The sequence below is a fragment of the Cryptomeria japonica genome, chromosome 1, assembly GCF_030272615.1.
Source record: "Cryptomeria japonica chromosome 1, Sugi_1.0, whole genome shotgun sequence".
Taxonomy (NCBI): Eukaryota; Viridiplantae; Streptophyta; class Pinopsida; order Cupressales; family Cupressaceae; genus Cryptomeria; species Cryptomeria japonica.
Genome location: NC_081405.1, coordinates 482,830,521 through 482,902,609, shown reverse-complemented (window position 1 = coordinate 482,902,609; position 72,089 = coordinate 482,830,521).

Here is a 72,089-nt window from a genome sequence, read left to right as displayed (position 1 = left end):
TGTAAGGATTGGTACAACTAGGAGACCCAAGAAGCCTACCAATGAAAAGTCCCAACAAAGTTTGACTAGGTTCTTGGTCCCATCATCACCATTTGTATTACACAGGGGTTCTACAAGTGCAGATCCTTCTACTTCAGGTGTGTTAACTACCCAAGTTCAAATTTATTTTGAATATGATTATATACACATAAAAATGGCTATGATCAATTAAATAAATATTTTATATTTATTTAATAATTATTCTTCTATTAAATAGTTAATTTGAAAAGATTAATTTATTTAATTCATTTTATGTCCTTCTATTAATTAATTAGTTATATCCTTTTCTTCTAATCAATTAATTAAATATCTAATATTCAATTATTCCTATATCTACTATCCTATAGTCTCATTAATTAAATGGTTTCTTAATTATTTAATCCCTTTTCAAACTCACCTTCTATCTCCACTTCATCTTTCCTTTGCCAACTCATCCATCATGTGGCAAAATTAATTCAACAAAATAAAATAAAATGAAATCATTTATTAGCCACTTATCTCCAACTTGCAAAATAAATGAAATATTGTGTGCGTACACATATTTCCTAACCTTCTTCTATATTCTCCCCAACATCCCTATATCTTAGGAGGACTTGAGTCCACTTGTCCTCTCATTCCTACATCTTCTCCAACTATCCTATATCCTCTCAAGTCTTCAACTCAGTCAAGGTGAGATGCGTGACACTTGTCTTTTCCTTCCCCCTTTCTCTCAACCTTCAACTTCTTGCTCATAGCCATCCAATTTGCAAGATTTGATCATGACCGTTGATCTCTGCCACCTAAGCTCATGCACTAGAAAATCTAAAAAAAGAGGTCTCCTAAGCCATTTTGAAACTAATAGACTAATAGCTAATCATATAGTCATTCTAGGAGTCTTTATCTTGCATCTGTGAGTTTGAGTTTGAAGCAATTAGCAATTTTAAAATTTCTTTCATAGCTTAATATCATGTTAGCTTAAATCATTTTGCATATGCATATCATAGTATCAGTTAACTATCAATCCATTCTTCATATGCCATCTTGGAAGCTACTAGTGCTTGTCTACGAGCAAATTACTTGTAACCAAGAACAGTGGAGTTAGAACACAATGAGGTGTAAATCATGGAAGGTATAATATTGTTTATTTCATTTACTTCATGTTACTTCATTGGTTGAAGTTAAGTTTCTTGTAGCTTTCATTTTTTATATTGTATGATGGACTAACAAGTTTTAGGACATTTCTTTGGAGTTAAACTAAAACCTCAACATTTTTGGTACCCACCATGGGGCTCAGGTCTCAAACTTATCTTTCTAATATCTTATCTTATTCTTGTAGAGATAGTTTAACACTTTTGTAAATTAGTTTCATGCATTTGTTAGATAGGTTAGCACTTTTGTTGCTTAGACTAACACCTATGTTAAATAAAATAGCACTTTTAAACATGAATTCACACAATTAAGCAATAGGATAGTGCTTTTCAAGCACAGGTTAGCGCTTTTTTGTCTAGGATAGCGCTTTTTCCTTTCAGGTTAGCGCTTTTGCTTATTAGGATAGCGCTTTTGTTGTTTTAGCGCTTATGTCTAGATAGTGCTTAAAATTTGAATTTTAATAAACTGAAAAACTAACAATCTTTGTAGGTCCTAATGTCCAAGACTTAAAATTTTGCAAACTACTGACATTTGTACGTGCATGATTATTTTTTAAGCAAATTGCATGCATTTATTCACATCTAGTTAATTAGGAATATTTTGGAAAGTAAAACATTGTATCTTGCTCATCTAGCTTAACTAGGTGGATAAATCAATAGCATGCAACTTGCATTTGAGTTTTTTCCTTAAAGTAGTGGCACATAGATTATTAGAAGGCTTAAAATAAAATTTTGTCTTATGTTCTTGTTGAAAAAGTAGGCAAGTATTCTCTCACCTTCATACGGTGATCAGAAAGCCATACCTACTTTCTTTTATGTGTAATCTTTAGAGGGCCTGCCTTCCTGAGCTACCTTGAGGGGGCTAGTGAGAGGATAATGACGCAAGTGGAAATGGGCTAATACTAAGTCCTTTCGATCCACTCTAAATAAATCATGTTTGTGATGATAGTCATAAACAACATGTGATGATTAGTTCATACCGACATTAAGTTTCCCCATAAACCCTATGGAGCATAACCTCTATAGGCTAGGAACCTTCTATATTTATAGAGTGTATAGTGCCACATGACTAGAAGCCTTTACTAAAAACCACTTGTACTAGTTTCCAAAATACTTTTAATTATTGGCACAAGAGGTCAGACCTCTGAAGCGGCTCACACACATACGGTTCTTAGTAGAGATATGAAGTTTGCCATGGGGATTTTTCATGAAAACTGGTGCTTGGCTACCACGAATAAGTGAGTGTCGAGGGCGGAGCTAGTGGCGTCTGTTGGCATTGCATGAAGATTGCATTGAAGAAGTATAGTGTTGTCATTGATTTCAATTGCAACCCATAATGAAGCAGTAAAGAAACTGGTAATAAGGCTACTCAGAAGAGGATAAGATTATTGTATATCAATCACAAGATCTTGTTAAATTATAGGACATTCCTACACTGTTTTCATCACTATTTACGTCGTTACGAAATAGAATTTGATGGAGAACTTTTGCAAGCACATGTCTCTCAACAACAAGACACTTTATTATTAGGTCCCGGAGACAACTGAGAGGGGTGGTGAATCAATTGTCTAATAAATTCAAACCAAAAACAACTTAACCAATTTAGTGCTTAATACTGATAAACCAATCTAATATGTCGGTAGATAGTTTTAACAGTAATTTGCAATACCGGTAAGGATTAATGCATGAAACAAAAGGAAAAATTCATACACAACACATAACACCAATATTTGTATGTGGAAACCCTGTAAGGGGAAAAACCACGATGGGAAACCTTACCCACAATCAGATGATACTACTACAGATAGTAAGTGTACATAAATGGGGTCTGCACATGCAGAAAGGCCAAGCACATAGAGCTCACTGCTCAAACACAAAATGGGAGTCACACTAACTACAATTGGATGGTTAAATCCAATAAGAATGTACTACTCAAAATAGCATCTTCGTATGCTGGATTCAGTACTAGTGTAGTTCTGATTGTCTTCACAAAAATCCTCCTTCAATCTTCAAATGATGTCTGCATGTATAGCTCTTCTTATTCTCACATATACCTTCACAAAATCCCTTTTTGCATTCCACATTCGATCTTACAAATAAGATCTTACATTTATACCATACCCTAAGACCAATTTTAGTAGGTCAGCTCTACAAGATATTACAAGAAAATTAATTTACATATCAATTAATACCTGATGCAATAATTGACTCAATATGTCAGCTTAATGCATTTACAACAATAGAAAGTCATCTCCATAGCGTGCCATGCTGATCTGGAAAAGATAAACATGTCAGTGTAACCTGGACCTATTTGTCAGTAACAACAAATATGCAAATGCTAATATACCAATTAACAAAACTCCAAGACAAAGTGTCCACATGATGTTTTCGACAAAACCAAGTGTCAGTGATCATTATATCTTGCTAGTAAACCAGATACTAGTGATTGTGCATGAGTCATTTTCTTGCTAGTGAATGTTGTTGATTCTCCAAAGTGCCAGAGTTGATAAGTGTTTAGTAGGTGTTGACATCAATGACAAAATCATACCAAAATACCGACAATCTCCCCCTTTGGCATTGATTGCAACACAAGATGGAAAAACCATCAAAGTGCCAAAACAGAAATGCCAAATACCAAAAACCAACAATCTCCAAAAAGAGATCATAACCAAAAATCAAAATTTAGATACCGAGAGTAATAATCTCTCCCAAATAACAATCTCTCCCCCTGGGAGCAACATGTGTTTTCCTTGTGTTTTTCCACACCAATCTCTCCCCCTTTGACATCAAATGCCAAAGTTAGTACAAAACCAAGTTCATATACAAAATACCAATCAATTTAGTATTCCAACTACTCCCCCTGAGAAGTAGCTTCCCATCAAAGCCGGAGTAAAAGATTTCTCTATTAATTTTGCTGGTTGATGACAATCATCAACTTCCTAAGTCTCTACCAGTGGGGGTATGACCCCAAGATGGTCTCTACGATACTAAAAAGTTTCCTTAGGTAGAGGTTTAGTAAAGATATCTGCAATCTGCTCTTTAGTATTCACATAAACTAGTTTTATTTCCTTTGCTTCAACATTTTCCCTTAGAAAATTCAGTTTGATAGAAACATGTTTGGTTTTAGAATGTAATACCGGATTCCTAGATTTATCAATTGCTCCAGTGTTATCACAAAAGATAGTACTAGGTTCCTTGCATTTTACCTTTATGTCTTTCAACATTTGTTTAAGCCACAGTACCTGTGTACAGTTAGTTGCTGCTGCAACATATTCTGATTCAATTGTTGATAAAGATGTACAAATTTGTTTCTTACTCAACCAAGAAACTAGTTTGTTTCCAAGAGAGAATCCTCCACCTGTGGTGCTTTTTCGATCATCCACATCTCTTGCCCAATTTGCATCTATGTATGCACATAATTAAAAGTTTTCATCTCTAGGATACCATAATCCAAGATTTATAGTGTCTTGTAAGTACCGGAAAATACTTTTTACTATTGATTCAAGATTTTCTCTAGGATTACTATGAAATCTTGAAACAATACATATTGCATTCATAATATCAGGTCTGGGTTGTGTCAAATATAGTAAACCTCCTATCATAGATTTGTATCTAGTCAGAGTAACAGGTGTAGATTCATCCCTGAGTGATAATTTGTCATTTGTAGTCATAGGTGTGCTTACTGGTTTAGAGTTCTCCATCCCAAATTTCTTTAGTAACTCCTTTAAGTACTTGGACTGACTCAAGAATATACCTTTATCACTCTGTGAAATCTGCAATCCTAAAAAGAATTTTATTTCTCTAATAACAGACATTTCAAATTCTTGTTGCATCTCATTACAAAAGTCTTTACATAATCCATCTTCTCCTCCAAAGATTATATCATCAACAAATACTTCTATAATGAAGATGTCATCATTAGTCACTTTATAATATAAATTTATGTCTACATTACCTTTAGAGAAACAAATCTTCATAAGATACTTATCCAATCTTGCATACCAAGCTCTTGGAGCTTGCTTCAATCCATACAAAGCTTTCCTTAACTTGCAAACCATATCTTTGTTATCTATCAAAGAAAATCCATCAGGTTGTTCAATGTAAACTTCTTATTCAAGATCTCCATCCAAAAATGCACATTTAATATCCATTTGATATAATTTGTAGTTCTTATGTGCTGCAAAAGCCAAAAATAATCCGACTGCCTCAATTCTACCTACCGGTGCAAAGGTTTCATTGTAATCAATTCCTTCTTTCTGAGAATATCCCTTACACACTAGTCTTGCTTTATTTCTGATAACCTTACCATCTTCATTAAGTTTGTTTTTGAATACCCATTTGGTTCCAATTACATTTTTATCTTTAGGTCGGGGAACTAAAGTCCAAGTGTTATTCTTCTCAATTTGTTATAATTCTTCTTCCATAGCTTTAATCCAGAATTTATCCTCACATGCCTCATTCACAGATGATGGTTCAATTTGAGAAATAAGACATACCTCTTCATTTTCCAATCTTCCTCTTGTCATAACTCCGTTGCACTTGTTTCCAATTATTTGATCTTCAGAGTGATTCAATCTTACATACCAGGGTGTCTTTGTTTGTTGTTGTTCTTTAGTTAGTGTGGAATTTTCAGATGATACCACTGTAACTGGATCTTCATTTTGTACCGGTGGATTTAGTGTAGGTTCATTTGTCAAAAATTTTGTTGCCAATTCAGAGTCTATATACCTTGAAGTTCCTCTAAATTGTTCATCATTCTTCACATTTGTACTCTCAACAATTTTCTGCAATCTTTTGTTAAAACATCTATATGCCTTGCTCTTAGATGAATAACCAAGAAATATTCCTTCATCACTTCTAGGATCAAATTTGCCAATATACTCATCTCTTTTGATATAGCATTTACTTCCAAAAATTCTGAAATATTTAAGAGTAGGAGTAATACCAAATGATAGTTCATAAGGGGTCTTACCAGTTTCACCTTTGATGTGAACTTTGTTGAATGTATAGACCATTGTACTGATTGCCTCTCTCCAATATACATGTGGTAGGTTTTCTTTTGATAACATACTTCTTGCTACATCCAAGATAGTTCTATTTTTCCTTTCAACAATGCCATTCTGCTGTGGTGTCTGAGGTGCTAATAGTTGTCTTTTGATTCCATTTACTTCATAGAATGTATTAAATTCCATAGATGTAAATTCTCCTCCTTGATCTGATCTTAGACATTTGATTTTCTTACCGGTTTCATTTTCTACCATTGTTTTGAACAATTTGAACTTTCCAAGTGCTTCTAATTTTTCTCTAAGAAAAGTAACCCAACACATTCTAGAATAGTCATCAATGATTAGCATGAAATATCTATCACCTTGTAAGCTTTTAGTTCTAGCTAGACCACATAAATCGGTGTGAATTAAATCAAGAGCATTATTGGATTTTTCTGGAATACTTTTGAAACTAGCTCTAACTTGTTTTACAAATTGACATTCCTTACATATTGTATTGTGAGGTTTGACAATTTCAGGTAAATCTCTTACTGCCTTAATAGTACTAATTTTCACCATGCAATCAAAGTTTACATGATAGAGTCTCTTATGCCATAGCCAACTTTCATCAATATGTGCAATTAAGCATGTCTTTTCCTTGTTATTCAAATGAAAAATATTACCTCTAGTCTGATTACCAGTGTCAATTTCCAAACCAATTCTATTCATGATTTTGCATTTTCCATTTTTGAATTGTAACTAAAATCCTTTCTCAACTAATTGACCAACACTCAAAAGATTATGATTTAATCCTTCAACATAGTAAACATTGTCAGTTTTATGCTTACCATCAAGAGATATTGTACCCTTACCTTTGATCAAACAAGCTTTGTCATCTCCAAATCTCACTAAGCCTCCATTGTATTCTTGAAAGTTCAAGAATTTACCTTTGTCTCCTGTCATATGATGTGAGCATCTTGAATCAATGATCCACTCATCCTTTACTTCAACTTTAGCTTCCAAGGCCTATTCTACTAGTTGAGCAGTAGGTGCCAGTTGATCTTCTATTATAGCAACAAAAACCCATCCATTGTCTACCAGATCCTCATCAAAATCATCAGTCACTCCTTCATCAGCAATGTAACAAGATTTGTCTTTATTCTTCTTAAATCTGTATCTTTGATATTCAGGGTTAGGCTTTTATGTTCTTCTAGCTTCTTCTCTTAGTCTAGGATGTCTATTAGGGAATCTTGAAGCCATATGACCAATCGTATTGTATTTAAAACATTTAAAGGGTGCTTTACCTTCATACTTACTTCCAACTGGACCTTTAGGCATTTTCCTTGCAAATAGTGCTTCAAGTTCTTCAAGTTCTTCATTTTCTTTCCCGCTTTCTTCAAGTTGTCTTGCATAAAAGGCTTTCCAATCAGATTTGTTAAATGATGATGTAGATGATGTTGATTCTTTAAAAGCTAAATCTATCTTTATAGTAGCAACATGACCAAATTCTTCAATTTCAAAAGATGAAAGTTTTCCAATCAGTGTATCCCTAGTTACTGATGTATTAGGTATTGTTCTTAACTCATTTATAGCAATGACTTTTGTTTCATATGCTGGTGGCAATCCTCTTAAAACTTTTGAAACAATTTCATCCTCACTTAAGGTTCCTCCACAACATTTAATACCCAAAACAATCTCATTTACTCTTTCCATAAAAGCAGAAATCCTTTGATCTTCTTCAATTTTCAAAATTTTCATACCTGACCCAGAAGCTTTCAAGTTTTACAATTTTGACTGTGGAATCTCCTTCATTCAGTGTTTCCAAATGATCCCAAATAGCTTTAGCAGTAGACCTATCTAATAGTCCCGTGATTTGTTGATCAGATATTGCACTCAAAAGTGCTTCTCTTGCTTTGCAATCATTTTCTTCATCTTTAGTCAAGTTGGGTGGATTGGGCTGACTCTGAGTAGGAGCAGTATAGCCATTCTTTGTAACATCCCAGATGTCCTTTCTAATGCAATTTAGATGTGTCTCCATTCTAATCTTCCATATGCCATAGTTGGTTCCATCAAGTTTAGGATTGTCCTTCCTGAAATAGTTAGTAGACATTGGATCTCCTCAAGTTGTTAAACTTCTGCAAAAGAGGACTAAACTCTGATACCAATTGTTAGGTCTAAGAGACAACTAATATGGGGGTTGAATCAGTTGTCTAATAAATCCAAACCAAAAACAACTTAACCAATTTAGTGCTTAATACCAGTAAACCAATATAATATGTCGGTAGATAGTTTCAATAGTAATTTGCAATACCGGTAAGGATTAATGCATGAAACAAAAGGACAAAGTCATCCACAACACATAACACCAATATTTGTACGTGGAAACCCTATAAGGGGAAACACCATGGTGGGAAACCTTACCCACAATCAGATGATACTACTGTAGATAGTAAGTGTACATAAATGGGGTCTTCACATGCAGAAAGGCCAAGCGCCTAGATCTCACTGCTCAAACACAAAATGGGAGTCACACTGACTACAATTGGATGGTTAAATGCAATAAGAATGTACTACTCAAAATAGCATCTTCATATGTTGGATTCAGTACCGGTGTAGTTCTTATTGTCTTCACAAAAACCCTCCTTCAATCTTCAAATGATGTCTATATGTATAGCTCTGCTCATTCTCACATATACCTTCACACAATCCTTTTTCACATTCCACATTCAATCTTACAAATAAGATCTTACATTTATACCATACCCTAAGACCAATTTTAGTAGGTCGGCTCTACAAGATATTACAATAAAATTAATTTACATATCAATTAATACCCGATGAATAACTGATTCAATATGTCAGCTTAATGCATTTACAACAATAATAAGTCATCTCCATAGCATGCCATGCTGATCTGGAAAAGATAAACCTACCAGTGTAACTTGGACCTATTTGCCGGTAATAGCAAATATGCAAATGCTAATATACCAATAAATAAAACTCCAAGACAAAGTGTCCACATGATGTTTTCGATATAACCAAGTGTTTTCCATATCATTCCAAGTGTCGGTGATCATTATATCTTGTCGGTGTACTAGATACCAGTGACTGTGCATGAGTCATTTGCTTGCCAGTGAATGTTGCTAATTCTCCAAAGTGCCAGAGTTGATAAGTGTTTAGTAGGTGTTGACATCAATGACAAAACCATACCAAAATACCAATATTTATCACAATGCACCAATAATAGTGGTATAATCAACAAATATTATCTTCCTAAACCAATAATAACTTATTGAGTTGTATTTAGAAGGCCAAAAAATTGAGAAGTTTTCGAATCAATCACATGCCAGTTTATATTAGAGCTCAATATGAGCAATTCAGAAAAAAAAAAAAAAAACAAATGGAAGAAGTGAATTCAATGTTCCAAACTTTTGGATACATAGATGTTGATGAAGAAGTGGTCAATAACACCATTAGAGACCTTGAACAAGATTTTAAATTTGAAAAACTAAAGGAAAGTTTATTGGAAAAACAAAAGAAAAAATACCTTCTAATGTTGGCAAAATCAGGAGCAAAGTTGCCACAAGACTTTAACATAGAAAGTTTGAAACGAGATGCAGAGACGAGTAACAATCAAAACATAGATGATCCAAATAATGAGGATGTAAATCAAGTAAATCATGAGGAAACAAGAAGAGATAAAACAAGAAAAGACCATGATGATACAAGAAGAGAGTGTGGTGATAGATTAACTTATGAGGATACAAGGAAAACTCGTATGAATAATCCTTTGTTAACTCTCGCTCAACAAATGCAAACCTTACAACAACAAATACAAGATATGCATAATGGAATGAGTCCCAAGAAATATTCATTGGAGGACATCTTTCCATATCCTTTTGACAAAATTTTAAACATAATACCATTCCTGAGTCCCAAGAAATATTCATTGGAGGACATCTGTCCATATCCTTTTGACAAAATTTTAAACATAATACCATTCCCACAACATTGTGAAATCCCTAAATATGATAAATATGATCCTCGAGATCACATTAGGGAATTTTTCACTATGAGTATGAAATTTGCACATGATGAAACTATTGGTATTTTGGTATGGTTTTGTCATTGATGTCAACACCTGCTAAATACACCTACTTTGGAGATCTAGCAACGTTCACCGGCAATCAGTAAATTGTTCAAACAATCACCAGTATATGGTTAACTGGTAGGATATAATGGTCACCGGTACCTGCAATGACATGGAAGACACTTGGTAATGTTGAAGACATCATGTGGACACTTTTCCTTGAAGTAATATCATTGGTATATTCTTATTTGCATATTTGCTTTTATCAGCAAATAGGTCCAGGTTATCTAGGGTTACATCGGCAGGTTTATCTTTTCCAGATCAGCATGGCACGCTATGAAAATGATTTATTATTGTTGTAAATGCATTAAGCCAACATGTCTAATCGGTTATTGCATCGGATATTGTATTATTTGTAAAAAAAATTTATTGTAATATCTTGTAGAGCCGACCTACTAAAATTGGTCTTAGGGTATGGTATAAATGTAAGATCTTATTTGTAAGATCAAGTGTGGAATGCAAAAAAAGATTTAAGGAAGGATATATGCGAGATCAAGTAGAGATATACATGAAGACATCATTTGAAGGTGAAGTTAGGTTTTTGTAGAAGCATATCAGCATTACACCGGTACTGAATCTAGCATATGAAGATGCTATTTTGTGCAGTACATTCTCATTGGATTTAACCATCCAACTGTAGTCAGTGTGACTCCCATTTGTGTTTGAGCAGTGAGCTCTAGGTTGTTGGCCTTTCTGCATGTGCAGACCCCTCTTTGTACACTTACTATCTGTAGTAGTATCATCTGATTGTGGGTAAGGTTTCCCACCATGGTTTTTCCCCTTACAGGGTTTCCACGTACAAATATGTGTGTCATGTGTTGTGGATGACTTTATGTTTATGTTTCATGCATTAATTCTTACCGGTATAGTAATTTTCTATTAACACTATTTACCGGCATACTTAAATGTCTTATCGGTACTAAGCATTAAGGTGGTTAATAAGATTTTGGTTTGAATTTATTAGACAACTGATTCACCCCCCCCACCTCTTAGTTGTCCCCGGGACCTACAATTGGTATCAGATCAACAAATCATGGGATTATCAGATAGATCTACTGCAAAAGCTATTTGGGATCATTTGGAAACATTGAATGAAGGGGATTCCATAGTCAAAATTGCAAAACTTGAAAGCTTCTGAGTCAGGTATGAACATCTAAAAATGGAAGAAGATAAAAGAATTTCTGCTTTTATGGAAAGAGTAAATGAAATTGTTTTAGGTATCAAATGTTGTGGAGGAACCTTGAGTGAAGATGATATTGTTTCAAAAATCTTAAGAGGTTTTCCACCGGCATATAAAATGAAGGTTACTGCTATTAATGAGTTGAGAACAATGCCTAATACATCAGTAACTAGGGATACATTGATTGGAAAACTTTCAACTTTTGAAATTGAGGAATTTGGTCCTGTTGCTACTATAAAAACTGATTTGGCTTTCAAAGCATCAACATCATCTACTCCATCTTTTGACAAATCAGACTAGAGAGCCTTTTATGCAAGAGAACTTGAAGAAACCAAGAAGGAGAATGAAGAGCTTGAAGAACTTGAAGCACTATTTGCAAGAAAAGTGCCAAAAGGTCCAATTGGAAGTAAGTATGAAGGTAAAACACCCTTTAAATGTTTCAACTGCAATAAGATTGGTCATATGGCTTCAAGATGCCCTGACAGACATGCTAGACTAAGAGAAGAAGCTAGAAGGACATATAAACCTAATCCTAAATATCAGAGATACAGATTTAGAAAAAACAAAGATAAATCTTGTTACATTGCTGATGAAGGTGTGACTGATGATTCTGATGAGGATCCAATAGGCAATGGATGGGTCTTTGTTGCTATAGCAGAAGATCAACCGGTACCTATTGCTCCACCGATAGAACAAGCCCTAGCAGCTAAAGTTGAATCAAAGGATGAATGGATTATTGACTCAGGATGCTCACATCACATGACTGGAGACAAAGGCAAATTCTTGAACTTTCAAGAATACAATGGAGGTTTAGTAAGATTCGGAGATGACAAAGCCTATTCAATCAAAGGTAAGGGTTCAATATCTCTTGATGGTAAACATAACATTGACAATGTTTACTATGTTGAAGGATTAAAACATAATCTTTTAAGTGTTGGTCAATTAGTTGAGAAAGGTTTTCAGTTACAATTTAAAAATGGAAAATGCAAAATCATGAATAGAACTGGTTTGGAAATTGCAACTGGTAATCAGACTAGAGGTAATATCTTTCATTTGCATAACAGTGAAAAGGCATGCTTAATTGCTCATATAGATGAAAGCTGGCTATGGCATAAAAGACTATGTCATGTAAATTTTGATTGCATGGTAAAAATCAGTACTTCTAAGGTAGTTAGAGATCTACCTAAAATTGTGAAACCTCAGAATACAATTTGCAAGGAATGTCAATTTGGAAAACAGGTTAGAGCTAGTTTCAAAAGTATTCCAGAAAAATCCAATAATGCTCTTGATTTAATTCACACTGATTTATGTGGTCCAGCTAGAACTAAAAGTTTACAAGGTGATAGATATTTCATGCTAATTATTGATGATTATTCTAGAATGTGTTGGGTTACTTTTCTCAGAGAAAAATCAGAAGCACTTGGGAAGTTCACACTATTCAAAGCAATGGTTGAAAATGAAACCGGTAAGAAAATTAAATGTTTAAGATCAGATCAAGGAGGAGAATTCACATCTAGAGATTTTAATACATTTTGTGAAGTAAATGGAATCAAAAGATAGTTATCAGCACCTTGGACACCTCAATAGAATGGAGTTGTTGAAAGGAAAAACAAAACTATTTTGGATGCAGCAAGAAGTATGTTATCAGAAGCAAATCTACCACATGTGTACTGGAGAGAGGTAGTAAGCACTGGTGTCTATACATTCAACAAAGTTCACATCAAAGGTGAAAATGGTAAGACCCCTCATGAACTATGGTTTGGTAATACTCCTACTCTTAAGTATTTCATAATTTTTGGAAGTAAATGTTATATTAGAAGAGATGAGTATATTGGCAAGTTTGATCCTAGAAGTGATGAAGGAATATTTCTTGGTTATTCCTCTAAGAGTAAAGCTTATAGATGCTTTAATAAAAGATTACAGAAAATTGTTGAGAGTACAAATGTAAAAATTGATGAACAATTCAGAGGAACTTCAAGGTATATAGACTCTAAACCAGTAACAGAAATTATGACAAATGAACCAACAGTAAATCCACCGGTATAGAATGATGATCCAGTTACCCCGGTATCATCAGAGGATACCATAGTAATTGAAGAACAACAACAGACTAAGACACCCCGGTATGTAAGACTGAATCATTCTGAAGATCAGATAATTGGAAGCAAATTTAAAGGAGTAATGACAAGAGGAAGATTGGCAAATGAAGAGGTATGTCTTATTTCTCAAATTGAACCATTATCTATCAATGAGGCATGTGAAGATAAATTTTGGATTAAAGCTATGGAAGAAGAATTAGGACAGACTGAGAAAAATAATACTTGGACATTAGTGCCTCGGCCTGAAAATAAAAATGTAATTGGAACCAAATGGGTATTTAGAAACAAACTCAATGAAGATGGTAAGGTTGTCAGCAATAAAGCAAGACTAGTGTGTAAGAGATATTCTCAGAAAGAAGGAGTTGATTACAATGAAACCTTTGCACTGGTAGCTAGAATTGAGGCAGTTAGATTATTTTTGGCCTTTGTAGCTCACAAGGATTACAAAGTTTATCAAATGGATATCAAATGTACATTTTTGAATGGAGATTTGGAAGAAGAAGTTTATATTGAACAACCTGATGGAGTTTCTTTGACAGATAACAATGATATGGTTTGCAGATTAAGAAAAGCTCTATATGGACTAAAACAAGCTCCAAGAGCCTGGTATGCAAGATTGGATAAGTATCTTTTAAAAATTGGTTTTACTAAAGGAAATGCAGATAGCAATTTATATTACAATGTAACTAACGATGACATTTTGATTATGGAAGTATTTGTTGATGATATAATCTTTGGAGGAGAAGATGGATTATGCAAAGAATTTTCTCTTAAAATGCAGCATGAATTTGAAATGTCTATGATTGGAGAAATAAAATTCTTTTTAGGATTGCAGATTTTACAGACTGATAAAGGCATATTTTTGAGTCAATCTAAGTACTTGAAAGAACTACTCAAGAAATTTGGGATGGAGAACTCTAAACCGGTAAGCACACCTATGACTACAAATGACAAATTATCTCAAAGGGATGAATCCACACCTGTTAATCCAACTAGATACAAATCTATGATAGGAGGTTTACTATATTTGACACAAACCAGACCTGATATTATGAATGTAGTATGTATAGTTTCTAGATTTCAGAGTAATCCCAAAGAAAATCATGAATCGGCAGTAAAAAGGATTTTCCCGTACTTACAAGGCATAGCAAATCTTGGATTATGGTATCCTAAAGATGAAAATTTTGATCTATATGCATACACAGATGCAAATTGGGCAGGAGATGTGGATAATAGAAAGAGCACCACTGGAGGAGCATTCTTTCTTGGAAAGAGATTAGTTTCTTGGTTAAGTAAGAAACAGAGTTGTACATCTTTATCAACAATAGAATCAGAATATGTTGTAGCAACAACAAACTGTACACATGTCCTTTGGCTTAAGAAAATGTTGAAAGACATAAAGGTAAAATGCAAGGAACCTATTACTATATATTGTGATAACACTGCAGCAATTGATATATCTAAGAATCCAGTATTACATTCTAAAAGAAAACATGTCTATCAAACTGAATTTTCTAAGGGAAAAAGTTGAAGAAAAGGAAATAAAACTGGTCTATGTGAATACTAAAGAACAACTTGCAGATATTTTTACAAAACCTTTGCCTAAGGAAACTTTTGAGTATCTCAGAGATCAGCTCGAAGTCTTACATCCACCACTAGAGACATAGACAGTTGATGATTGTCATCAACCGACAGAATTAAATGGACAAATCTTTTATTCTGGTATTTGATGAGGAAGCTACTTCAAAGGGGGAGTAGTTGGTATATTGAATTGGTTGGTATTTTGTATGAACTTGACCTTTTTGTGACTTTGGCATTTGATGTCAAAGAAGGAGAGATATATGGAAAAACATTATGAAAAATGCATTATATTTTTGAGGAGAAATTGGTATTGTAAATAAATCTTTGTATAAACACATATTACTCCCAGGGGGAGAATTGGTTTTTGTACTTGGCATTTCTATCTTGGCACTTTGATGGTTTTTCCATCTTGTGTTGCCATCAATGCCAAAGGGGGAGATTGTTGGTATTTTGGTATGGTTTTGTCATTGATGTCAACACCTGCTAAATACACCTACTTTGGAGATCTAGCAACATTCACCGGCAATCAGTAAATTGTTCAAACAATCACCAGTATATGGTTAACCGGTAGGATATAATGGTCACCGGTACCTGCAATGACATGGAAGACACTTGGTAATGTTGAAGACATCATGTGGACACTTTTCCTTGAAGTAATATCATTGGTATATTCTTATTTGCATATTTGCTTTTACCGGCAAATAGGTCCAGGTTATCTAGGGTTACACCGGCAGGTTTATCTTTTCTAGATCAGCATGGCATGCTATGAAGATGATTTATTATTGTTGTAAATGCATTAAGCTGACATGTCTAATCGGTTATTACATCGGATATTGTATTATTTGTAAAATGTTTTTATTGTAATATCTTGTAGAGTCAACCTACTAAAATTGGTCTTAGGGTATGGTATAAATGTAAGATCTTATTTGTAAGATCAAGTGTGGAATGCGAAAAAAGATTTAAGGAAGGATATATGCGAGATCAAGTAGAGATATACACGAAGACATCATTTGAAGGTGAAGTTAGGTTTTTGTAGAAGCATATCAACATTACACCGGTACTAAATCCAGCATATGAAGATGCTATTTTGTGTAGTACATTCTCATTGGATTTAACCATCCAACTATAGTCAGTGTGACTCCCATTTGTGTTTGAGCAGTGAGCTCTAGGCTGTTGGCCTTTCTGCATGTGCAGACCCCTCTTTGTACACTTACTATCTACAGTAGTATCATCTGATTGTGGGTAAGGTTTCCCACCGTGGTTTTTCCCCTTACAGGGTTTCCACGTACAAATATGTGTGTCATGTGTTGTGGATGACTTTATGTTTATGTTTCATGCATTAATTCTTACCGGTATAGCAATTTTCTATTAACACTGTTTACCGACATACTTAACTGTCTTATCGGTAGTAAGCATTAAGTTGGTTAATAAGATTTTGGTTTTAATTTTTTAGACAACTAATTCACCCCCCCCCCCCCCCCTCTCAGTTGTCCCCAGGACCTACAAAAACTTACCTAATGCCTCTATTCCCTAGGAGTTTAAATGGACAATCAATGGAATAGTTCTCAAGACTACCATCTAGAATTAAATATTTTCAAGAACTTGTGAACAGATTTATCTCACAATACTCCTACAATGTAAAAAATGAGATATCAATGCTAGATTAATGTAATGTCAAGGAAAATAATGGTGAATCTTTCATGGTCTTTATACAATGATGGAAATGAATGTTCAATAGATATCCAAGAGATGTACCCGATTAAGAGAAAATGGACATATTCATTGACAACCTTATCAGTGAAATGAGTTACCATCTTAGAATGCAATGTCCTCCTTTTGCTAAGATGATTGAAAATGGTCTAAAGATAGAAGATTTGATGGTAAAGAAAGGAGATTTAAAACTTTATAACAATTCCTACAACAACGATCATAAAAACAACAACAACAACAACAACAACAACAACAACAACAACAATAACAATAATAACAATAACAAACCTAAATTCTTGTCAAAGAATAGGAATGTTACCAATGGAGGAAATAGTAATGCTACCAAAAAACAACCAATCTTCAACTTATCAAGTCAAATACCAAGCAATAACAATAAAGAGAACATTAAATCCAAGTCTTTCTTCTCCAATCCTCGCAAGAAATTCATAAACATTGGAGAACCCTTAGAATCAGCTTTGAAAACTCTTCTTGCAAATAAATTGATTACTTCACCAGAAGCAAGAAATTATGAACCTCAAGTCAAACCTAATTGGTGGAATGGCAATCATTTTTGCAAATAACATAGAAACAAAGGACACGAAACTAATGATTGTCAAAGATTGAAGCACCTTATTCTAGATTTAATAGATAATGGAACTATCATAGTGGATAGTCATAAGATGAGAAAATCACATCTAGCATTGAAAACTCCACTTCCAAACTATGAAAAAGGTGAACAATCTAAATCAAAATATTGCAAAGGCAAAGCTAAAGTGAATTACACTTATATGTATGATGATGTGGTAAATGTCATCATCGTTAAAGATAACACACCTTTAGAAACAATCAACATTATTATGAAAAGTAAAGTGAAGGTTACATTTCTGGGTATAACAAATGAATTAACATCCACTTCAAGATAATACAACTTAGTGGAACAATTGCAAAGGATATCCACTCAAATATCAATTTTAGACCTCCTAAAAGTTTCACCTATGCATAAGAAAATTTTGGAAAAATCTCTAATGGAAACAATAGTTTTAAAAGACCTGGACGTGGATTAGTTAAAAAACATGGTGGGACACCTTATAGCCCCTCAGTGCTTATCATTTTTTGAAAATGATGATGCATCCTTGCAACATCCTCACAATGCTCCCTTACATGTTGAAGTCACCATTCATAAAACTCATGTCAAATGCATACTCATATATGGTGGAGTTGTCTTAAACATTTGTGCATTAAGTTTAATAAAGGCTTTCAGATATTTGGAAAATGCAGTAGATGCAAAGAAGAAGATAACTATTAAGGCTTATGATGTAGAAGAGCATTCTTCTAAAGGAACTATGGTGTTACCAATTAAAATAGGACCTATGGAAAGGAATACATTATGTTAGGTTTTAGACTTGAATCTGTCTTATAATATTCTTCTAGGAAGACCATGGATTCATGACATGCAAGCAGTTCCTTCTACATATCACTAGTGTGTAAAGTTTCCTCATGAGGGACAAGAAGTCACTATAGTCGCAGACTCCAGCCAATATTGCAATAATCTAAAACCAACATAGGATACAAGAGTTCCACATAACAGAGAATCAATCTATCCCACCAAATAAATTCAAGAAAAATTATGGGAAACCTATGAGAAAAAGCTCAAACTAAATGATGAAGGAATGGGAAAATATTCTTTACATAGCTTGCCACTTTCACCTAAATCATATGGAAAGCATACAAATGTTCGACCATAGATCTTAGAAAAATCAGTAGAAATGTTTGATGGAGCATTTATTAGAGTTGGAACACTTGCAGAAGAAACCAAAGATAAAGAAAATCTTAGTTGGTTGTACAAAGATGAAAATGAAACTATAGCAACAACTGCAAAAGTCAATATTCCCATAGAACAATATGGCAATGGTTATAAGATCATGCAAAAAATGGGATATGAAGGAAAAGGACCAATTGGTAAGTGACAAGAAGGTATTTCAGAACCTATTTATCCTCACACACATTCTAAAGAAGATAAATCAAGACTTGGATATACTAAATCATAGAAAAAATCATACAATTATCAACATCTAAGGTGGAGAAAGAAAGCAGACCCTAAAGAAGAACCATGGCAAGAAAAGCTACACCAAGAAGTAGAAATAGTAGCCAACAAACAAAATCAAGAAGAATATGAGAAACATCAGGAAGAACTTGCAATCAAAAGAGAAGAAGAATCTTGCAAATAAGTTCAAGGAATACAAACAAGTGTTGAACCTGATCAAGATATTTCAGAAGAAGTGAAAGAATAGATGACCAAAATCAGAGGACTTTTCTCACCATATAATATTCTTGTTAGATATAGTGATGTAATTCTAGACAATGGTTCAGAGACAGATTCAAACGAATATGAATGGGGTTTAGATCTATCATCCGTTGTATCAAGTGAATTAAATGATGAAGAACAAGTAGCTATTACAAATGAAGACTCATTTTTCACAAAACAAAGAATAGAATTGGAAAGGAGATAAGAAGAAATCAGAATTCAGAGGAAAGAGGAAAGAGGCATATGCAAAACAACAAAAGAAAGAGGATGAAAAAGAACAAGAAGTAACACCACAAGAAACACAAACAGTTATTGATCAAATATCTAAAGATCCACAAAATATCAGATTTCTATCAAATGTTGAGCAAGAAATACCAAGGTATGGAAGAACCATGGAATAACTAATAGATAGTCAAGCAGGATTGACTATTAGTTCAGAAGAAGCTGAGTTTGAGAGAAGATAGAAGATAGCAAAATAATCCTCTATGTCATGTGCACAAGTATGTCAACTTCAAGATACAGATGAATCTATTGAAATTAATCAAGAAGGAACTTGTAGTATCAAATATGTATGTGTTGGTATAATCCATTCGTTTGAGGGACAAATGTTAGATGAATAGTCACTTGATTGTGAATCACAAAATACCAATCCTAATTTTGTTAGAGTTGATTGGAGAGCACTTGGGAGAGACTATCCTCAAGAGAGTTCTATCTATGAAATTACCTACTCTACACCAAATTATGACTATTACGTCATGAACCTTGAAATACCTAATAATGATGATTACTATGATTGACCCCTTCTTCATCCAGAGTTAATTGATTGGGACAACCTAGAAAACCCTGAATTGGATGTCTTTTCCAATTATCATGATTTAGCCATATATCTTAATATTATTGAACCCATGACACCTAAGATATCTTCCACCATGGAATTGAGTAATGCTTCATGTAGTTAGGAGAATGCCAAACTTTCTAGTCACAAAATTGAAATAAAACAAGGAAAAAGATCTAGTGTTGAAAACTATTTCATGGAAACACTAGATCAATCAAGAGGAAAAATAAAGGACGTATCTGATGGTGAAAACCTCTTTGAGGCACCAGAAGATGGAAAGTTTGACATCCTCCCTGCATATTTTTCAGAAGAGATCTGCTATTTTAAAAGAGCTAATAGAAGCAATAAACATTAGCACAACAAAGGATCCCAAGGTCCTTCATCCTATTGCATCATTATCAAATGAAGAGAGGAAAGAATACATAGAATTCTTCAAACAAAGACAGATAAATTTTTCTTGGTCCTATACAAACATGCTAGGACTTGATCTAGATCTTATCATGCATCATCTTAATATGGATCCAAAAGTAAAACCAGTTAAACAAAAATTAAGGAAGATGCATCCACACATCGCTCTCCTTGTAAAAGTAGAGTTAAAGAAACTATTGGATCTGGGTTTCATAAGACCTGTTGCCTATCTAGAATGGGTTTCAAGCATTGTGCTAGTGTCAAAACTGGATAAAAGCATAAGAGTTTGCACCAATTTTAGAGATTTAAACAAGGCATGTCCCAAAGATGATTTCCTACAACCCAACATTGATATAATTGTACATTTATCAATAGGACATGAGATGTTTTCATTAATGAATGGATTCTCGGGTACAATCAAAGAAGAATTGCCCCCGAAGATCAAGAAAAGACAACATTCACCTATGCATGGGGTACTTACTGCTAGAATGTTATGCCATTTGGGCTTAAGAATGCAAGAGAAACTTATCAAAGAGCTATGACAACAATATTCCATGATATGATGCATACATGCAAAATCTCATACAAGGAAAGAACATTTGAACATCTTGGGCAAGATCTTTGACAAACTTGAACAATATCAGTTAAGATTAAACCCAAAGAAATGTGCATTTGGAGTAACCTCTCGAAAACTTCTTGGGTACATTATATCAGCTCATGGAATTGAAGTAGATCCAAAAAAGGTCAAAGCCATCATGGAAATGGAGTCACCTAGGAAAATAAGTCAATTGCATTCTCTACAAGGGAGATTGCAATCAATCAGAATATTTGTCTCTCAATTAGCAGATAGATGTCATCCATTCACTCATCTTTTACATAAGAATGTTCCATTCAAATGGGATCAGAAGTGTGAAGAGGCTTTTATGCAAATCAAAGAATATCTGATGAATCCTCCAGTACTCGTATCACCAATCAAAGGAAAACTCTTGTTTCTTTACAACTTAGCAACAAATGTATCACTAGGAGCTCTTTTAGCACAACATGATGAAGACGGGAAAAAAAGAGCAATGTATTACATTATTAGAACACTTGTAGGCTATGAATTGAACTATACATTAGTTGAGAAGACATGCCTAGCAGTTGTATTCACAAATCAGAAATTGCAACATTATATGCTAACTCATTCTGTGAAACTAATAGAAAAAATAGATCCACTAAAGTATTTGCTAAGGAAGTTAGCTTTGATAGGTAGACTGGCAAAATGGGTTATGGTACTAAGTGAGTTTGATATAGAATATGTTGATCGAAAAGCTATCAAAGGAATAGTCATTTTTGATCAATTGGCTGAAGCACCCTTACAAGATGACACACCATTGCACATTGAATTTCTTGATGCAGACATTCTGACAATAAGCACAAAATTTTGGAGTTGTCTTTGATGGTTCCTATACATAATATGAATCAGGTGTTGGAATTTTGTTCATCACACCTCAAGGACACACAATTCCAAAATCATATAGACTATGGTTTCCATGCACAAACAATACTACAGAATATGAAGCATTGACTATTGGGCTCAAAATGGCTATTGAATGGAACATTAAGGAATTACATGTTTATGGGGATTCACAACTTATAATCAACCAAATAAATGATGATTATCAATTTAAGGATGACAATATCATGCCTTACAAACAGTTGGTTGAAGAGTTTAAAGATCATTTTGAAGAAATATCATTCACTTAGATCCCAAGAAATGAGAATAAAGTAGCAAATGCAATGGCTACAATAGCATCTCTTTTGGAGAATTAGGAGAATCAACAACATTATAAATTCTTGGTGGAAGATATCTTGAATCCTTCCTTTGAATCCCAAAATACCCACATGATTTGTCATATATTTAGAACTGATCGATCCTTATACGACCAAACTTATCAATACTTAAAAGAGAATATCCTTCATCCTAACCTATCCCGCAATCAGAGAAGAAATTTTATCTGACAGTCATCCTGTTATACTATCATTGCTGATACCTTATATAGGCGAGGTCTAGATAGCACTTTATTGAGATGTCTCGAACAAGAAGAATCTGAGAAAATTCTCAATGAAGTTCACACAAGTATTTGTGGCACACACTCAAGTGGATTAACGTTGGCTAAGAAACTTATTTGTTTGGGTTACTATTGGCCTACTATGGAGAGAGATTCATTTATATATGCCAAGAAATACAAACAATGCCAGATCCATGGGAATATCATCCATGCACCAACACAAAAATTTCATCCTATGGAAGGTTCATGGACATTCTCCCAATGGGGTCTTGATTTCATAGGTAAGATAAACCCTTCATCTTCTAATGGACATAAGTTCATTTTGAGTGCTACTAAGTATTTCACTAAATGGATTGAAGTAGTACCTTTGACAAAAGTGATAGGAAAACAAATATCATCATTCATCTTGAATTATATAATCTATCACTATGGAGTCCCTATGATCATTATCACTGATAATGGACGACCATTTAAGAGTCAAGATGTGAAGTAACTATATGAGCAATTCCATGTCCAACATAGGTTTTCTACACCATATTATCCATAGGGAAATGGTCAAGTTGAGGCATCAAATAAAACAATATTGAAAATCCTGAAGAAAATAGTCAATGAAGCTGGTAAAAATTGGCACATTCAGCTAAATCCTACTCTTTGGGAATACCAAACCAACATTCGCACACTAATGAGGGAAACTCCATTTGCTTAGTCTATGGATCAGAAGCCATATTACCAATAGAAGTAGAGATACCTTCTCTACGAGTTTCCTTGAAAAGTCTTATACTATAAGAAAAACAACGAGTCTCTAGACTTCAAGAACTTGAGCTACTTCAGGAACATCACCAAAATGCAACAGATCATTTGAAGGCATATCCACAGAGAATAGCGAGAAGTTATAATCATAGAGTTAAGCCACACATTTTTTAGATTGGAGATATAGTTCTAAGGGAGAATCCAAGAAATCAGCAAGATCGAGAAAAGAAGGGAAAATTTGAACCAAACTGGTTAGGTCCTTTTGTTATAGTAGCAACATATGGCTCAAGAGCATACAAGTTATCTACCCCTGAAGGTGATTGGTTTGATGAGCCCATCAATTCCATCCATCTCAATAATTTATATGCTTGAGATATTAAAGTCCTGAAGAAATCAGTAAAAATTATAAAAGAAGAAAATCCCTAAAAAGCATAAAACATCAAAAACAGAAGAAAAAAAAATCAAATATGGAAAAAATGCAATCAATTTAGATAGTGAAAACATGGTAAATAGGTGCTATCTAAAAGTGAGTTCTTCCATCTGTGAGATCACTTTGCGCATATATCCGTCATATCCCATCTATCCATCCTATCACATCTATTGCTTCCATCTATCCTAGCTTATCCATTTCATCTTTTGCATTCATTTCTCTGAACCATTTAGCAAGAAATATGCAACTTACCAGCAATTATCAATCTTTGACATACTTAGTGTAGTCATTGTCTTAGATTTTATCAAAATCAATCAATCTGCATTATATCATGCCATGGTTTGGATCATTCTTCACACATCCATAATAGTTTTGTTTCAACTGGGGGTAAAATCCTAATTCCTTTTGCTAAGGTGATCTTTTAAATATTTGAAAATCCAAAACATTCAAAAAACTTGGAAAAAAAGAAAAACACCTAGGGTTTTGAAATAGATAACGAGCAACAAAGCAATGAAGATCAAGGTATTTTGTAACAACTAAATCGTGAAACTTAGAAAATGAGGAATCAACCAGCAAGTAATAAAGGATTATCAATGATCATTCATCAAGATGATTATATCATTTAATGACCATGAGAACATGTGAATGGCATACAAGATTCAGTGTTTATATCATTATTTATTGCTAAACATGTACTCTATGCAACTCAAGGATGTCCATGATTAGAGAATCTATGATGGGGCATGATTATTTTTCTTTTGTTTGATGTCTGTGTTTTATATCTTATTAAGGTATGTACTTTTCTAAGGATATGATCGCCAAAAGATCAATTTGGATGTTCTGAGTCATGCATTAAAGGGGGATAATCCTTGTCTATTCTGGAAGAAATACTCAGGTTTGCTTGATTCATCATATTAAGTTGCTTTTATAAACTTTCCATATAAAAATCCATGTAAGAAATACTCAGGTCAGCTTGAATCATTATGTCAAGTTGCTTGTATTTTCTTACAACATTCAAAAGCTCAATGATGAAATCAAGAACTATTATAAGATAACATATGAAGAATGGAAGTATCATTTTAGTTAGATCATTTTTAGATTAGCTCACTAACTCATCTGCATTATAAGCATTCATTGTCGGCTGCATTATAAGCATTTCATTTAATTCGAAGATCAATGGTCATAAATAAAGATTGAGTATACTTGGACAAACAAAAACAATTTACATTTGATCATTGTAGGTTCATTCATCTTTAGAATCACTTAAATTATTATCATTCATTTCATTTAGTTGCATTCAATCATTGCATTAGTTTTCATTCCATTAAATGCATTTCATTAATCATGTAGTATATCATCATTATTATTTGCATTAGGATCATTATCATTTTAGTTCATTTTTATCCATTAAGGTCAATTAGTTACATCTTTGCACTTAGATTCATTATAATCATAAGCATTACATATTAACATCCAGAAATTGCATTTTATAATCATCATTTGCATTTTAAATCATCAAACTTGAAATCAAATACATTTCATGTAGATCATTTGCATTTCAAATCATTTCATCATATGCATGCACATCAGCAATAAAAATAAATAAAAAATCAGCATTCATTTGCATGCATAATCATTAGAAGAATTCTCATATAGATCATTGCATTTACATCATTTAAGTAGAGCATATCATTTAAGTTAGTAATCATTTTCATTTCATCCATGATCATCAAAAGCAAAATTAAATACATTTTCATTTCATCATCATTGCATCATATAGAATATCATCATCATAAAATAAAGGAAAGAAAAGATCATCATAACATCATCCATCTAATCACTGCATACATATAATATATGTAATCAATGCATAATAAATCATGAATCATCAACATCATATAGAGTCCATGTCTGCATATATAGATCATCATAAAACAATAAACAGTCCAAGTATACAATAATATCAAATAAATAATCAATAAAATACAATGTCCCATGATACAAATCAATGTCTCATATCAATATGTCAACTAGGACGAAGAGCACCACTCTTTTCAGATGTTGCAAGCCTCGTTGATCATCATGTTTCCCCCTAGATGAATCAATACATATAGATCCTCATGCAACATGATATCAACAAAATGTCATTGCTTGATTCAATTAATCGCTTTGATCAATCAATCAGCTATCCTATCCTCTCACTTGAGATTTCTATCAATCTCTTTGACCAAATATTAGTGATTCTCATTCATCACGAGGTTACACATCTAGTCTATCCACTCTTGAGTTTACATCATTGAAGTTAATCAATCATGAAGTCAATCAAACTCTATCTTATTAGATCATCAAACCTTCGAGTTTATATCATTGACCCTCATCGATCATGAGGTCAATCAAACTCTATCAATCATCAAATTAAGAAGAATATCAAAGTAATCAAAAAGAGGACATTTTCATCAACCAAAGTTGTATAAATTTAAATCAGCTATTGTGAGATTAATCGCTCATCCAAATTTTTCAATAATTTCACGATTAATCTCCCAAGGGGGCACACAATTAGGATTTTTATCTTCATTGAGTGCATTATCGAGACTTGATTTAGTCTTTGAAACAATATTGTCTCAACATCATTTCAAAGACGGGAAAAATGTATACACATAAAAATGGCTATGAGAAATTAAATAAATATTTTATATTTATTTAATATTTATTCTTCTATTAAATAGTTAATTTAAAAAGATTAATTTATTTAATTCATTTCATGTCCTTCTCTTAATTAATTTAATTGAAACATTCTATTAATTAATTCATTATATCCTTTTCTTCTAATGAATTAATTAAATATCTAATATTTAATTATTCCTCTATTTGCTATTCTATAGTCTCACTAATTAAATAATTTCTTAATTATTTAATCCCTTTTCTTAATTATTAAATATTTAATTATTCCTTCTCCACTTCATCTTTCCTTTTCCAACTCATCCATCCTATGGCTAAATTAATTCAACAAAATTATATTAAATAAAATCATTTATTAGCCACTTATCTCCAACTTCCAAAATAAATGAAATATTGTGTACGTACACATATTTCCTAACCTTCTTCTATATTCTCTCCAACATCCTATATCATAGGAGGACTTGAGTCCACTTGTCCTCTCATTCCTACATCTTCTCCAACTATCCTATATCCTCTCAAGTCTTCAACTCAGTCAAAGTGAGATGAGTGACACTTTTCGTTTCCTTCCCCCTTTCTCTCAACCTTCAACTTCTTTCTCATAGACATCCAATTTGCAAGATTTGATCATGACCGTTGATCTCTACCACCTAATCTCATGCACTAAAAAATATATTAAAAATTGTCTCCTGAGCCATTTTGAAACTAATAGACTAATAGCTAATCATATAGTCATTCTAGGAGTCTTTATCTTGCATCCGTGAGTTGAGTTTCAAGCAATTAGCAATTTTAGAATTTCTTTCATAGCTTAATATCATGTTATCTTAAATCATTTTGCATATGCATATCATAGTATCAATTAACTATTAGTCCATTCTTCATATGCCATCTTGGAAGCTACCAATGCTTGTGTTATCACTATTTAAAATTGGGTTCTTCTTTTCCCATAATTGGCTATGGTTCATTGAAATTTTTTCGAATAGGGTGTAATCCCAAGTGCTTCAGCTTTGTTCTAAACCTTAGGGGTTTAAGGGTTTTTGATTTTTTTTAGATTTTTATCCTTTTGTGTTAAACCCTCTGGTTTCTAATCTTCTGTTACTTTATTCACTTAAGATTTGGGTCGTGGGGTCATAGGAAGTGTCCCCCCTTATTATTTGCCTAGGCGGTTACGTTGATTATTTGAAAATTTTATGCCTTGTATGCTTTTCTTCTAAAGTTTTCGGGCCCAATAAATAGTGATCAATTTGAGAGATGATCCAACGGCCCGCGCTATTTCGCAAGGGTAAAATGCTCACCCTTTAGGCCTGCGAAATAGCGAGAATTAACGAGGGCCATCCATGTGTCATTACAGAGGAAGTAAAGGGTGTAGCTATCAAAGGTGGTTGGAGCCCTGTGGCTTTCTTCTAGCATATTAAAAGGTAGCATGTGGCACAAGTCACCACAGTCGGCAGGTTAGGATTAAAGGTTCGAAGTGGGCCCCAGAGATGACCTGGTAGGTACAGGTGTTAGCAATCTATTGAGACCCCGTGGCTTCCTTCTAGCAAATGACAGAGTGACAAGTCAGCTCCGAAAGTGACAAGGTGCCAAGTGTCCATGACGAGTCCACACGCCCACCATTCCTGAAAGCCTTTTCAAAGGATTAAATGCTGATCAATTGTAGGGATGATCCGACAGTCGGCGCTATTTCGCAAGGGTAAAATGCTCACCCTTTAAGCCCGCGAAATAGCGAGAGTTAACGAGAGCCATCCACGTGTCATGATGATGACGTGAGAGATAGACCTATTGAGATGAAAGTGGGGCCCCTCGTGGTTTCCTTTTGGTGAATGACAGAGCGACAAATCAGCGCCGCAGGTGACTGGATGCCAGGTGTTAGTGACGAGTCCGCGGGCCCACCATTCCAAAGAACTTTTTCAAAAGATTAATTAGTGATCAACTTGAGGGATGATCCAATAGCTCGCGCTATTTCACAGGGGTAAAGTGCTCACTCTTTAAGCCCACGAAATAGAAAGAATTAACGAGGACCGTCCACGTGTCATGATGATGACATGGTCAAAGAAGAAAGTGTGAGCCCGTCACAGTATAAAGAAAGACACGTGGTCAGTATCAAGTGGAATGCGAAAGGATTTTTAAGGCCAATGGTCGGGTGCCACGTGGTATTATGTAGCCAATAGAAAAGCAGGACCCAGACTAAAGACAAAGCCATCAGTAATGAAAAGGTAACAGTGAAACACTTGCAGGAATGTTATGACCCGTTGGAGCAAAAAATACGAATTCTCATATGAATTTGATTTTGAAGGGATGGCCGAAGCATGCGGAATCAATGTTATAGTTAAGGCCTTGAGTACAAGTATTTGATTTCCTAACAACCAAGTGAAGATATCTTTTAAAAAGATTTTGCAGAAGAGCAGACGTAGAGTTATCTTTTTCAGATACAGAGCAGGCGGTTCAGTTGCAAAGCAAATTCCTTCAAGCAAGCATCAGGTTCTCTCATATTTTGTAGCAATTCTTGTGTGGTGTTTTAAGTAAAATCATTCTCGTGTTGCAGGATTGTTTAAGAGTGATATTCATTTTCTTGCATTTTCAAATGGCTCCTAAAAGGGAATTTTCGGCAAGGTTAATTATTTAGAAAAAAGTGTATGTGATGATTTTTTAGAATAGTTGACGTTGTCAACTAACCAGGCATCAAAGGCCAAAGAGTTAGTGCCCAGGGCTCCCCATCTGAAGATAGGAGAAGGATTGTATGACAAAGGTAATTGGCTGAGAGACCCACAGGTTGGACTGTCCGGGTTGGGGCTGTTCACAGTCAGATTTGGAATGAGAAATTCTCCTGCTCCTCAAAACAGTATTTGGGAACTAGATGTTGGGAAATTAGTAGTCCCAGGGGTATTCATGGATACAGACCTGCTAACCCAAATGGCATTGAATTATGATCTAGTCATAAGATGCATCCGGGATGTAAATGGGAAAACCCTTGTGGAAATTAATGCGGAAGAATTAAGGACAGCATTTGGGCTCAATGAGTTCACAAACTTCCTGGAACCCATAAATTTCACATCATTAGCCCAAGTGTACAGTGCACAGAGGAGTCATCTCAGGAATGGGCCTCTTAAAGAACTTTTTCTGAAAATAGGAGGGTTAGCAGTTGTAGGGCCCAACACACCAGAGCCTTTTTCATTGAGTGTGTTTACCTTGAGGGCTAAAGGAATGTATTGGGCACTTTGCCAAGTTCTAGGAGAGGATGCTGAAGCAAATATGCCAAATCACTACTTGCTAATGATTGTTCAGATTTTGAATCCTTCTCTTGCTATCACATTCGATTATGCTTCTTTCATTGCCGATGCTATCCATGGAGGGTTGATAGGAATAAAAAATGGAAAGGTGGATAGACCTTTCGGATGGTATTCACTCTTAATGCACCTTTTTCTCTTCAAAGGTGGTGATTATTTCGTCAGTGGACTAGACCTGGTTAAAGAGAAGGAAGGAGAGAAAATGCCAGTACAATTATGGAGTACTGTGTTGTCATGGGATAGAGAGGATGTTAGTTTCCTAAAGTTTGATAAATATTTTGCATCTAAAATAAGGACTCTCCTTTGCTCTGATAACCCAAGAGTCCCCAAGGTTCTTCTGGAATTCATAAGGCCAAAAGAATTCGTAGAGAACATAAAAATTGTTCATAACTGGGGCGACATGTATTTATATCCAGTCTCCACGATTTTCAGAGTTTTTGGTTTCAGGGGTACTCCATTTTTGTTACCTTACCAGGTCCCTCTCAAAGTGGGAATAGCTGAGATCCTTAGACAAATTGGTGGCCTACAAGAGGCAGAGTTAATAGGCAGAGGTAAAGGGACTATTTTCCGTGTAGCTACCATAGCCCACCAATTCATAATTACAAAGGGAGGTTGGAATTGCTTTGAGGATTTCCTTAAACCTTACCATTTATCCACTACAGTGTCCAGGTGTGCTGATCCAGAGGACTTCTTCAATGGTATGTTCAGGAAGAAGGTAGCATGCAGAGGTAGGCCTCATCAATTCCAATTTCCTGAAGATCTCATCAGAAATGAATTTGATTTAGATGAGCAGGAATTAAGGAAAGAAAAGTGGGTGGCTTATAAGAAAGCCTTGGATTTTGTGCATCAATTTGATGCTAGCTATGACCCATTGTCTAGCTTCTTCCCATTAGAAGAAAAAATAAAATTTTTGATTGTTTGTTTTGAAGATGTGATGCAAACACTGAAGGAGAAGAGGGAAGCTGTGATTAAGAGTAACCCTGAAAAGGCTAGAATGATCCTAAACAAATTAGCTTCCACCAAAGCAATTCCTCCTGGTGATTACACATTGCACAAGAAATCAGGTTACAGTATGCTAGTGCCTACAACAGGGGAGCCCTCCACATCCAAAGGAAAGAGGAAGGTACAAGATGTCATTCACATCCAGGATAGCCCAAAGAAGGAAAGGGTGGGGAAGGAAGTGCAATCAAATACACCTTTGTATTCCCCATCCCAATCCCCTATCCATATAGGAGATGAACAAGCAGCAACCGAATACCTCTTGCAGTTGGGTAGCTTGGGTGAAATCGCATACACCTATGATGAAGTGGAGGAGGGGATGCCAGAAGAGCCCATTGATGTTGAAATGGACATCACCTCTACTGAACTTAAAGGCCAGGAGTAGGATCCTGAGATAAAAAAGGCAAGTAGTGCTTTTTTAGCTGATGACAACTTTGTTACATCAGAAGCATTAATGCAGTTCATTTGGAAACAACATATAAATAGATATAATGCTAGATGTGAGACAAGGAAGGCCGAGCAGCCTGATAAAGACCCAGCCTCAGTGGAGGAAGAAGTAAAACATGAGATGATGGAAGAATTCAAAACCATCACTACTGAACAGGGAAGAGATCTAGTAGCACAAGCTGGAGTGCTCATCTTACCAGAGTGGGATATTGCTGATGGTCTGGTGCTAGATGCAGTAAGAAAAGAAACTAAACCCATGGAAGGGGTTACATTCAGTAAGGATAATGCTGCACTAGTTATGTGGTCCCTCAAGAGAAATGAGGGCAAGAAAGGAAAAGACACCCCAGGGTCAAGTCACCTTGGTGGATTGATGGTAAAAAGAGTGCAGAGTACAGGGGTAGTAGAGGCTGCTAGCACTGTGCTAGAAACTGCAAAATTTAGTGTTGCAGTGGCTGAGAAGGAAGCCAAAGAGGAGGTGAGAGGTAAAGATAGCATCATTGCTAGATTACAAAGCCAATTGATGGGACAGCACCAACAAGGTGAGCCTTCAACATTGATGATTTCCTCCTCTCCTGCAAGACTTCCACCTACAAGCCCTATCATCGAATTTCCACCATCTCCAGCACCTTCTAGCTCCCAAATGATTGAGATTACTCCTCAAGAACTAGAAAACCTGAAACAAGCTCAGACTTTGTATGCAGGGAAATATGAGGAAAAGATAAGGGCCACAATCTCCAGTTTTGCAGATACGATAAATGCCTCATTGCTTTACAACAATGTGGGAAAATTTATGGAGATATGGAATGAACTGAGGAGAGATAAGGCCATTTTGACACCCATTTTTGACAAATGGAGGCCTAGGGAGCAAGATCTAGAGTTCATATGTGTATCCTGTGATGAACCAAGAGCCAATCCCATTATCAAAACCACTTTTGATGTCACTAAAGTTTTAATGCAATTGGTAGTAGATGTAGATAATGTGGATAGAAAGGTCAATTTATGCAAGAAGGAATACACTGATCAAGTTTTTGAGTTGCTCCCAGGAATTTTTGCCAATCTGGATCAGTTGAAAGATAAGCAAATATGGCTTAAAGAGATAGAAGTCAAATTGTCAGCAAGGGTTAAGGGAATCATTGATCTTGATGATACCTCTTTCTTTGTTATAACAATACAGGAAATAGAAAAAATTAAATCACATTATAGTTTTCTTAATTCAGTAGTCAACAAATTGAGAAATTCTTGGAAAAGGTTGACTAAAATTAAAGATGATGTGATTAATTTTTCATGGCCGACAGAAGAGACATATAATGAGTGGGAAGTTAAATATTCCACCCATGATCTGGAGCAGTTGGAGAGCGCCCCTGAAAAGATAGAAGAGGTTGCAACCGAATAGCCTGTTGAACAAACTGCAGAGGCTGAAAAGAGCGCATAACTGCTTTTACGCAAAAATTGTAATCTCTTCAATTTTTAAAATAATTGTAACAAGCTCTCCTCGAGAAGTCCGAAGCTTTGTGCCTCCATGTTGTTATAAATGAATACCAGGACTAGAGGAAAGGGGATCACAAGTTTTTTGTAAGAAAATGCTGCAGAAATTTATCTGAGTTTTTCCAAAGTTTAATGGAGAATCAGAATTTCTTGTAATATTTCTTGAAATGAATATCAATATACAGGCCATCGATTTTCAGTAAAGCTATGTGTTTTCTTAAGGTTTGTTCACAAATTTATTTACTGTCTTTATTCTAAATAATCCAGGGTTGTTTAATTTGAATGGAATTGCAAAGCAATCTCAGTATAAGTGTTTGTTAGTTTTTCTCTTTAGGAGGGAAATTAAATACGCGGGATCACTCATACCAGTAAATTCTTTGGAAGGAACTTTGAATTTTGAGGACCATAGCTTAGTCTAGAATGATTGAATTCTTGTATGTGTCAGGCATATATAAGGATTAGTGCAAACCAAGCCGACAGGAAGCATAAAGATATATTGTTTCAGGAGTTTTATTTGAGTTTAGGTGACTCTGTAACCTTGGATAAGGCACTGGTATTAATCAAGGTTGTTTATTGCATACTTTGTTGATCAAAAATGCTGAAGTTAAGTATAGTTTCCATTCTTTGTTTTTAGTTGATTTCAAGGTGAACAAATCCACTGGTTTTTTGGACTGGTTTGTTGTGGGTTTATTGTTTGAAAGTGTGAAGTTAATTCACAAAGGTATACCCACCTGGGCTCCAAGGAAGCCCGAAGTGTAGAAGGTCTAATCAAACCTTGTCATATGTTGTCTCTGGAATTTCCTTATCTTTGATGTCTTCTCTGCACCCAGTTTAGATCATATTATTCTAAGGACATTGAAGGGAATCAAATTTTGAGGACAACAGCTTGTCTGAGAGAAAATTACCTGCAAACAAGAATAGTGGAGTTAGGACACAATGAGATGTAAATCATGGAAGGTATAATATTATTTATTTCATTTATTTCATGTTACTTGATTGGCTGAAGTTAAGTTTCATGTAGCTTTCATTTTTATATTTATTAAAAATGTTGACATTAAATTTGAACTCCAAAGAAATGTCCCAAAACTTGTTAGTCCATCATGCAATATAAAAATGAAAGCTACAGGAAACTTAACTTCAACCAATGAAGTAACATGAAGTAAATGAAATAAATAATATTATACCTTCCATGATTTACACCTCATTGTGTCCTAACTCCATTGTTCTTGGTTGCAGGTAATTTGCTCTCAAACAAGCACTAGTAGCTTCCAAGATGGCATATGAAGAATGAATTGATAGTTAATTGATACTATGATATGCATATGCAACATTATTTAAGCTAATGTGATATTAAGCTGTCAAAGAAATTCTAAAATTGCTAATTGCTTCAAACTCAAACTCATGGATGCAAGATAAAGACTCCTAGAATGACTATATGATTAGTTATTAGTCTATTAGTTTCAAAATGGCTTAGGAGACCTCTTTTTATAGATATTTTAGTGCATGAGCTTAGGTGGCAGAGATCAATGATCATGATCGAATCTTTCAAATTGGATGGCTATGAGCAAGAAGTTGAAGGTTGAGAGAAAGGGGGAAGGAAAAGACAAGTGTCACTCATCTCACCTTGACTAAGTTGAAGACTTGAGAGGATATAAGATAGTTGGAGAAGATATAGGAATGAGAGGACATGTGGACTCAAGTCCTCCTAAGATATAGGGATGTTGGAGAGAACATAGAAGAAGGATAGGAAATATGTGTACGTACACAATATTTCATTTATTTTGGAAGTTGGAGATAAGTGGCTAATAAATGTTTTAATTTAATTTAATTTTGTTGAATTAATTTAGCCACATGATGGATGAGTTGGAAAAGGAAAGATGAAGTGGAGATGGAAGGTGAGTTGGAAAAGGGATTAAATAATTAAAAAATTATTTAATGAATGAGACTATAGGATGGTAGATAGAGGAATAATTAAATATTAGATATTTAATTAATTGATTAGAAGAAAAGGATATAATGAATTAATTAATAGAAGGACATGAAATGAATTAAATAAATTAATCTTTTCAAATTAACTATTTAATAGAAGAATAATTATTAAATAAATATAATAATTTTTTAATGTTGATTTTTTAATTTTGATTTTTTGTTCATTTTTTGTTTTATCATCTTATTAAAGATCATTCATCCCCATTGATTTTGCAATGTTGAGAGTATTGGTATTCCTATATTAGTAGGAATGGAGAGAAATTAGACACAAATGTCCTAGTGGATGATCAAAGGGGTGGAAAATTATGGGCCATAGAGAAGCATACCAAAATGGTGCTATGTTAAGAGGGTATTAAATATTGTATTGATGGCACATATAGGCATATTCATTGCAAGAGGGCTTATGAGATAGGCATACAATTTGAATCATTGACATGCAACTTTTGTAAGATGATTCCAAAATGTGATGATTTTAGAATGTATTTATATTGTGAATCAATATGTGCAAACAAAAGACATGGGAGGGATACAGGGAGAGGGAGAAGACTAGAGTATTTGACTCAAAATGAAATTAGAAAAGATACTAGGGTTTCAAATGCTAGCCAAAGATCAAAAATGAAAGCTCTTTGGTGGGAAAAGACAAAGGTTGCTATACTCTCTGTTAGAATGAGATCACTAAAGGAGAAGTTGTTTGAATCGAATGAAAGGAAGGATTTCTTTAGGTTTTGCAAGGATGTGTGCGAGTCACATAAACAAGGAAAATTACAAAGTAAAGATGCAGTTTGGGATTTTGTCAAGGATATCTTTCACAACCTAATGCATCCAAAGGTAGGGAGAAGGTATAGTACATCCACTAAATCAGTTTATAAGATGATCAAGTTATGGGAAGGCCCTAGATTACATAGCTTTATTAGCTTGAATCTGGATGGTCCTTTAATTTTTACAACTTTGAGGCAAGTTAGAAAGTCATTGGCATACATCCCGGGGGAGCACGACTACTTTTTGAGGTAGTAGGAAAAGTGTATGCTTCTTATAAAAATAAACATGGTATAGATGGTCCAATTCCTATCTACCTTGCTAAAGATGAAACTGTTGTGAGAAAGTATATTAGGTGGGTAGAAAAAAGTGATACTGCTTTTACGCAAAAATTGTAATCTCTTCAATTTTTGAAATAATTGTAACAAACTCTCCTCGAGAAGTCCGAAGCTTTGTGCATCCATGTTGTTATAAATGAATACCAGGACTAGAGGAAAGGGGATCACAAGTTTTTTGTAAGAAAATGCTGCAGAAATTTATCTGAGTTTTTCCAAAGTTTAATGGAGAATCAGAATTTCTTGTAATATTTCTTGAAATGAATATCAATATACAGGCCGTTGGTTTTGAGTAAAGCTCTGTGTTGTCTTCAAGTTTGTTCACAAATTTGTTTACTGTCTTTATTCTGAATAATCCAGGGTTGTTTAGTTTGAATGGAATTGCAAAGCAATCTCAGTATAAGTGTTTGTTAGTTTTTCTCTTTAGGAGGGAAATTAAATACGTGGGATCACTCATACCAGTAAATTCTTTGGAAGGAACTTTGAATTTTGAGGACCATAGCTTAGTCTAGAATGATTGAATTCTTGTATGCGTCAGGCATATATAAGGATTAGTGGAAACCAAGCTGACGGGAAGCATACAGATATATTGTTTCAGGAGTTTTATTTGAGTTTAGGTGACTCTGTAACCTTGGATAAGGCACTGGTATTAATCGAGGTTGTTTATTACATACTTTGTTGATCAAAAATGCTGAAGTTAAGTATAGTTTCCATTCTTTGTTTTCAGTTGATTTCAAGGTGAACAAATCCACTGGTTTTCTAGACTGGTTTGCTGTGGGTTTATTGTTTGAAAGTGTGAAGCTAATTCACAAAGGTATACCCACCTGGGGTCCAAGGAAGCCCGAAGTGTAGAAGGTCTAATCAAACCTTGTCATATGTTGTCTCTGGAATTTCCTTATCTTTGATGTCTTCTCTGCACCCAGTTTAGATCATATTATTCTAAGGACATTGAAGGGAATCAAATTTTGAGGACAACAAAAGTGGTGACTCTGCTGGGGAGAGTTATAACAAAGATATAAACACAGATCTATGTCAAGACTTATGGAGAATATTGTTGTGTGTTTGTGGTTAAGACTTCATGTTTTCATTTTTCCCATAGTTTTGTGGGTGGCGACTCTGTTACTATTGAACCAGTCCTTGTGAGATACAAATTTTCTAAAAGAAAGACTAGCGAGATGCAAGGAAATAAGAACACAAGATCATTCATGAAGAAACATCCTCGTGAAACCTTGCAAGAAGGTCTACCAGAACAGTCACGAAGAGGCCAGAAGAGATATGTGATGCACGAGCCATCAAGTGCAGCATGGGTGCAGAAAAATAATAACACTGGTAAGATGCCTGATTGACCTATCTATGAAAAGTCAAATTCATCTTCTAGAGATTCAGAGCATGATATTTTAGGTTTCCATTCAGGATTGTTTGGAAATATTGATGATGCACCTATTTTAAATCGAGATCTATCTCATGTTAGTGTTTCTACAAAAGATAGAACCAGTTCAAATGCAATTAGGCACTCTATTCCTAGGACAATAGATGGGAACATTAGCCTAATTGACATAGATCAAATTAATGCATCAGACTCTAAAGAAAACTACCCTGATGAGGATAATATGTCTCAAGAGATTGAAGATTTAAACAAAAGAGTCCATCATTTAATCTCCCTAAGAGCCCAAAAGGAGGCAAATAAGGAAAAGGAAGTTAAAGCCAAATTGATGGAGAGAGATAGGCTCCTTAGACAGATAGCTGATCTTGAAGTGCTTGCTAAGGAAAAAGAAAAAAGTGATGAGGAAGGCCCAGTGATTAGGGAGATCCTAATCCATAAGATTAGACCAGCTTCTAAGTCCGTAGCCTAGCCAATTAAGGAAGTATCTAATGACTCCCAGCTTCCTAAAGTCAATTTAGACAAAGGAAAACAGATATGGGTAGATGATGAAGTAGAATCTAAAACTGCAGAAGGGATTTCTCATAGGATCCTAGCACATGAGAGAGAGATGGAAAGGATGAGGAAGGAAAAGGAAGACCTCTGAATGGAATTGGAAAATGCTGAGTTAGAAGCAGCGAATCAGGAAGTTAAAAGAAAGATTAACTACTTAAAAGCTCCCCCTATTACATTCCCATCGGAAGATCTTAGCAAGCCTAATCCCCAACACATCTCTTTTCCTCAGGTCAATACTCAACCTGCAGTACATACTAATATTGCCTCAGTAAGCCAAATACCCTCAAATAAACAGTACACCCAAACATCTCAATCTCCAATCCCAAAAGCTAAAATGATCATGGGAAATAATAGTGCTATTTCCCCTTTTCAAAGAAGGCCAATCAATCTAGAACAATATAGGCAATTGTTTTTTGATGGGATCCCAGGATATCCAAATCATGTTCCTACTGAGCTAAGAGACAGACTCCATAAGTTTGCTGGGAACAATGCAGTCAGTGCTAAGGAACATCTGAAATCTTTTGGGGATTTGATAAATGATTATGAGATAGCAGATGAAGATGTTATTATGAAACTGTTTGTTCAATCCCTGGTTGATGATGCAAGAGATTGGTACAAAGGTCTTCCAGTAGCTAGCATAGGTTCATGGGAAGATTTTAAAAATTGCTTTCAAGAACAGTATGGTGACAAGACTAATGTGAGTTTCATGCTGAATGAGTTCAATAACATTAGAAAATTTGAAAATGAAATAGTCACTGATTTCAATGCTAGATTCCAGAAAGCTATGCACAGATTGTATCAGGTAATGAGGCTAGATGATAATATGTGTCTTAATACATATTATAATGCATTTGATTCCAAAATGGTTTATATCTTGAGAGATAAAAATCCTCATAACCTGAGGGATGCTTTTAGAATTGCCATAAATGTAGAAAGTAATAGAAAAGCATCTGGAAAATTAGGAAGAAGGACAGATGGTAGACTATGACATGAAACCAAACAGCAACCTAACAAAGTTGATAAAGAGGATGATAAAATAGAAAAACTGGTTACTGCTATGAAATATTTGACTACTAAGGTCAACAAAAATGATAAGCCCCATTATAACTGGCAAGATAGACCTCCTAGATTACATGATATGCCATACAATACAAATTGGAAGGATGGTAAACCCCAAGTTGAGAAGCCTAAAATTGCCCAAAGCCAAGACACACCAGATCCTTTGAAAGGGAAAACTATTAATAATATAGAAAATACTCCTTGGTGTATTGCTTGTGATGGACCACATTTTCCTCATCAGTGTGCAATGGCTCAAGCTCTAGAAGAATCTATGAGGCCAGAAGCAGAGCCTGACATTAATATCTTTGAAACCATCATAGAAAGTGATGAGGAATCTATGCAAAGTGAATACAGTGATGTGTTGGATAATGAAAGGTTAGTGCAAGGACAGTTAGCCTTAAGTTGGCATCCTACATTGAATGTGGTAACAATTGAAGATGAAGAAGTTCATCTTAGGAGGCCTAGTGAGGAAGAAGTTAAAAATCTCACTAAGGCTACAATCGCCAAAGCAAAACATAACTACAATCTGAGAAGCACCAAGAGAGACACTGATCAAGGTGAGTCGGGTTCTACGTTTGTAAAAGAAGTCACAGAGAAAGGGGCATCAAGCAGTGTTACTGCTATTCTTAAAGCCAGTCAAGAAAAAGAGGAACAAGTTAAAGACTTACCTAAAGGCATAGATGACAAAAATGCTGGTGATGTACAAAGGGCAGAGATGGTGAAGAAGGCCAGTCAATTCAAAATAGAAAAGGTTAAGGTTAATACTAAAAAATGTAATAATTCTGCATTTGATATGGCCCAAGCTTTAACTCAAATGAAAGTCACTGTTCCATTAATAGAATTGCTAAAGATTAAAGAACATAAGGATGCAGCTTTGTCTTTATTCTCTAGTATATCTGATAGTGACCTAGTATTACCCACTAGTTCGGATAAAGTTGGAAAGGATCAAGAGTTCCAAACCCCAGAGGTATATGTTGGAACCACTATCACTCAGGAGCCTTCTCAGGTAGATCCCTTCTATGTTACTTTGCTAGTAAATAACCGGTTGATTAAAAACTGCATGATAGATTCAGGAGCAACTGCTAATGTAATGCCCTATGGTGTTATGAAAGAATTAGGGTTATCAGTAACCACTGTGTATGGGAAATGTTATGCCATGGATAACAGAGAAGTGCCTGTGATAGGTACAATGAAAGATGTAGAAGTAAAAATAGTTGCATTTCCTGAAGCCACTTATAAAATGGATGTTATTGTTACTGATACTAAACCCCACTATGGTATGTTACTTTCTAGGCAGTGGGCAGCAGTAGTAGGGGGAAATGTTCAACTGGACTTGTCTTATGCTACTATTCCTATTGGTGGCAATCAGGTCAAACTATACAGGGAGCCACGGGCTCCTAAGGTAATTGAAAACGTGGACCCTAGTATGCTTAATTGTATGATTGATGTAGATTTAGATAATTTCAGACTTCAACCAATATCACCTCAATTGAAGAATACTGACCCAATTGTAGTTGAGCTACAAGCATAGCAGTATGGGTTGTGGCAAATGTATTTCGATGGAGCTTTCTCCAAAGAAGGATCTGGCGCAAGGGTTTTTTTGTGTCCCCGTCAAGTATAACTTTCAAATACTCATTCTTATTGGCATTCCAATGCACAAATAATACTGCAGAGTATGAAGCCCTATTATTAGGACTTGAGGTTGCAAAAAGACATGGAATCCAACTATTGAAAGTAATGGGGGATTCAGAATTGGTTGTCTCTCAGGTGAGATCTAGATATGCATCCAAGAATGATAGATTGAAGCAATATAAGCATGCTGTTTGGGATGTTATTGAGCATTTTGATGCATTTTCTATCAATTGGATAGAGTGAACAAAAAATATTATGGCAGATTTCCTAGCTAATGTTGCTTTGAAAAATGATGATGCAACGCTAACCAATATTTCCACTGTGGAAATAAAATTTAGGCCGACCATCCCTGATAATGTGTATAATTGGCAAGTTTTTGCTGATGATGAAGATATTCTTAGGTTCATCCAATGTGTTGATGATTATGATGGACAAAAGATTGATTGCAATGCATTGGTGGAAGTGGCGGATAATAGAGAGACAGTGTTTGGAAATGATATTGTCCAGTTGGAAACCAATGAGATACCTAAAGGGTTGGTGGAGCTAGAGAGTATGTTTAGTTATAATGATAGTCATTTACACCAACAAACTACCACCAAGTTAGAAGAATTGGAGGAGGTAAACCTGGGGACAGAATCATTCCCCAAGTTGGTATATATTGGAAAGAAATTACCCCCTCATGTTAGGACTAACCTTATCAATTTATTGAAAAGGTATAAGCATGTCTTTGCTTGGTCTTATGAAGACCTAAAGGCGTATAGACAAGATCTTTTTTAGCATGAAGTTCCCTTACTTCCAGATGCTAAGCCTTTCAAACAGAAACAGAGACCTATCAACCCCTTATTAGAAACTAAAATGCAACAAGAGTTGACTAAATTGAGAGAAGGGGGGATTATCAAACCAATAAGACATTCTTCATGGGTCTCTAATCTGGTCCCAGTAAGAAAGAAGAATGGAGACATCAGATTGTGTGTTGATTTTAGGAATCTTAATGTTGCTTCCTTAAAAGATAATTACTCATCCCCAAATATGGAAATAATGCTACAAAGAGTGACAGGATGTGATCTTTTATCCATGATGGATGGTTTCTTGGGATACAATCAAGTGCTTGTAAAGGAGTCTGAACAGTTTAAAACAACTTTCACTACTCCATGGGGAACCTATGTATATGTGAGAATGCCATTTGGATTAAAAAATGCAGGAGCTACATTTCAAAGAGCTATGGATGTGGCTTTTAAGGAATTCATAAATATCATTATGGTGGTTTACCAAGATGATCTAACCTGTTTCTCAAAGAGAGCTGATGATCATTGTGGACATCTAGAGAAGGTGTTCGATAAAGCCTTGGAATTTGGTGTATCACTGAATCCCAAGAAATGTCATTTTGGGGTCACTGAAGGAAAGTTATTAGGACACATAGTTTCCAAGGAAGGGGTAAGAATAGACCCTGAAAGAATTGAAGCAATTAACAGAGTGTCTGAACCTAAAAATGTGAAAGGTATCCAATCCTTTTTAGGCAAAGTGAATTTTGTCAGGAGATTCATTGCAAACTTTGCCGAGATAGTGAAGCCTATTGTCAAGTTTCTCAAGAAGGACATAAAGTTTCATTGGGATCAAGAAGCTTCAAAAGCTTTTGATGAGATTAAGAAGGCAATCCAGGAGGCACCAGTGTTGAAATCTCCAGATTATGGTAAGCCTTTTTCTCTGTTTTCTTTTGCTTCATATCACATGGTGGCTGCAGTATTATTACAAAAGGCTAATGAAGGATATGAACATCCCATAGCCTTCTATAGTAAATCTTTGCAGGCGGCAGAACTAAAATATGAAACCATGGAGAAACAAGCTTATGCCTTAGTTAAAGTTGTTAAAGCTTTTAGGCCATATTTAGTGAATGCAAACATCATTGCTTATGTTCCACATGCTGCAGTTAAAGATATTTTGTCTCAGTCTGAAGTTACTAGGAAGAGGTGTAGATGGATCAATAGAATTCAGGAGTTCAATTTGGAGATAAAGATCACTAAATTAGTGAGAGGGTTAGGTTTGGCTAAGCTCATGACTGAGTCAAATCTCATGAATATAGAAATACACAATGTTGAGGTTAGAGATGTTTTGGTTACTAGTATTGAGAGACAACCTTGGTACACAAAGATGATCCAAGTATTGAAAGGTAACATACTCCCAGAAGAAATGACACACAATCAGAAGAGAACTTTGAAGTTTAAGTCCCAAAAGTATGTGCTCATTCAGGGTGATCTTTTCTGGAGAAAAAGAGATGGAGAGTTACTAATGTGTTTGGATGAATTTCAAGCCAAATAGGTGTTAATTGAAATGCATGATGGAGTATGTGGAGGTCACTATTCTGCTAAGACTATTGCTGGTAAGATAATACGGGCTGGGTATTATTGGCCTACCTTATTTAAAGATACCCATGCATATGTTCGAAGATGTGATCCATGTCAAAGATTTTCTTCTAAGCTCAAGTATGAAGGAGCCTTACCCCTAAATCCAGTCTCTGTAGAAGCTCCTTTTGTCCAATGGGGCATTGATTTTATTGGAGAAATTGTTGAGAAGTCAGGAAGAGGTCATGGATGGATTATAGTGGCCACTGATTATTTTACCAAATGGATAGAAGCCATCCCTACAAAAAGAGCTACTAGTAAAATTGTCATTGATTTCCTGATGGATAGTATTGTGACTAGATTTGGAACACCTGCGAAATTGGTAATGGATAATGCTATGTGTTTTAGATCAGAAGAATTTGTAGGTTTGTGCAATAGTCACAGTATACTCATGCCATACTCATCACCTTATCACCCTCAGGGGAATGGACAGGCAGAATCCAGCAATAAAAGCCTGTTGAATATCATCAAGAAAATTTTAGAAGAAAATAAAAGATCTTGGGATCAAAAGTTGAAGTTAGCTCTGTGGGCAGATAGAATAACAGTTAAAAAATCCATTGGAATGTCACCTTTTGAGTTGGTTTATGGTACCCAAGCCAGATTACCAGTAAATAACCTTCTTCCAGTGTATAAGTTTTTGCAGGATGAGGACATGGAAATATCTAGACCGATGGAAAACAGAATGATCCAAATTGTAGAAATGGAGGAGCTTAGGACTTCTGCCCATAAGAAAAATCAGAAGATCTAGTTGTAGTCAAAGTATCTTTTTGATAAAAGGACATCATTAAGGAAGTTTCAAATTGATGACATGGTTGTTCAGTGGAATGCAAAAGGACAAGATAAAGGAAAGCATAAAAAATTTGAATCACTATGGATTGGCCCTTTTGTGGTTTGTGACCTGAATGGTAAGGATTCATATTTTTTGAAGAATATGAATGATGAAATGCAGGAATTTCCAGTGCATGGACAATTCCTGAAGCATTATTTCTCTTAATGTCCATGCACGGTAGGTCCTTTGTTTGTATATATTTTGTTTTTTTTTCCTGTTTTCCTGGTTTTGGTCTATGTTTTGGTCTGTTTCTCTAGAGTTTCTGAGTTTTCTTGTGTTGATCTCACAATCAACCATCCCCAGTCAGAGCCGCTATTATCACTGTTTAAAATTGGGTTCTTCTTTTCCCATAATTGGCTATGGTTCATTGAAATTTTTTCGAATAGGGTGTAATCCCTGTAGACACCCAAAATTGTCCAGTCTAATTAAATAAATATTTTATTTATTTAATTATCTAAGCCTAATTCTTCTATTAATTAAATAAATCCTTATTTATTTAATTAATTCATTTATCCTCTTCTAGCCTTATTTCTCATTTAAATAAATACATTTATTTATTTAAATTATCCTTTTCCTAAATTAAATAAATATTCTTATTTATTTAATTATCCTACTTCTTCTATTAATTAAATAAATCTTTATTTATTTAATTAATTCATTAGCCTTTTCTACCTATGACACATGTCATTCATCTCTTAATTCCTACACTACCTACCCCTTTCATTATTTTATTATTTCTTTTACCTACCCTCTAATCATAGCCGACCTCCTTTTACACCTCTCAATCTTATCCCTCCATTTCATATTGTGTCTTATATTTAAGGAGATGCTTTCTTCATTATCAAACCCTAATCGACAATTTGGAGGACTCGACTACACTTACGATCCTACTTGCAACCACATTCCGTTCTTTGTTGAGCTCTTGTGCATATAAAATCTGAGAGCAAATATATCAAGCAAGATCAATGGAGATAGGAAGATTGGAGATCAAAACCCTATTGGACATGTGATGGTATAATCTTTGTGATTTCATTTGATTTGCATTGTCTTAGGTAATCTTCATATGTTATGGTGGATCTTTGTTGTTGTTAGGCTAGGGTTTGGTGGTTGAATTCATTTAGCCTTTCAATATTGTTATTATTGTTATCCATTTTCACCATATACATTTTGGCACGCCCTATGGGACATGGATTTTTCTTAGATCTATATTTTTTGCAGATTTTTCTAACCCTATATTGCTATTTTGTAAAACAATTTGGAGAATAACCTTGTGTAGCTAGGGTTTTGGACACAAAATCAAGATCTTGGAGAGATTCGATCATATATCACAAACGGCTAAGAAATTTTGCACCAAATTTGTTTTGTAGGTTGAAGAAAGTATCAGAAGCTCTCGAGCCAAAATTCAGAATTTTTGGAACACATTTTCATTTTCTATGAATTTTTTATGATTTTTCATAAAAAATTAATTTTGAGAGAAAATGAGAAATTTTTTTGGATTTTCTTACATTTTTGGAAATCTCTCATAATTATACATAGGATCTATTGTTTGTGATTTTAATTTTGATGCAAAATATTTCCCTAAAAATTAGATCTTTAAAAATTAGGGTTTTCCTTATTTTGATTAGAACTCACAAACAGATTGGAATTTTGACATCAAATTTTTTGTGCAGGTCAGGAAAAGTATCAAAAAGATTTAGTAAAAATTTCAGATTTTTTGACTCTATTGTGCATTTTGTATGAAGTTTTTATGATTTTTCATAAAAAATTAATTTTGAGAGAAAATTAGTGAATTTTTTGGATTTTCTTACATTTTTGGAAATCTCTCAGAATTATATATAGGATCTATTCTTTGTGATTTTAAATTTGATACAAAATCATTCCTCAAAAATTAGATCTTTGAAAATTAGGGTTTTGCATTATTTTACTCATATCTCACAAACTGCTTGGATTTGTTGCAGAAAAATTTTTGTGCAAGTTTGGAAGACCATAAAGACTCTCCAGTAAAAATTTTAGATTTTTTGGATTTATTTTGCATTTTATATGAATTTGTTATGATTTTTCATAAAAAATTAATTTTTGGAGCAAATTAGCAAATTTTTTGGATTTTCTTACATTTCTGGAAATCTCTTGAAATTTTATAGGTGGTCTTTTTTTATGATGAATCAGATCTTTGAATTGGTCAACAAAACACATTATTGAAGGCCCCTATTTCACAAAGTCTTTTGGATCTAAAATTTACCTAACTTGTGTGCTTGCAGGAAGGGGTGATTATTTCAAACAATCCAAACTACTAATAAATCTTTGTTGCAGATCCTTGCCAAGGGTTTTTGGATTTTTATTGTGTGCCTTGTTTTCATAGACTAGCAAACACTTCAATTAGTGCATTAAAATTGAATCATTGTCTTTTGTGTCTTGAGCAATAGGCTCTTTTTGTTTAATCTTTAGAGGGCCTGTCTTCCCGTGTGGTCATTAGGACTACTAGTGAGAAGAGAATGACCCAAGTGGTAGCGAGGAAAACCCACCTCTTTCGAACCACTATAAACAATTGTATTCATGGTGAAAACTATGGATAACGTGTGCTAATTAGTTCATACCGACACTATGTCTCCCCATAAACCCGTTTGATCAAATTTATTTGATCATTTGTAGGGCATAAACCCTACCGGCTGGGAGCCTTCTGTATTTACAGAGCTGAAAGTGCCACATGTATGGCCACATGAGTGGATGCCCTTACTAGCACCTTTTTGTTTTAGAAGCCCAAATCCTTCTAGTTGTTGGGGCAAGAGGTCGGACCTCTGGTAGCGGCCCACACACATACGGTTCTTAGTAGAGATACAAAGTTCACCACGGGGAGTTTTCGTGGGGACTGATGCTTGGCTGACCCGAGAAGTGAGTGCCGAGGGTGGAGCCAGTGAGTTCAAGCATCTAAGTATCCGCTCTGAATAGCGTAGCCTCGGGGGTAAAACCCCATGTGGGATCAACAACTATTGTCTTGGCCAGCCATAAGAATTGTGCTTGACTTATGTTAAACATTCAAAACATTCAAAACCAAACAGAAAAACATTGTGTCTTTTGTGTTTTCAAGTGTATGCAAAACATTTTTACATCAAACAACACACTTTTCTTGGAGAGTCTAAACACTTGCAAACATTGAGTCCTCATCAACATTGTGTCCTCTTGTCACGAAAAACAGTCAAACATTCAGATTTGGTCACAACCAACAACTTCACAAATTGGAAAAATTTTATAGTCCAGCAAACAAGAGCAATCAGTTTCGGAATTCTTGAGCTTCCTAGGTTGTTTCTCCAGGGTTTCATCTAGCATTCAACTTGTCTTTGGGTCTCACAAAATCCATCATTGCTTTACACCTTACATTACATTCACATTTGTCTAAACTTGAGTCAAAAGGTCACTTGCTTGTCCTCATCATACTTTGTCAACACACTACATACAACAACACTTTGCTAAGTGGTCCCTTATCAAGGTTTCTTACCTTTGGGTCTCATTTGGTTTTACTTAGAGTCAAGGTCAACTTACCTCATCAAGAGAAACTATCCTCTCTTTGGAAGTCACACCTACTCTACTACATACATACTTGGTCTTACACTTTGGACATTACAAGTACACTTCAGACTCATTTACATTTCATCCAACTCTTGGTCTTCCATACTCTTTCCATTTTTCATCTAGTCTCACACATCTTGGTCAATACCTAGTTCATGGTTGAAACCCGTCTTCAAAAATCTAGGAGAGAAACTAAAGAGGCTCAAGAGTCCGCAAACATGAGTTCTTATGAGTATGACAATGATATCTTTTTCAATTCTGATCATACTACATTACCTGACATGGATGCCTATAGAAACAATCCAAATGTTGAGAACATGGACACTATAAACAACAATGCTACACAAAATGACAAAGTGGACAACTTTTCAATACATTCAGCAGATGTGGAAGAATCCATTATGAATCCCCATTTCAATCGATTGGTTGAGGAAATAATGAGGAGAGATAGACAATACTTCTTACAAATGATGGCACAAAGTGGAGCCAAGATACCTCATGATTTTGACATGTCTCAAATAATGGAACATAGACCTTTGCAACAACCTCACTCCAATATGGATCAAAGGAGACCTAATAGTGGAGGAAATATAGGACCACACGTGGTACCTGAATCACCATCAGCTTTGCTTCAAAAACCAGAGGTCCCACATACACATGGTCAAACATATGATACTCACCTTCGCAGACCATTATGGAAGTCTTATGGAGAAAAATATGCTCAATCACATATCAATGCTAAGGATCAACCACCAAAGCAATGGGATATTCCAAGGCATGCTCAAAATTTGGACACAAGGAAACCTCATGTCAAATTTGGGGGCAATACAATAGAACATGACATGCCTGTAGAGTATGGTATACATGCACAAAATAGATATGGTGTTCCTCAACATGAATCTATACCAAGTGGTCCATATATGCAACATCATTACAGACCTCCTCCATATGAACATGTGTATGATCAATATCATCCATATATGCAACATGCTCCTCCTGCAATTGGTGCCTCAAGCATGGGGTATGGTCCAAGAAGTCAATCTCCACCTAAGAGCAGTTTGGAACAACAAATCAGGGACTTACAAAAGAAAATGGAGGACATAAATACACCGAAGCCAACATACACAATGAGAGACATATGTCCTTATCCATTTGACAAGAGCATTCCAATGCCTCCTTTTCCTACACACTTTGTGATGCCTAAATTTGATAAGTATAGAGGAAAAGGGGATCCTAAGGCACACATAAGACAATTTTTCATAGCTTGCATTGAGGTAGCAGCAGAAGAGACATATTTGATGAGATTATTCCCACAAAGCTTAGGTGATCAAGCTATGGAATGGTTCTCCCAACTTCCACCTAGAATTAAGTCATGGGGTGACTTAGCAGAGGCATTTATTCAACATTTCTCCTACAACATAGAGACAAACATATCAGTCACTACTTTGTGCAACACTAAGAAAAAAGAGGGAGAATCTTTTGCATCATTTTTACAAAGATAGAGAAATCTAGCCAGCAGATGTTCTTGTGAAATTCCCCCAAAACAAATGGTAGAAATGTTCACACAAAATGTTAACAAAGACATTGGTTATGATCTAAGGAAAGCTTGTTTGTCCACCTTCAAGGACGTCATTGAAAAAGGCTTAGCGACAGAAAAGGTCCTAATTGAACAAGGAGTCATTAAGATATTTAAGGAAAACAAAGATGACTTTAAAGGAAAAGACAAGCCAAGATTTTGGAATAAAAACAAGATCACAGTCAATGATGGTGGTGTTGATGCCAACACAATGCGACCTAAATTCATCTTTTCCGGATCAAGTTCTACAAACAATCAAGTAAATACTCAAACAACTTCCAGATCACGAAGGAAGTACACTCCATTGGGAGAACCACTTGAGTCAGTTTTCAAGAAGCTTGTGGCAAACAAGGTAATCACAGTTCCAGATTTTCCTCCATATGAACCAAAGGTTAAGCCAAATTGGTGGAATGATGATGAGTATTGTGAATTTCATAAGAGCAAGGGTCATAAGATAGGAAATTTTCATCGACTGAAGAACATCATACAGGATCTCATTGATAGAGGTGACATTGAGATTGAGGGACATTCGTCTAATCAAGAACATGAGATGTTTAAGGAACCATTCCCAAAACATGACAAGGGAAAAGATAAAGCCATAGATGACCAAGCCAACTATACTAGAGCACCTTACAACTATGATTCAACTATCAATAATATCTCGATGGACAATTATGTCTCTACTATTATCATCAAGGACAAAGCATCTGAGAATTCTACTCAGAGACCCAGGATTGTCCTAAAAGGTGTTGGATCTTCTTTCAAACCTACCTCTAAATGTCACGTTACAACCCGTCGAGGTAAAATTACTTTGCAAGGTGCTCCAGCCAAAAAAACCACCTCTTCATCAACCAAACCTAAGTATGACCTTGTAGCACAGTTAGGGAAGACACTCGCGCTCATTTCAATCCTTGAACTATTACGCATATCTCCCACACATAAAGCCATTCTTGATAAAATCTTGAGAGATACTGCTGTTCCTACTGATCTAAACGTGGACCAATTTCAAGCCATGGTGGGATACCTTTCCATTCCACACTCCCTTACATTCACAGAAGCCGATGACGCATCTGTAAGTCAGCCACATAATGCACCATTACACATTGAAGCCTTCATACACAAACATCGAATAAAACGAGTCTTGATAGATGGAGGAGCAGGTCTAAACATTTGCACATTAAGCACTATCACACAATTGGGATATTCTGATAAAGCTGTGAATTCTACAAACAAGATCACCATTAAGGCATATGATGAGGAGGAGCGTTCATCCAAGGGTACAGTCACCTTACCTCTTAGAGTTGGGCCAGTTACAAAGGATGTGGTTTGTCAAGTCCTAGATCTAGATCTTAGATACAACATACTCTTGGGACATCCATGGATTCATGAGATGAGCGCAGTCCCATCTACATATCATCGATGTATCAAGTTTCCACACAATGGAGTTGAAGTGACCATCAAAGCGGATCCAAATCCATTCATATATTGCAACAATCTGCAACCTCGGTCAGAAATAACAATCCCAGTCAATCACAAAGCTGTTCCTTCATCGACATATGTGGATCCTGAATCCTTAAAAGCTTCTACATCCAAACAAGCAGAGCTAAAAGAAAAGTTCAAGATTAAAGACCTAGGATGTGGTGAGTATATATTTCATGTTGACCAACTCCCATTATCTCCTAAGGTATTCAGTCAACATGAACAACCTACAAACAATTTGCAATGCCAAGGAATTGGGTGTGAACCACCTAGTGTTATGGCTACTAGGTCTGAATGCAAATCTCCTCTAGTGGTGCAAGCATCTCTTGATATCAATAGTCCTAAGAGTGGTTCCAACAAAGAATCTATTGAGCATATCACCAGCCCTCTTGAGAACTCACATAGCTTTACAATTTCATCCACTCATTCCATTTCCACTCCACTCCTAGACTTGGATCAACAAGAATTACAAAAGCCCTTACTCATTGGGGATCAAAAATAAAGCTTTGAAAAGAAAAATCTAAAAGTCAATAATAAAAAAAAGTCCTTTAGTCCAAATAAAAATCAAAAGCTATTAGACTCTGCAAAAATCAAAGTCAAGGATAAAAATCCTATAAACCAAAAATAACAAGAGTTGATCTCCCCTAATATCAAAATAACTGGGGGCAAAAGTTCTAAAATTTCAAGTCATAAATCATACTTGTTGATCCTAAGTCTCCATCATGCTATCCTACTTTCACTTCTTTTCACAATCATAAGCCTTCATCACTCATCCACTTGTTCCATACATCCATTCCCTTCTGGCAATACATCATGGACCTTTAATGGAGCTTCCTCGAAGGACTTTGTTATCAGGGATTCCCAAACTTCTTTAGGTGACACGCATATGGGCCCATGTAGTCCACACACTAGTAATTCTATCTCAGATCCTTTATCAAGGAAGATAGTCACTCGAGCTACACATCATTCAGTCAAAGAACAATGCAGTTACAATCATAAGGTGAAGCCTCACACATTTGAGGTAGGTGACTTGGTTCTCAGAGAAAATCCTAAAAATCAACAAGACAGAGAGAAGAAGGGCAAGTTCGAACCAAACTAGCTTGGTCCCTACATCATTACAGCAGCATACGGATCTGGTGCGTATCAGCTCTCAACTACAGAAGGTGAACCTTTGGAGGATCCTATCAATAGCATGCACCTTCGCAAGTTCTATGCATAGCTCTTCAGAGTATCCTAATTTCAAAAATACAAAAAAAATCAAAAAATTTCAAAAATACAAAAAAATTTATAAAACAAAAAAATCGTTACTTGGTGAAAACCTGGCAAACAGGCGCCTTGTGACACAAAAAACATTGAAAAATTGAAAAAAGTAAAGAGAAATAATTTCGTCCAATGGTGAAAACCACTTCGGTGGTGCCCTGGGCAAGTACCATGGTGAAAACTGGGTCACCAGCGCCATGTGTAGAGACATTGCTCCTCCCTCCTTCAGGATTCTCTTCATCATTTCACTTTGCACACACTCACAACCTATTCATTCATAATAAACTTACCCATTCCCATCATGGCTTGTTATTGATCTACCCAAGATTGGTTAGCCATTCATAATAAACCTCCCTTTTCGTCTCCCTTTCCATCCATAACAAATCAGACCCTATATGTGGCTAAGGCAAATCCTACATCTAGTGATGGGTGTGGAACTGAGAACATCACATGTTTCAAGGAGTACAGTTTCTTCCAGCTTCCTTCAGTCTATCCACGCACAATCCGCAATAAAGCAACATTTGCATCACAGATCCACAATAAAGTTTCATCTTCTCCGCAATAAAGTATCAGTTTCATCGATTCAATCAGTTTTAGATGAGACACAGTAGCAACAATGGGCTTCAACAAATCAAATCTTTCAATAGACTCAGACAACATTATGGTTCAGTGCTATCTATCCTTTATGTGAAAGTAAACATTGTGACCACAATCAAATAAGACTTATACAAGTGACAAGAGACACTAAACTTGAGGACTACAGTGGGTGTTGGTGTCAAGTCTTGGTTTTCTTTTGATTTTATCTTTCTGGTGACATGTCTTTTAGCTTTTCCGGGATGTCTTTGACTAGAAAGGTGAGGATGGGGTATCTTCACCTATTTGTATTTTCTGTCTGTGGATTGTCTCTTAGTAATGCTATGACTTGTCCAAGGATATGAGGACACTGTGAATCTAGTATGAATTGGGGCATTCCTTGTTTGTGATTGTCTTATCTCCATGCAAATAGGTACAATGACTTTCTGGGTCGAACATATGCCTCGATTGTCATAACCTATTTTGCCATAATAAAGCTCAATGATGATAATGCACAAGAAGCTCTTTCACTTTCATATCTTCTGTCTTCCATCCCCCTTTCTTGATTGACTTCCATCATCCTTCTCGAGTCCGTGTAGCCTACTATCACATGACTGAGTATAATGACATACCAAAAACATTTGCATTTCATGTAGTTGCACCTACATTACCACATATAAGCATTTCATACATACATATAGATATCACAACTGCATCACATCCTGCACACAACACCTGTTAGCACAATTTACATTTGCATTATCATATTCATCTGCATTACTTACATTCCAATTTGCATCATGCATACACATATAAAACATAAACGAACAAAAAAAAAATATTGCATTGCATCATATACATATTTGCATCCATATCATAAGCATCACATAAGAACATCTCATCACATAGGTACACATGCATATAGCTTCCGCAAAGATGAATCATCTAATATATATATATATATATAAAGTGTCATGATATAATGATGTCAAAATCATATGGCTACAATCACCCACAGGTGTCTACATCATTATACAAAATGGTACAAAACTGATACAGAGGAACTCACTGATCACTCCTGCCAACACTATTGGTAGTGCTAATCCTATCCATGTCATGGTATCCCATGCCACGTGTCCCACCCTCATCTCTAGTCTTGGATCCTAGAACACTCATCTAAGGGCATCTCTATCTCCATCTCGATCGTACGGAATCAGCTCCCCATCAATCGGTATCCGCATAATCCTATATACATCCTCCATGGTGATTGTCATCTCACCCATCAGCAGATGAAACGTGCAAGTCTCAGAGTGCCATCTCTCAGCCAGCGCAGTCAGCAGTCCCATGTTTGCCTGAAACTCATGCACATACAGAATATGTCTCAGACCCATAGCCTCAATAGCAGCTCTGTCCTTGAAGGTCAGCTCAGGTCGCAACCTCTGCGTCGATGGGAATCTCTCTTGTGACTCCAGCATAGGCAAATACTCTTGCAGTCAAGCAAATCAATCATGTCAGTCATTGTGGCATTCCCTGTTTATCACAAAATGCTACTTTTTTATCTAAATGCATATGGCTATCTACCCTAGTGACACTCACTGTTCATCACAAAGTGTTTCTATTTATCCTAGTGGTACTCCCTGTTCATCACAAAGTACTACGTGTGTGACACTCCCTGTTCATCACAAAGTGTTATTCACATTCGCACTCCCTGTTCATCACAAAGTGCTGCTCATATTTCAGTACTCCCTGTTCATCACAAAGTACTCTATCTTGGTACTCGCTGTTCATCACAAAGTGCCTTGATCTATCCTAGTCTTCCTAGAGGACCTGCTTGAGTGTATCCTCTCAGCAGCTTATCCAATCGACAGCATATGTTTATCATAGAACTGCCGATTTGACCTAGAAGACCAAACTTGCATTTTTCAACGCAAACGCGCTTACATGACATAAACACGCTCAAAGACTACATAGACGCGCCTGAAAAACACAGATGCGCCTTCTTGACACAGACGTGCCTGGATGTTTTTTGACACTTTTTGGACCCTAGTCCAAGCACATTTATTGCCCTATTCGACATGCATTAATGACAAAATTAAATGCGTCAAAGTACAAGGAGGTTTGGTGGTACTTACCGGCTCTCCTGCCTCTGCTGGCCTCTAAAATCGATGAACACGGTCGAATCTATGCACGAAAGCCATCGCTGCTGACTACTCCTACTCTATTTTCGATGACAATGAGGATGTATTTTCCCCCGTGGTCTATCTTATAGCCTACCCTAGCCCTTGCCTTCATTTCCCGAGTCAGTCTTCATTATCTCGTGACTTTGTCACCTTATCCGGTCAGTCCATTCTAGCCTTTCTTTCTTATTGAGAGATTGTCTGCAATCTTTTCAGACATTTTCATCCAATCTCTCGAGGGGGCATATCATTCCCATTCTGGGGAAACTCTGTATCAGTTCATCTTATCTTCTTTGAAACAACGCGACAAGCCGCATTGTCTCAAAGAGGGGCAAAATGTAGACACCCAAAATTATCCAGTCTAATTAAATAAATATTTTATTTATTTACTTATCTAAGCCTAATTCTTCTATTAATTAAATAAATCCTTATTTATTTAATTAATTCATTTATCCTCTTCTAGCCTTATTTCTCATTTAAATAAATACATTTATTTATTTAAATTATCCTTTTCCTAAATTAAATAAATATTCTTATTTATTTAATTATCCTACTTCTTCTATTAATTAAATAAATCTTTATTTATTTAATTAATTCATTAGCCTTTTCTACCTATGACACATGTCATTCATCTCTTAATTCCTACACTACCTACCCCTTTCATTATTTTATTATTTCTTTTACCTACCCTCTAATCATAGCCGACCTCCTTTTACACCTCTCAATCTTATCCCTCCATTTCATATTGTGTCTTCTATTTAAGGAGATGCTTTCTTCATTATCAAACCCTAATCGACAATTTGGAGGACTCGACTATACTTACGATCCTACTTGCAACCACATTCCGTTCTTTGTTGAGCTCTTGTGCATCTAAAATCTAAGAGCAAATATATCAAGCAAGATCAATGGAGATAGGAAGAATGGAGATCAAAACCCTATTGGACATGTGATGGTATAATCTTTGTGATTTCATTTGATTTGCATTGTCTTAGGTAATCTTCATATGTTATGGTGGATCTTTGTTGTTGTTAGGCTAGGATTTTGTGGTTGAATTCATTTAGCCTTTCAATATTGTTATTATTGTTATCCATTTTCACCATATACAATCACAAGTGCTTCAGCTTTGTTCTAAACCTTAGGGGTTTAAGGGTTTTTGATTTTTTTTAGATTTTTATCCTTTTGTGTTAAACCCTCTGGTTTCTAATCTTTTGTTACTTTATTCACTTAAGATATGGGTCGTGGGGTCGTAGGAACTGTCCCCCATTATTATTTGCCTAGGCGGTTACGTTGATTATTTGAAAATTTTATGCCTTGTATGCTTTTCTTCTAAAGTTGTTGGGCCCAGTAATTAGTGATCAATTTGAGAGATGATCCAGCGGCCCATGCTATTTTGCAAGGGTAAAATGCTCACCCTTTAGGCCCGTGAAATAGTGAGAATTAACGAGGGCCGTCCATGTGTCATGACGGAGGAAGTAAAGGGTGTAGCTATCAAAGGTGGTTGGAGCCCCATGGCTTTCTTCTGGCATATTAAAAGGTAGCACGTGGCACAAGTCACCACAGTCGGCGGGCTAGGATTAAAGGTTCGAATTAGGCCCCAGAGATGACCTGGCAGGTACAGCTGTTAACAATCTATTGAGACCCCGTGGCTTCCTTCTGGCAAATGACAGAGTGACAAGTCAGCTTCGAAAGTGACAAGGCACCAAGTATCCATGACGAGTCTGCGGGCCCACCATTCCTGAAAGCCTTTTCAAAGGATTAAATGCTGATCAACTGTAGGGATGATCCGATGGTCGGTGCTATTTCGCAAGGGTAAAATGCTCACCCTTTAAGCCCGCGAAATAGCGAGAGTTAACGAGAGCCATCCATGTGTCATGATGATGATGTGAGAGATAGACTTGTTGAGATGAAAGTGGGGCCCCTCGTGGTTTCCTTTTGGCGAATGACAGAGCAACAAATCAGCGCCGTAGGTGACTGGATGCCAGGTGTTAGTGACGAGTTCGCGGGCCCACCATTCCTGAGAACCTTTTCAAAAGATTAATTAGTGATCAACTTGAGGGATGATCCAACGGCTCGCGCTATTTCACAGGGGTAAAATGCTCACTCTTTAAGCCCACAAAATAGCAAGAATTAACGAGGACCATCCATGTGTCATGATGATGACATGGTCAAAGAAGAAAGTGTGAGCCCGTCACAGTATAAAGAAAGACACGCGATCACTATCAAGTGGAATGCGAAAGGATTTTTAAGGCCAATGGTCGGGTGCCACGTGGTATTATGTAGCCAATAGAAAAGTGGGACCCAGACTAAAGACAAAGCCGTCAGTAATGAAAAGGTAACAGTGAAAGACTTACAGGAATGTTATGACCCGTTGGAGCGAAAAATACGAATTCTCGTATGAATTCGATTTTGAAGGGACGGTCGAAGCATGCAGAATCAATGTTATAGTTAAGGCCCTAAGTATAAGTATTTGATTTCCTAACAACCAAGTGAAGATATCTTTTAAAAAGATTTTGCAGAAGAGCAGATGCAGAGTTATCTTTTTCAGATACAGAGCAGGCGGTTCAGTTGCAGAGCAAATTCCTTCAAGCAAGCGTCAGGTTCTCTCATATTTTGTAGCAATTCTTATGTGGTGTTTTAAGTAAAATCATTCTCATGTTGCAGGATTGTTTAAGAGTGATATTCATTTTCTTGCATTTTCAAATGGCTCCTAAAAGGGAATTTTTTGGCAAGGTTCATTATTTAGAAAGAAGTGTATGTGATGATTTTTTAGAACAGTTGACGTTGTCAACTAACCAGGTATCAAAGGCCAAAGAGTTAGTGCCCAAGGCTCCCCATCTGAAGATAGGAGAAGGATTGTATGACAAAGGTAATTGCCTGAGAGACCCATAGGTTGGATTGTCCAGGTTGGGGTTGTTTACAGTTGGATTTGGAATGAGAAATTCTCCCGCTCCTCAAAACAGTATTTGGGAACTAGATGTTGGGAAATTAGTAGTCCCAGGGGTATTCATGGATACAGACCTGCTAACCCAAATGGCATTGAATTATGATCCAGTCATAAGATGCATCCAGGATGTAAATGGGAAAACCCTTGTGGAAATTAATGCGGAAGAATTAAGGACAGCATTTGGGCTCAATGAGTTCACAAACTTCCTGGAACCCATAAATTTCACATCATTAGCCCAAGTGTACAGTGCACAGAGGAGTCATCTCAGGAATGGGCCTCTTAAAGAACTTTTTCTGAAAATAGGAGGGTTAGCAGTTGTAGGGCCCAACACACCAGAGCCTTTTTCATTGAGTATGTTTACCTTGAGGGCTAAAGGAATGTATTGGGCACTTTGCCAAGTTCTAGGAGAGGATGCTGAAGCAAATATGCCAAATCACTACTTGCTAATGATTGTTCAGATTTTGAATCCTTCTCTTGCTATCACATTCGATTATGCTTCTTTCATTGCCGATGCTATCCATGGAGGGTTGATAGGAATAAAAAATGGAAAGGTGGATAGACCTTTTGGATGGTATTCACTCTTAATGCACCTTTTTCTCTTCAAAGGTGGTGATTATTTCGCCAGTGGACTAGACCTGGTTAAAGAGAAGGAAGGAGAGAAAATGCCAGTACAATTATGGAGTACTGTGTTGTCATGGGATAGAGAGGATGCTAGTTTCCTAAAGTTTGATAAATATTTTGCATCTAAAATAAGGACTCTCCTTTTCTCTGATAACCCAAGAGTCCCCAAGGTTCTTCTGGAATTCATAAGGCGAAAAGAATTCGCAGAGAACATAAAAATTGTTCATAACTGGGGCGACATGTATTTATATCCAGTCTCCACGGTTTTCAAAGTTTTTGGTTTCAGGGGTACTCCATTTTTGTTACCTTACCAGGTCCCTCTCAAAGTGGGAATAGCTGAGATCCTTAGACAAATTGGTGGCCTACAAGAGGCAGAGTTAACAGGTAGAGGTAAAGGGACTATTTTCCCTGCAACTACCATAGCCCACCAATTCGTAATTACAAAGGGAGGCTGGAATTGCTTTGAGGATTTCCTTAAACCTTACCATTTATCCACTGCAGTGTCTAGATGTGCTGATCCAGAGGACTTCTTCAATGGTATGTTCAGGAAGAAGGTAGCATGCAGAGGTAGGCCTCATCAATTCCAATTTCCTGAAGATCTCATCAGAAATGAATTTGATTTAGATGAGCAGGAATTAAGGAAAGAAAAGTGGGTGGCTTATAAGAAAGCCTTGGATTTTGTGCATCAATTTGATGCTAGCTATGACCCATTGTCTAGCTTCTTCCCATTGGAAGAAAAAATAAAATTTTTGATTGTTTGTTTTGAAGATGTGATGCAAACACTGAAGGAGAAGAGGGAAGCTGTGATTAAGAGTAACCCTGAAAAGGCTAGAATGATCCTAAACAAATCAGCTTCCACCAAAGCAATTCCTCCTGGTGATTACACATTGCACAAGAAATCAAGTTACAGTATGCTAGTGCCTACAACAGGGGAGCCCTCCACATCCAAAGGAAAGAGGAAGGTACAAGATGTCATTCACATCTAGGATAGCCCAAAGAAGCAAAGGGTGGGGAAGGAAGTGCAATTAGATACACCTTTGTATTCCCCATCCCAATCCCCTATCCATATAGGAGATGAACAAGCAGCAACCGAATACCTCTTGCAGTTGGGTAGCTTGGGTGAAATCGCATACACCTATGATGAAGTGGAGGAGGGGATGCCAGAAGAGCCCATTGATGCTGAAATGGACATCACCTCTACTGAACTTAAAGGCCAGGAGTAGGATCCTGAGATAAAAAAGGCAAGTAGTGCTTTTTTAGCTGATGACAACTTTGTTACATTAGAAGCATTAATGCAGTTCATTTGGAAACAGCATATAAATAGATATAATGCTAGATGTCAGACAAGGAAGGCCGAGCAGCCTGATAAAGACCCAGCCTCAGTGGAGGAAGAAGTAAAACATGAGATGATGGAAGAATTCAAAACCATCACTCCTGAACAGGGAAGAGATCTAGTAGCACAAGCTGGAGTGCTCATCTTACCAGAGTGGGATATTGCTGATGCTCTGGTGCTAGATGCAGTAAGAAAAGAAACTAAACCCATGGAAGGGGTTACATTCAGTAAGGATAATGCTGCACTAGTTATGTGGTCCCTCAAGAGAAATGAGGGCAAGAAAGGAAAAGACACCCCAGGGTCAAGTCACCTTGGTGGATTGATGGTAAAAAGAGTGTAGAGTAAAGGGGTAGTAGAGGCTACTAGCACTGTGCTAGAAACTGCAAAATTTAGTGTTGCAGTGGCTGAGAAGGAAGCCAAAGAGGAGGTGAGAGGTAAAGATAGCATCATTGCTAGATTACAAAGCCAGTTGATGGGACAGCACCAACAAGGTGAGCCTTCAACATTGATGATTTCCTCCTCTCCTGCAAGACTTCCACCTACAAGCCCTATCATCGAATTTCCACCATCTCCAGCACCTTCTAGCTCCCAAATGATTGAGATTACTCCTCAAGAACTAGAAAACCTGAAACAAGCTCAGACTTTGTATGCAGGGAAATATGAGGAAAAGATAAGGGCCACAATCTCCAGTTTTGCAGATACGATAAATGCCTCATTGCTTTACAACAATGTGGGAAAAGTTATGGAGATACGGAATGAACTGAGGAGAGATAAGGCCATTTTGACACCCATTTTTGACAAATGGAGGCCTAGGGAGCAAGATCTAGAGTTCATGTGTGTATCCTGTGATGAAGCAAGAGCCAATCCCATTATCAAAACCACTTTTGATGTCGCTAAAGTTTTAATGCAATTGGCAGTAGATGTAGATAATGTGGATAGAAAGGTCAATTTATGCAAGAAGGAATACACTGATCAAGTTTTTGAGTTGCTCCCAGGAATTTTTGCCAATCTGGATCAGTTGAAAGATAAGCAAATATGGCTTAAAGAGATAGAAGTCAAATTGTCAGCAAGGGTTAAGGGAATCATTGATCTTGATGATACCTCTTTCTTTGTTATAACAATACAGGAAATAGAAAAAATTAAATCACATTATAGTTTTCTTAATTCAGAAGTCAACAAACTGAGAAATTCTTGGAAAAGGTTGACTAAAATTAAAGATGATGTGATTAATTTTTCATGGCCGACAGAAGAGACATATAATGATTGGGAAGTTAAATATTCCACCCATGATCTGGAGCAGTTGGAGAGCACCCCTGAAAAGATAGAAGAGGTTGCAACCGAATAGCCTGTTGAACAAACTGCAGAGGCTGAAAAGAGCGCATAACTGCTTTTATGCAAAAATTGTAATCTCTTCAATTTTTGAAATAATTGTAACAAACTCTCCTCGAGAAGTCCGAAGCTTTGTGCATCCATGTTGTTATAAATGAATACCAGGACTAGAGGAAAGGGGATCACAAGTTTTTTGTAAGAAAATGCTACAGAAATTTATCTGAGTTTTTCCAAAGTTTAATGGAGAATCAGAATTTCTTGTAATATTTCTTGAAATGAATATCAATATACAGGCCATCGGTTTTCAGTAAAGCTATGTGTTTTCTTAAGGTTTGTTCACAAATTTATTTACTGTCTTTATTCTAAATAATCCAGGATTGTTTAGTTTGAATGGAATTGCAAAGCAATCTCAGTATAAGTGTTTGTTAGTTTTTCTCTTTAGGAGGGAAATTAAATACGTGGGATCACTCATACCAGTAAATTCTTTCGAAGGAACTTTGAATTTTGAGGACCATAGCTTAGTCTAGAATGATTGAATTCTTGTATGTGTCAGGCATATATAAGGATTAGTGGAAACCAAGCCGACAAGAAGCATAAAGATATATTGTTTCAGGAGTTTTATTTGAGTTTAGGTGACTCTGTAACCTTGGATAAGGCACTGGTATTAATCAAGGTTGTTTATTGCATACTTTGTTGATCAAAAATGCTGAAGTTAAGTATAGTTTCCATTCTTTGTTTTCAGTTGATTTCAAGGTGAACAAATCCACTGGTTTTCTGGACTGGTTTGTTGTGGGTTTATTGTTTGAAAGTGTGAAGTTAATTCACAAAGGTATACCTACCTAGGCTCCAAGGAAGCCCGAAGTGTAGAAGGTCTAATCAAACCTTGTCATATGTTGTCTCTGGAATTTCCTTATCTTTGATGTCTTCTCTGCACCCAGTTTAGATCATATTATTCTAAGGACATTGAAGGGAATCAAATTTTGAGGACAACAGCTTGTCTGAGAGAAAATTACCTGCAAACAAGAATAGTGGAGTTAGGACACAATGAGATGTAAATCATGGAAGGTATAATATTATTTATTTCATTTACTTCATGTTACTTGATTGGCTGAAGTTAAGTTTCATGTAGCTTTCATTTTTATATTTATTAAAAATGTTGACATTAAATTTGAACTCCAAAGAAATGTCCCAAAACTTGTTAGTCCATCATGCAATATAAAAATGAAAGCTACAGGAAACTTAACTTCAACCAATGAAGTAACATGAAGTAAATGAAATAAATAATATTATACCTTCCATGATTTACACCTCATTGTGTCCTAACTCCATTGTTCTTGGTTGCAGGTAATTTGCTCTCAAACAAGCACTAGTAGCTTCCAAGATGGCATATGAAGAATTAATTGATAGTTAATTGATACTATGATATGCATATGCAACATTATTTAAGCTAATGTGATATTAAGCTATCAAAGAAATTCTAAAATTGCTAATTGCTTCAAACTCAAACTCATGGATGCAAGATAAACACTCCTAGAATGACTATATGATTAGTTATTAGTCTATTAGTTTCAAAATGGATTAGGAGACCTCTTTTTATAGATTTTTTAGTGCATGAGCTTAGGTGGCAGAGATCAATGATCATGATCGAATCTTTCAAATTGGATGGCTATGAGCAAGAAGTTGAAGGTTGAGAGAAAGGGGGAAGGAAAAGACAAGTGTCACTCATCTCACCTTGACTAAGTTGAAGACTTGAGAGGATATAAGATAGTTGGAGAAGATATAGGAATGAGAGGACATGTGGACTCAAGTCCTCCTAAGATATAGGGATGCTGGAGAGAACATAGAAGAAGGTTAGAAAATATGTGTACGTACACAATATTTCATTTATTTTGGAAGTTGGAGATAAGTGGCTAATAAATGTTTTAATTTAATTTAATTTTGTTGAATTAATTTAGCCACATGATGGATGAGTTGGAAAAGGAAAGATGAAGTGGAGATGGAAGGTGATTTGGAAAAAGGATTAAATAATTAAAAAATTATTTAATGAATGAGACTATAGGATGGTAGATAGAGGAATAATTAAATATTAGATATTTAATTAATTGATTAGAAGAAAAGGATATAATGAATTAATTAATAGAAGGACATGAAATGAATTAAATAAATTAATCTTTTCAAATTAACTATTTAATAGAAGAATAATTATTAAATAAATATAATAATTTTCTAATGTTGATTTTTTGTTCATTTTTTGTTTTATCATCTTATTAAAGATCATTCATCCCCATTGATTTTGCAATGTTGAGAGTATTGGTATTCCTATATTAGTAGGAATGGAGAGAAATTAGACACAAATGTCCTAGTGGATGATCAAAGGGGTGGAAAATTATGGGCCATAGAGAAGCATACCAAAATGGTGCTATGTTAAGAGGGTATTAAATATTGTATTGATGGCACATATAGGCATATTCATTGCAAGAGGGCTTATGAGATAGGCATACAATTTGAATCATTGACATGCAACTTTTGTAAGATGATTCCAGAATGTGATGATTTTAGAATGTGTTTATATTGTGAATCAATATGTGCAAACAAAAGACATGGGAGGGATACAGGGAGAGGGAGAAGACTAGAGTATTTGACTCAAAATGAAATTAGAAAAGCTACTAGGGTTTCAAATGCTAGCCAAAGATCAACAATGCAAGCTCTTTGGTGGGAAAAGACAAAGGTTGCTATACTCTCTGTTAGAATGAGATCACTAAAGGAGAAGTTGTTTGAATCGAATGAAAGGAAGGATTTCTTTAGGTTTTGCAAGGATGTGTGCGAGTCACATAAACAAGGAAAATTACAAAGTAAAGATGCAGTTTGGTATTTTGTCAACGATATCTTTCACAACTTGATGCATCCAAAGGTAGGGAGAAGGTATAGTACATCCACTAAATCAGTTTATAAGATGATCAAGTTATGGGAAGGCCCTAGATTACATAGCTTTATTAGCTTGAATCTAGATGGTCCTTTAATTTTTACAAATTTGAGGCAAGTTAGAAAGTCATTAGCATACATCCCGGGGGAGCACGACTACTTTTTGAGGTAGTAGGAAAAGTGTATGCTTCTTATAAAAATAAACATGGTATAGATGGTCCAATTCCTATCTACCTTGCTAAAGATGAAACTGTTGTGAGAAAGTATATTAGGTGGGTAGAAAAAAGTGATACATTGGTGGGTTTTTGATGGTAATAAAGAAGAACATCAATGACAATCACATTTCTTGGTGAAAGTTGGTGAGGGAGTTGTAGGCTATGATATCATAATAGATTCTTGTAAGAACAATGTTATTGGGCACTATGCATATTTTATTATTGCAAACCCTTTACATGAAAATCTTCCTCATTTGGTTGTGGTTGCCCATCCAACATGCAATAGGTTCAATGCAAATTTTGTCCGTCAACAATAGGAAAGAATATAATTATTATGGAAGATGGAAAATAATTTGGGACCTATTGTTGGTCATTCCTCAGATGGGGATAGTAGAAGAAGACAACTTATGTTGATCAACTATTGTTAAACAAAAGGAATTTGATATCAAATTCCTTGGGAAGGGTGGAGACTAAGTGGGTTGTCCAATTGTTGCAATGTAACAGGATTGCATGACCAGGACTACATCCACAACATCAAAAAGCTAGTGAATCCTTTATTTAGCAGTTGACGAGATTTGATTTTAGGAGAAGAGTTGATAAGTTTGAATAATGTTAGGATGATTTATAAAACTTTTAAAGTGGATGATCACAAGCTTAAAAGTGAATATATAGAGAGGATAGATCAAAAGAATTGGGGTTCATCATAATGAATTTCTTTGAGGCATGTTCAGAGCTATTTGAAAGAGATGAGAAATACATCCACTAGAAGGGTAGAGAGGACACTAGGTACAAAGACATATCTAATCATTGTTGCTGACTACATTGACATATTTTATATCTCAGAGTTTGACTCTTTGGGAAAGAGTGTGAAATGCTTCACGAGCTCATTGTTGCTGACTACATTGACATATTTTATATCTCAGAGTTTGACTCTTTGGGAAAGAGTGTGAAATGCTTCATGAGCTCATCATTTCTTCACATTATGGTTATGTTGGCTACGAAAAAAATCTAATAATAATGTCAACATAAATTTCATCAGCAGAGAGGCATATCAAGATGTGAAATTATTTTTCCACTTTGTAGTTTTTTGTTGAGATTGTTTCTTGATTAATATGTTGGTAGCACCAAAAAGGAAAATTGAGAGGAGGGGGTGAATCAGTTTTCACCAGTTCACAACAATTAAGCACAATCTCAAATATGATCAACCACAACAAAAGGAAAGATACCAATAATAATAGAAACACACATAGCACCAGTATTTTTGACATGGAAAACCCGGTTAAGGGAAAAACCACGGTGGGAACCTACCCACAATGAGATAATACCCTGCAATAGTATGTGTAAATATTACAATGGGGAATGCACATGCATTCAAGAACACTGCTCAAAATACAATGACCCAGAAGGCTCCAACCCTCAGGGAATATTCACTACCTTACAATAAGATTTAGAATACAATCCAAAAAGAATGAACTATAATAATAGCATCTGCTAATGCCTGATGACAGTTGTAGTTAAGCACAAATGTTTACTCTTCACCAATCTCTTCTCAACACACCACACCAAAGAATAATTTCTCTTTATCGCACATACACCACTCTCTGATAATGCAAATTCAACTTGATGACACCAAATTACATGAATGTTACACCCATTTATACAATTCATCAACCTTGACTACAAGGTCGACTAAACCCATAACACCTGAATAAAAAATTACATCACATGATACATAAATCAACCACAAGACTAATATAATGACATGGATAACATAACATGGACCTAAATCAAACCTCCAAACTCTCATCACCACCAAAAACTCACACAATAATCAATTTGGATAACCGGTAAAAATAGGACATGATTAGGAAATGCAAAAAAGAACATTAAAACCATCCACAATAGATGCACCAACACCACTTATGCAAATCTTCATCAATCAACAACATCAACTCAGATAAGAAAGATAACTTCTAGAGCACCAAATCATGAATCACTTGACATGTAGATACAAATGAATATCCAAAACATTATCTCAAATCGACAGGACAAGATGTCATCATACCAGAGCTCACCGGATAAAAAACCAGAACCCTGCTATCCACTGAGTAGAAAAACTAGAAACCTCAAATGCAATCACCGAATAAAGAGATATAAATAAGAAGACTTCCAAAACACTAAAACCAATTCTCTACAACACCAAAACATAATAATATGTTGAAATCAATGACAAACAACATATCCTAGTAGCAGTAATGTTCAACACAATACTCTCACTTGCCATGTGTTTTGCACCTGGCTGGGTCAAATGTACAAGAGAACTTGTTTAGAAAATTTGGTGGGATGGTTGGAGTAGAAAGGGCCTATGATTTCACCAACTTGCTTCACATCGTTGGAACCCTAAATAGAGTTGTAGAAGAAGAATCAAATCCCCAAGGGTTTCATTTTAATAAATCTCATAAGCAAGAAAGTATACTAAACATTAACATATTATCAGAGTATGATTCAATATCTACATATGATAAAATTAGAGAAGCCCTCAAGATAGGATTGAAGGATGCGCAATATATTTATCATCTCTTGGCATGCAACCAGAGAATCCCACATAATCTTCTTGGTGGGTTAAACCATGGAAAGAGGACCAAAATTATCCAACATTCCAAGTTGTGGAGGAAGTAGTTGATTACTTTGCACCAACTCATTCCAACTCTATATTCCAATATATGTCTTTAGTGGCACACAACCATGGTGAATTATAAATAATAGAAAGTGAGTGGAGGAATGAGCTAGATAAAATTTTAGATTTCATTAATGAAAATGTAAAAAAAAATGTAAAACTAGTGGTAGAGCTTGATGGTAACGATATGTTCAAAGATTGTTTGGTTAGTTAGTTGAATTGAAATCTGACATTATCAAAAGATAGGTTGACTAAAGTAAGGAATGGGGTCTACTTTAGGTGAGATGAGAGGGCCTCAGTAAAGGTTGTTTCAATTATCTTTGGAATTGGATCAGATTGCGGGGTGTTGTTTCAGAGAAATTCAATACCTCCCAGTGAACATGCTACAAGAAAAGGTGTTCTCGAAGTACAAGACAAGGAGTTTATTGTGGAACTTGGTATATTGGAAAGGTTCAAAGAATACAGAGGAAGGATCGTAATAGGGTCTTTGATTACCATAATGACATTGACCTTTTTGATAGGTCGGGAGGCTTCGAGCTTCAATTATGTTGGTACAATAGAATAAAGCGGCAACGCATGTACACGTATGATTTGATAGATCATGCTTTTATGGAACTTGATTTTGTCATAGAAACAACCAACTTATCTTACAATTCTAGGAATGATACATACAAATTAGAAGAAAGAGATCACAATTTTTTTTTCTGATTTTGTTAAAAATATGAACAAGGTGTATTTTCAAAACATTCTAATTTCTTCTTCACTGTGTAATCCCATATGTTAGATTGTTTAAATTTTTTTTTTATCAAATCTAATATTGGTTTTATACTTTTTGGATTTAGGTGAAATGAATATTCTTGATGGTGAATGTTTGGGATACCTCAACCAATTCATTTCTACCTACTTCTTGGTGTAAGTTTCTTTTACCAACCATTCATATTTTGTAGTGAAATGAAATTGGAGAAAAGATAAAATATGTTCGAAATGAAATTTCAATACAAATTTGGGTCTCACATGGTGATCCAAATGTGCAAGTACATGGGTTGAAAAAAAATTCACATGCCATTCATGATGTCAATGGGGTTATCAAATAAAATTTAAAGGTGTTAGAAGGTCATCAATCAAATAGCTTGGCACAATGCATTCTCTATACAACTCCTATAAACATTATATTTGTATTAGTTAAAATCAAGGCAATGCCCTTTATGGACTTGAAAGAGACCAATTAGGTTGTCCCATTACATGAAAATCTTGTTAGTGTTAATTGTTGAAGGTAGGTGCAAGATTGTCTAGCCCTCTATTGCACCATTAATTTGTATCCTATTTAAACTTTGCATAATAATAAAGAAATTGATAAATTGCAGATGCTTCCTCATGGATTTGTTGTCTTTACTTAACAATCACTATAAGTTGTGTCTACCTTGCTACAATATAATTACATAATATATTTTTTTCCTTGAAATAAAGTTGTAATTTGTTGTTGTTTCCAACTGATTGCTCCAAGAAATATCTATGAGAGGCTAATCTCAATCTTTATGACCTTGGATCAGTGGACCAATTGATAGAGTTTAGACTAGGGATAAGGACCTAATCACACTCTCTACACTTCAGGCTCTATAGGACCAAGGTGGGTATCACTTATGGTAGCATTTTTTATCTTCTTAGATAGACATGATGCTAAACAGACATGTTCCCAAACTATTATGTGAAACAATGATCTTTAAACTATATAGGATGTGGCCTTCATTCCTACGTAATTCTGATCACAATGAGAATAGAGCATTCCTAAAACATAAAAAACAACTCTATGAAATAAAATGATAATTTGAAATAATTTGGTAAAATCTTTCCTCTAAGCACAATTAACAACACAATAGTGTGACATGTGCCTACTTGATTGAGCTATACACTAGATGAACTATTATTATAATAAAAAGATATGACCAATGCCTATTCCATTGGGCTAGGCACTAGATGAACCATTATTACAATAAAAAGATTGTTAGACAGTTAAAATAACTGGAAGACAACTGAGAGGGGGGGCTAAATCAGTTGTCACAGATTACCGAAAACTTAAGAAATTAAAACTTTAATACCGAAACTCAAAACATTAATACCAGAATAGCAATTAAATCAATTAAGCATAAACAGTAATCACAAAATAAATACCATCCACATGACACCAAGATTTATACATGGAAAACTCGGTAAAGGGAAAAACCACGGTGGGAAGCCTACCCATAGTCAGATAATACTTCTGCAATAAGTATGTGAATTACAATTGAGGGGCCTGCACTTGCAGGAAGGCCAACAGCCTAGTGTGCCTTGCTCATCATGAAAGGAGCCTCACTAACTACATAGAAATCCATTCTACAATATGGAAGAAGTGTTGAACTAAAAAGATAGCATCTCCTATGTCTGAGTACAGTTTTGGTTAAGCTCAATATCAGAGGACTAAATCCTCTTACATAAACCCAATTCGATCTCCAATGATCGACCAAATCCTATGCTTGAATGTGTGTGTGTAAAAAAATGAAATAAGGTTGATAGTTGCAAGCACAACACTTCAATTAAGTCATTACATGTATGGTTAGTAAATCAATAATCAATAAATAATAAACCATAACAAAGCGACTAATTGCCTTCTAAAAGATGCAAGTCTAAGATTGCTCTTAGATTTTTATAAGCAATACCATTGACTAGACTACACCAAGATGATGAATTTAATCTATATGAGCATGATACTTTAAGCTATATGGATGCAAGATGGATGAATAATTCAAGCAATAGCAAATTCAAGCAATAATGGATAAACTAAATATGGATGCAAATAATCTAAAAAAAGAACAATGTATTCAATGACTCCAGAGCAAAATCAGCATAATAATAATCTCCAAGCGTGTTCTCAAAAATCTCTGGGTTGTTTTGAATGAGAGCTGAAGGCTGAATTTATAGAGAATTACAAAAAAACTCAATTTAGGATTAATTGAAATAATTGAGAAATCATGTTCAGTTAACCTTGAGATAGATTCCAATTATAGTTTAATTGAAATGCATCTAAATTAGAAGTTCAAGTTGCATTAGAAATAAGAATTATTTAATTCCATGCATTTGTGATAAAAATAGATAAATCTTTGATTTATTCAAGAAAAGAGTCTTTTCAATGCAACTGAACTTCTTTTTCTGAAAAGCTTTGAGTTCCAATTTTAGAGAATGATTAAATTCCTTTTAATTGCTTTTCCAATTTCAAATTCTAAATTTAGAAATAATATCTCAAGTTTGATTTCTCTCTCAATTCAATTCTTTTATTTTATTTTCAATTCAACTCTTGCTTTGTAATTAATTCCTTGTTTGCATGATTAAATGGCAAATTTATTAATTAATTAAATATGCTAGGATATTTAATAAATTAAAATAGGATAATTGATCAAAAATGAATTTAATTTATTACAAAAGAGGAATTAATTACAAAGCAAGAGCTGAATTGAAAATAAAATAAAAGACATTGAAAAAGACGTTATAAATCTACTACAAGTTGGCTACTACTGGCTAGACATTGAAAAAGGTGCTATAAAATTTTCTAAGACTTGTGAGAAATGTCAGCTACATGGAAATATCATACATGCTCTGGCAAGGGATCTCATACTCTTCATTACACATTGGCCTTTTCAGCAATGGGCATTTGATCTCATTGGTCAGATCTATGTTGCATCATCCAACTGACACAAGTTTATCATAACTGCCACTGAGTACTTCACTAAGTGGGTAGAAGCAGTTCCGCTCATCAAAGCAACCGAAAAACAAGTAGCTCTATTCATTCTAAATCATATCATTTGCAGGTATGGTATACCTTTGTCCATCATGACTGACAATGGAGGACAATTCAAGAATAAAGATCTGGATGAGCTCTGTGAGAAATTCAAAATTAGACAACACTAGTCATCTATATATTACCCTCAAGGTAATGGACAAGCTGAGGCATCTAACAAAAACCTACTGACTATCTTGCACAAAATAGTGAACAAATCTAGGAAGGATTGGTATCTACAACTCAATCCTACATTATGGGCTTACAGAACAAGTATCATAACACCTACTGGGGCTACACCTTTCTCTTTGGTGTATGGGTCCGAAGCAGTATTACCTATTGAAGTAGAAATACCATCTCTAAAAGTTTCTTTGCAAGGTCTCGTTATTGATGAAGACTATAGGATATCTAGATTGCAAGAACTCAAATTGTTGGATGAACGTTGGCAAGTGGCATTTGATCATCTCAGAGTGTATCAAAAGAGAATGTCTAGAGGATATAACAAGAAGGTTTGACAAAGAGAATTTTAGGTTGGTGACCTAGTTCTAAGAGAAAATCCTAAAAATCAATAGTTTCGAGACAACAAAGGGAAGTTTGAACACAATTGGTTGGGTCCCTACATCGTTACTACAGTATTTGGCTCTGGTGCCTATCAGCTCTCAACATCGGAAGGAGAATAGCTCCGTGAACCAATTAACACCATCCATTTGAAGAAATTCTTTAGTTAGCATTCTCTGCTTCAACCTGTATAGCTGAAAAAGTCCTGACAAAATTTTTAAAAAATCATAAAATGTCCTGAAAAAAAAAATGCCTTGGTGAAAACCTGGTAAACAGGCACCTTGGTAAAAAAAATGATGATGAATGTCTGCCATGTAGGTGAAAACTTGGCAAACAAGTGCCTCTTGTACTCAACTCTCCATCTATCAATGCAATGTTGGCATTTCCCGCTTTCATGCATCTTTATTATCGCTTGTACATATATTTCAGTCACTTTTGTGACATCTTGGTTCGTTGGAACCCCCATGGCTTGAAACTGATTAATGTCCTAGTCTTAGGTTAATCGACAAAGAAATTTACATATCCTAAGCAGTATCAACCAAGTCATCTTTCGATTAGTGAAACCTGGTCATCCACTCTGAGTCAGTCACCTATCTCCTAACTACCAAAGAGTTTTATCACTGAGTACACAAGCAAACAACAAAATTGAAAACAATCACTAAACAGTTTGAGCTATGAATGAAAATTTACTTTGTATACTATCTTTTATATTGGTTTTTTATTATTATAGCTCTGAGTAACTTGAGGAAGTCTATCTTGAATAAGAGGAGCAAGGATTGGGGGCATAATATTTTCTTTGTTTTCTGCTTGTAGGAATGATTTTGATGATCTAGAAACATCTAATAAGTTGGGTGTCTGTGACAAGAGCCTTCACATCAAGGTGAAATCGCCACACATACCTCGACTCTACTTACTTGAATGCTACAGGGAGGTTCCCATCATTTCTTTGTCTTTTTTGAGTGAATTTCTTTAACATGCAATTCGGGTCCCTGGGAAATCTGTCCAAGGATATGAACGAAAAAAGACTCATTACGGACAAGATAATTGATATTGCACATGAAAAGAAAGGAACTCTAATCTTCTAGTTATGTTTGTTATGCTCGGTGATGAAACTTAAGCATTTTAAATCCAGTGACTAGCTTTAGGTTGCATTTCATTTTGCATCTCATTTTGCATTTCATTCTGTATTTTGTGAATTTAGAGTGATTTCGGTATAATAATAATGATCTCTTAAATATTCTGAATGAGAGTTGGAAGCATCATCATTTCTTAGCTAAGTGGTCTCTTTTTCATCATTTCTCCAATTGAGTACTTGTGTATTGAGATGTTAGCTACATACATAAGCATTTTATATAGATTCATACAATTCATTATTACTCATTTGCATTCACCTTATTGCATAGAAAACATAAAATAATTTTTTGCATTACTCATTACTCATTTTCATCATTTATTTGTAAATGAAAAAAAAACAAAAACAAACATTCATATTCATTTGCATTACAAACATCCATGCTAAATAATAAATGCATACATATAGAATAAAGCATATAGAAAGCATCTCATAATCTAAT